The 60,948-nt window shown below is 27.8% G+C and overlaps 1 protein-coding gene and 1 pseudogene across 1 annotated transcript; both read right to left on the bottom strand.

The window, feature by feature from the left end:
* Positions 1 to 609: 609 nt before the first annotated feature.
* Positions 610 to 27,212, bottom strand: LOC149058738 (uncharacterized; annotated as a pseudogene).
* A 2,839-nt stretch (positions 27,213 to 30,051) lies between these two features.
* LOC107162487 (uncharacterized) lies at positions 30,052 to 56,813 on the bottom strand. The gene is made up of 6 exons (XM_089219778.1): positions 56,332 to 56,813; positions 39,884 to 40,045; positions 39,354 to 39,524; positions 37,046 to 37,264; positions 36,683 to 36,858; positions 30,052 to 34,437 (listed from the first exon to the last, which is right to left on the bottom strand). The coding sequence occupies exons 1-6, from the start codon at positions 56,432 to 56,434 to the stop codon at positions 34,267 to 34,269; spliced, it is 1,002 nt and encodes a 333-aa protein (XP_089075904.1). The 5' UTR covers positions 56,435 to 56,813; the 3' UTR covers positions 30,052 to 34,266.
* Between the last annotated feature and the right edge of the window lie 4,135 nt (positions 56,814 to 60,948).

Raw genomic sequence — 60,948 nt, 5'->3', positions numbered from 1 at the left:
GACTTCTCGCGCCGTGATGAGACGATTTACAGCCAGGTATATAGCATATAAATATACAGGGTATACTATTCAGTATTCACCAAGCATGCTCACCCCCATTATTTCCTTTGATAAAATACATTAAATAATTCAAATTCTGATTTTTGGAATTTTTAAGTTTACTTTAAGATTATATTTTCAAATACCTTGATTACGGCGGTGTATCATAGGCATATAGGTATATAATATAAAATATACATATACATGTATATAATATATATAGCGAACTCAACTTATTTTTTGTATGAAATTCACCCTTTTTTCCAGTAAATTATTGATCTGATGTAGGTACGTTATTTTTTAATGTTTTGATCTATCTAAATCGAAATTAAAATAAGGAGTTTATGATTTATCATTAATTTAATTTTTCGAATTAACAATATGATAGGTAATGATAAGTGTTCTGTCAAGTGTTATTACTTAAATTAATTGTTAATTCATGTTTAAGCACTATACATACATTTGAACGACTCATCTGAATTTTTATTTAGAATATTTAGATATACTTATCAATATTGTTTCAAAAACATTTGAAAAAATTAAGTTTGAATAACCCCAGGACACTTATTCTTAAGTAGTAAAATCTAAGTAATGAAAACTAATGTCTTTAGAAATATACTTAAGAGTTCTAAAAATTATAATTTGAATAAATTAATTTTTAAAAGGAAAAAAGGAATGCTTGTAAACAATCTGTATTAAACACAGCACATAAGCAGCATGTATATATAAGGGGACGATTCACAAATATTATTGTTATGCATGTATATATGAGGGAAATTTTTTTTTTATAGATATATATTCGTCACGGACATCCCTGAAAACAACTATTATATATGTATAAATTTGTCATATATTTAGGTTTAACCTGCTAGCTATAATATGCATTTGGATTGAATATGGTTATATTATGTGTTTTCACAGAATCCTCCCTCGGCCTTTGTATTGTGAACGGTTTTGCATCCAACGTACACGCGTATAAAATATAAGCTATAGGATAATAAGGCGATGTACCGCCAAGTTGTTCCAGCAAAAGTATATCAAATGATTTTTTTTTTTATTATATTATTTTATATGCATATATACGTATACACTATACCTACATATTATACATTATCTCGGAATCGGATTATTAGGTAATTCAGATAATGCACCTTCACGTAGCGCATATAATGTGAGTAGTCTAATGAGTGGCCCTATAGGTGCAGTATTGTAGACCAATCGGCAATCAAAATAATATTATACAATAAGACACTGTTAAGTTGTTGTATAGAATTTAAGTATAATTATCTTCAATCAGAGACCGAACGTGAACTAATTAAGCACTGGTTGTGGAGGCAAAAAATATTATACTTCGGAAAATGATAATCGTTATTAAAGCAGAAACGATAAGTTGAGTTACAAGTGTAATAAACTTCAGTCGAGACTGCAGATGCTATAGAGGAGGTTATTTTTTATAGGATCCTTGTAAATCTAAAAATCCTATGTCAATCCCCCGAGAAGTTTCTGAAAAAAAGTTTTATGTCATCATACATCATAGTCGCTGTCACAGTTCCTTACTCTACACTGATGAAGAATCGTGTTAAATATAATATTAACAAATGTATCTAACGTTAAAGTCTTATAACATATATAAGAAATTTGAACTGCATAAAAACATTTTATTGCGGCGGGCAGTTACTTATCGAAACTGCGTGAAAAATTCGAGTTTGGTGACGTAAAACAATATATTTTACCGTTGTAAAATTGAGCTGTATTTGTTATAATTTATAATAATAATAGGTATATATATATATATATAAATGCACCAATAGCATACCGTTGCACCCGATATTAGACATTATTATAAGAAATTAAACGTATACTGTTTAAGAGGTCCGACGACGGATATTGTAAAATATACAAAAAAAAAGCAAGTATATATATATAAAATAACGGCGACGCAAGATTTTCGAATAAAAATTCAAGACATTAAAAAATCATTGATTATGATAGAAATAATAATTATTATTTACATACAAGTACATATTACGCCCAATAATTTACTAACTATATACAATGCAACATTTTCCAATAATTGTATTAGTATGTAAACTAAAGTTTTAAGCCCATATTTGACACACTGTATACAGTATACATCACGTTTTCTGTTAATATTAATAATGTTGTATCACACGCATATTATAGATAACTAACGTATCCATTATAGTACAATTATATATGATAAAATAAAATAATTTAAATTTCACAAATACTTAAAAATGTGCTGCAATGCTGCCAAATCCACATGAAACGATGAATCTCAGAAACATAAATTAAGTAAGTACCCATTATACATACTTATATATACACTCACGGAAAATAAGTTTATAGTCTCAAAATCAAACCGTCCGTCACTTGACAGGTATAACATATATACCATAACCGGGTAAACAACAGCTCATATTCCTCCCAATATTATTGAATTATTGCTGAGCACCGAAACATCACGCCTTAGGCCTCGGCATAAAATAAAGGGAGACGAATAAAGTGCTCCCGGCAAACTTTTCGGGGACGACAGATGGAAAGCGGTACGCAAGCGTCGCACGTGTGAAAAATCTTCTGTGAACTTTTTCAATAAGCTTGGTGAACGGCAAACATTATAAATTACTTGGAAACGATCTCTCTCTTTTCTCTCTCAGTAACCAACAGTCTACACGTCGCATATACATATATCATTGGGGGCCGTCACATTCGATCAGTTTGAAAATCGATAAGATATAATATACTATATATGCTATAAAAATACACGAATACCTTGTTACATATCCCACTAGAGTACTAGACAACCCTCGACCGACAACTTTTGGATTTTTCGATTAAGTTTGTAGATGCAGTGTATTATTTACATAACATACGATTCAATCATAAGCCAACACCTATTCTTGATAACGGACCAATTCGATATAATATAAAATATTATATGCAGTCTATAGTTAATTTGATAAACCTGAATAGAAGTGACAAACATTTTTCAGCTCAAAAGCAACATTGATACAATAAATAACTTATTATCTTAAAAGTTTAATAGACGTAGTGTAGTGTGAGGAGAAGGAGAGTGATTCACGAATATTTATTATTTTCAATTTTGGCAAAAACACGATGATTGTCGATACTGTTGGTAATGTTTCGTGGTTTTTCATTAAGACAAATTCTAATTCTGCAGTAAAACCACACCATATAACTGTACACTGGTAAGGTACAAATTGTAGCAAAGCCATAAAACAACAACAGCGTGTTTATATTTGAAATACCATGTCTTATATTATATACACAATAGCTCGGAGTAAAAAAAACTCATTTTCCAATTATCCAATCTACAATTTTACTGCGGATAATAATGTGTGCATTTACCTGCAGTTATAACTCTAAAGTTGTTTATATAAATATTCATTTAATTAAAACTTATAATTAGCGAGATATAATTTCGTATAAACATGAAGAATCTTATTATAATACGCGTTGTGTATAATTATATATACCTAGTATATAATATATATATATATATGTATATTATATATACCTAGTATAAGTAATTTTTTAAGCATGCTCTTCCCATTTTTATGTTTAGACATATATTCAAATTATGATTTTTGCCTTTTGGTATTTCTAAGTGTAGTTAAAAGCCTTAATTTCGAATATTCTTTTACAGCACTTAAGGAGTAACTTTCAGTCATATAAACTTTGGTTTTTCAAATGAAAACAACTTACATGTTTTAATGTAAATTGTAAATCAAATGATTTTTCTGAAAATGTTAATGTATATAGTAATCGAAATTCGAAAGTTATTCTATACTTTCAAAATACTAACCCAGAGCCTGATTTGCCAAATATATGGCCCAGGACAAAACGAAAAATTGGGCCATGTGTAATATATTATATAGTCAGTATTAGTCACCAGTGGGCCTCTTACCCACGTCGGCCCAGGACAAATGTCTATTTTGTTCGTGAGTAAATATGGCCCTGAATATACTTACTATAAATACTATAATAGTTTAAATATTTTCAGGATAATTTTTAAGATTAAGTCTTTGCATAAAAAAAATATGAATCGTAAGGCCACTTAATTGGCATTATAATGAATAAAATATGTATAGTATGAATTTATATTCTTCCCGTGTTATTTTAAATAAATATCAATCTTACTGTCTTATATTGTATAATATTATTAGACAATATAGTTAGATATGTCTAATGCGGAATGTAATACGGATATCCGATATACTCGTTTAATACGGATAATAATGCTTATGCAGCACTAACAATTACTAATCCGAAAAAAATGATTTTTTTTTCGTTATAATTGTCACCTTCCCGGCAGCTTGTTATATTGTTGTATATTATATATACGTACATATTGATAATAATAACTAATAACACACATACAAACAAAAATGCAGGGATTATACAATGGTGGACATGTTGAGCGGGTGGTTACCGTTGAAAATCGTATGTTTCAATAAAAGTACCCCGCTGAGACACGGAGGGCACAAGCCCTCTTTTTTCGTCGATACGCACTTGTCAATCCTCATTATTATAAATTATTTAATACGAGAGCGTAATAATATGCACATACGATAATCTGGTTTTGGTACTTAAATGTGTACCACACGACGATATCATATACAACCTCGTTATTATGTATAATAATTACGTATATAAACCTCTTGCACCGGTAGATAATAATACAACACATTTTTTTGCACATCATCGGATTTAATAGGATTTTTCGACAACGAACCGAGGCAAAAATTTACATTCACAGCGTGGTACAATTATATACTATTCGCTAGCTCTGTATGTATACATTATTATATGAGAATCTAGATATTTAATACTTCAAAAAAATAAAATGACTATTATACACAAAATCCATAGGTATATATGGTAACCATGATGTATGTAAAGCGAAAATGTAGTAAACTATACTAACAATAACAAATAGTTTGAGAAGGAAAATGAAAAATGAATGGTAACGTTCGATGACGGTCCCGATGATAATTAAATATGTTGCGCACGTTATTCGGCACTTTAAAGAGGGCAATAATAATATATATATTACCTATAGGAATAACACCGATATACGACCGACCGAGTCGGGGAAGTCTTTTATGGATGCAAAACTACACCCAATAGAATTTTAAAAAAAACACTGCCACAAAAGACTTTGTAATTAAACATTCGGAGTCGAGACGCTTCCCCTTCGGTTGGAAAATAAAAAATAAAAAACGGGGTCGCGAAGCATTGTGCGCCAGCGGAGAATATAATATAAAAGGCACTGTACGGCGACGGTGGCATATAGGAAAGGGGACCAGAATCTGTCTACGGACATGGTCTTGTGCCCCGACGTTGGGGGTAGGTTAGTGCTGCCGATTTTGAAATACCAGTTTACAGTTACCCAACGATTTTAACGACTCTGCGGGGTTATACTGCTACCAACCCGTGCGGATTACACGTTTCTGGACAATTAAACCATGTTTATATATATTGTATGGGGAATTCGATTTCGTCTCTCATTCAAATAGTTTAAATGCCTAGATCATATTTTCTCTAAAATTGACCCAACATCAAAATAATACCCATCAAAATTGGCGTTATATTAGTTAATATGCACCTAAATTACACTAAACAACTATAATTGTTGAGCTACTGAAAATCAAACACAGAGCAATTTATATAGTCCTTACTACACCCTCTAGAGCCTCTTATAATACACAAGATGATTGATTTTAATTATAATAGCTAGGTACATGCAGATAAATCATTTAAACTATCTTAAGGCTAACCGATCAAACCCTAAAGGCGCTGTCAAACGTTTGGTTTGAAAAAAAAAAATTGAAAAATAAAAACTGAAACCTATAACATTGCCGATACTTCAATTGTAAAGAAAATATTATCTATTCTGAACATTTTGCTAGTATGAAATTTCCACTCACTACACCAACTTTCGAACAGATAAGTATGTTGCCTGTATATACAACATTGAATAGTACAAAGAAATCCAGCCATAAAATATAATAATTGTACTATAAGGAGTATAACATTAAAATAATATAATATGGTAAATACATACACGTCATAAAAGAGTTGTAACGATCCAACAAACTATTTAATAATATTAATTTATGCGTTTCGCGTAATATAATGTATACGCACTATGCATATTACAACAGTCTGAAGAAATGTGTCCAAGAAAAAACTTTTATTCGGGTGTGTTGAATACAATTCAATGACTTAGCATATTATTTTTATATAGCGGGTAGAACAAGAAACTCTCGCAATTAAATAATCAATTTATACGGATGGTTGTAACGACAGTTTGAACAAATCGGTTAAGTTTTGCAAAAAACACGATTAATTCGATTAAAAAATTATTATTTTTCCGTATACAAAGCATTGTGATCTCGACTCTCGCTTTCATGATGCAGTGTTTGTTAAATGAGAAAACAAAGTGGAACTTCCTGTATATCCTGAATACCACTACTACAGTAGATAATATAATTGTTATTTATGATATACGTAAAGCTGGAATAGGATAGTTTGTACAAGTGCACTATAGATTAATAATTTATAAATCATTCAATTTTTCGAAACAGATCGATCATCGATCGGATGTATAAATTTAAAAATACAAAAAAAAATTACACAATAATACGTGTATGTATATATAGAACAATCGTATATAATAACATGAGCGTACCAACTCAAACTGATTATTGTTTTGGAACCTATATGGATGTATAGTATTACACTATTACCTATTGGTTACTCGTCACTAAAATATACAATTTTAACAGCAAACAGCGCGAATTACGACTCGTGCCTAGTTCTATTTCGTATCTGCAGATAATAGACAATATTTTAGTAACAACGATGCCTACTTGAAATTCAACAATTAATGTATTCGGTTGAAAATCAAATCGTTTCGTTCGTTTGTGTAATCATTGATAAATTCGAAAAAATATTTGGAACTTATCAAGACTAGAATATTATAAAATCAATGGTAAAGCACACCCGTCGCAAATACAACCACGCTATCTGCTATAATATATTATTATTACACTTCCTCAGCTAGAGACGGTCGTAAGCGCGATCTACCGGTTTACAATAGATTTGTCCTTCCCGAACATTGACGATAACGTCATAATGTGATGCAGATACCCAACTACTATCAATGGTAATTGCATTACAGTGACCTAGATTTGAAACCTACTATACAGCAGAATGGTTATCTAACTTTTGCCCTTTTTATGTATGGTATATTTCATTATAATTTTAAAACATAAAAACATCAAAAACGGATTTTTTTTTAAAGCATTTAAATTGTTGAGTACAAATTCAGCCGAAATTCATCAAAATGAAAATTTACAACTCATTCTGTGGTTAAAAATGTATAAAATGTTCAATTTTTATAGTTAAGAATTAAAAATTTAGGACAAACTTTCTTTAAGTAGTTCATACTTCATTCTGTAACCAAAAAATATATACACAAAGATTAAAAATATCAAGTTTAGGTACTTTTCCGTTATCTTAACTACAACCTGATGCAGTGAGTCTGAATTCCGTTCTAATTTTAGCCAAATTTTAAGTTCATATGTTTTGTCATTTTTGAGAAGTATATAATATATAGTGATGAGTGAGGGTTATTAGGTACCTATTGAAATTTAATATCTCTAAATATATTAATATATTATCATCTCTGTAATAACTTTTGATAAGAATTACTTAATACAACATAATGGAGATTAAATATCTCTAAATTATCACAATTCATAATACAGCTTCAATTACCAAAATTATAAACTTAGGTATAAAAAAAAAAACTAAAAAAATAATAGCTTGTAATCATTATAAGATATATTGTATAAATTTGCATTTTTTTTGTTGAAAAATTCGGTAGTTGCTTAATCAGCACTAAATATCATGATTCATATGAAATTATTATGTCGATTGCAAATTAAATTTTCAAAATATGTAGGACACATTGCATTTCAAGAGTGTATGATTAGAAAAAATGGCGATTTTTAATTTTACATTAAGCATTACACGTTTCTTTTGATAATAATAGGTATGTTATAGATATATAGTAGGTTCTCCATATTTCTGAAATTAGTATATACATTTTCATCTTGTTGATGCGCGCAATACATAATATTTTTATAGGTACTAATACTAGGTAGTAATATTTGTATAAACATATTTACATTACTCGCAATTACATTATACCAACTAAAGTACTAAGATATCAAATACGAACAAATAACCTAAGCTTTCGGAGAGTTAATTTTGCTTATGTATTCAGGTATTCTAGACTAGTCGTAAACTTGTAAACAAGATTAAATCGTAGTCACGGACCTTACTCATGCATACACAAGTGAATTTCATTCACACATATTTTACGATTAGATTATTATTTACATTTTTACTTTTTAAACTGTAATAGGTATAATGTACTACATTGTAAGATAACACAGTGTATTGCCCAGTAAATGACACATCGTGTTTGCGGAACCGGTATCTAAACAAATCGGTAAAATAATAATACCTATCTGTTCAGATCTGAAGTTAATCATTTTCAACATCTAACTCGTTGAAATTAAAAATATTAAAAACGTGCCGACATAACATGACCAACCAACATGAATAACTTACAATTTTAATGTCCAAGATCTTATGCTATGGAAAATCAAAATTCCTATTAAAAAATTCACAAGTAACTGACATAGTAATAATACCAGTTTTTGTAATTAAAATATGGATAATTTACATAAAAGAAAAAAATACTATATACTAAATATTAAAAAATATTCTTGTTAAAAAACTAAATAAATTACAAACATTTGTAAATAGGTAAATGCTAAAAATAAAGAAAAGAAACACGACAAGTGGACTAGAATGCATATAGCATAGGTCATATATAGAGGTACAAATAAGGTTAAAATAGGTACTACTTAAGTTGTAAAATTTTATCATTTTAAGATACTAAAATAGATATAGGTACTAAAATGTTGATACTTATAATAATCTTATAAAATCAAGAGGAATATCATGCAAATGCTATGTATTAAATATTCCAATTTAATCAACTTAAATGTAAAAAAACAATAAAAGTAACTATTACATTATATAAATTAACCACTAAAATTTGATATAGTTATAGTAAAAAAATATAAGGATGTTTAAGGATTTTTAATATGTACAAAACATATAATTTATATTTATATAGTATATAATATGGTAAATAATGAAAAAAATTCTTCAAAAGTGAACTGAAATATACAGGGTGTTTCTGAAGTGTGTGAGGTAATTAGTATACGCATATATTTACTGTGATGCCACAATGAAGATTTTTTTGGAATTTTTTTTCTAACTTCAAAATCTGGGTTTTTTAATGTTATTTTTAGAATTTTATCTTGAATGTAAAAATGAACACTCTAGTCGTATTTTTTGCAAAATTCTCATACGGATCGAGATATCGCATCATTTTTGCGCTTGTCACGCGTTTTTCGCACTCGAATCGCTAACTAAAAAAAAAGTCGTGCGACACATGGATCTGTATGAGAATACTGCAAGATAACCAGCGGTGATAATTATTTGTTGTCATTGATAATACACAATTAATTAACACATTGTTTTACATTGTCGACTAATAAAAAATATGAAATAATAACAAAATTAGGGTTAACAGAGTTTAAAACCCAGATTTTGGAGTTAGAAAAAAAAATCCAAAAAAATCTTCATTGTGGCATCACAGTGAGTATGCGTATACTAATTACCTCAAACACTTCAGAAACACCCTGTATGTTTCTACTGAATAATATTTAGTTGAAAAAATGAGTAATATTATATTTAAAATACGAAAAATGTTATACAAGAAAATCCCATATTTTAAAAAGTATTGCTATATTACGTATTAACTTTAGGAAAATTTTAAGTAATATACGTAATTTTACGAAGCCTAATATCTATTTTTTAATTTTTCTATTTGTTGAAAGTAAGACTTTTTATATGGAAACTAATGTTTTTAAGCATTTAAATTTTAAGTAGATGCCACACAAGCATTTGATGTCTCCGTCATACAAATGTACAACGTGACAAATTTTACGTTCACAATAATATTTGATATTCTGTGATTTTTGGAATCATATTAAATTTAAAGATCAGAATATTTTTTGATATCTAGGAAGATTTTATTGATATTATAATTTTTAAGTAGTTTATGATCGTTTTTAAAATATACAAAAAAAAATTAACAAATGTAAAGGTAAATTCGCTTTAAATGCTTTAATTTTAGAAATTACAGAGTAAAATACTAAAATGTATAATTTTGAATGTAAAATTGTCCATGTTGTACGTTTGTAAGATAGAGAAAACAAATGTCCAAATGCCATCCATATAAATAAGTGAAGTGAATTTACCAACAGTAGTGACTTCGTATATCGTAAAAAATAATGAGTGTTCTTTGTAAAAAAAAAATCATTCTGTGTAGGTTTTAATTTATTGCCAGAACTAATTTAAATTGGAGGTTTTTTTTTAATATTTTTAATTTTATCTAGGCAATTTAAAAACAAATATCATGTGAATAATTAAATGCGTAAACAATATTTCTGAAATTTTAATTTTAAATTTCACAAACGTGTACAACAATAATTAGTTCATGATTTGATAAAAATATAAGAAAATATAAAATATTCTTCGGAAATACTACTTGAACACGTTTGTTAAAATAAAAATATAAAATGAAAAACGAAAAACTCATAAAGAGAAGTATAAAATAAATAATGCATATTTTTTTCTATTTAAATATAAAATATATGTATATATATATATATATATATATGTAATACACAAATCATTATTTTGTTTAATTTAAAAAAATACAGTCACATGTTCAAAGAGACACTTCTATTCTACTCATAAAAACTAACATTTATTTATTTATTATAATATCCATATGTAAGCATAATTAAAAAATAGAACCACGGAGATTTATTTTAAAATCAGAATGGAAAATTTATCGGGATTTTATAAAACTACATTTAACTTTTGAAATCAAGCCAATAATTTCATTCGTTAATATAATAATTAAAGTAAGTATCGATTATTGTATGAAATATAATACCAATATGTTGTCAATTTTATTGTACGTACTATATGAGGTACTTAATATACTACAGTATAAAATCGTTTATCATAAGAAAGTTAAGTAAATCAAAAACAAAATCAACCACCAAAGCGATTGAATCGATTTTGATATCAGTTGAAAATAGTTCATAACAACAAACGGCAACGTATATGCAACTAAATACACTTCTCAGCGTAAATGACAGTAGTTGTTTCCGCCGAAGTTTGGAGTTCAAACCAATAGGTACTGTTTTCATTTCATATAAAATGATGTCAAGAAGATTATTCTTTTATTAACACAGAAATAATTCATATATTTTTACCATTAAACTAACGCAAAATTTTCATTTTTATGGATAAAACGATAATATAGCTTATATACTGAAAAATTGTATAATATTCTTTTAATTCTTTATGATCTAATCAATGCGTAATATTATGTTACTGAATGAAGAAATATGACAAAATAAACATAAAATAGCACTACTACATTATATATTATAATTAGAACAATAAAAATAAAAAATTATGAATATATCAAATACTATAATAGTGTACCTAACACGTATTAATATGATTTATAAGAAATACATTATACAAAATATTTTTCCACGGGCTTCGAATAAAATAAACATCAAATGCGATGAAATTTAATACTGAATTCTGTGTCGACTAATAATTAGTTTAACATTAATTGAGTGTTTAATTTGTATACATTCTGTAGAAGATAATTTAATAATTACAAACGATTTATGGGCACCACTGTGGGAATTCATTTGATTGTATTATTATAACTTATAAGTACCTCCATTAAACGCAATTTATGTAACTTATAATTATTTTAAACGCTGAATATTTTACGAGATAATAATGAGAGCAACGAGTACTTATTGTATTTATTTTAATAAACACTTCAACCAGTCTACAACAAAAGAACCAAACTAGCATGATGGCATACAAATTAAAAATATTAAATAACAAAAAAGTATTTACTTCATATATTAATTATTAACGATTTATATGTACCAATGCAATTTTTAATTAACTAAACTTTTTAAAAACATATAACCAAATAATAAATATAGGTACTACACCAGAATTTATAAAAACGTATTTTAAGATCATGTACCTATATCAGTATATGTATATAGCGTATATATAGCATAACTATATGTGTTAAGAAAAATTGATTTGAAGAATGAGGTTTGCGTCTTCGATGCAGATATTTAAATTCTGTCAGCTAACAATTGATATAGGTAGGTTTAGTGAAAACGTGGAGATGAAAACCATTTAGGTTATTACGATAAGAATGAATGGAAATTAATTACATTTATGAAAATATTTCTTATAAAAAATTTAAAAACATTAAAGAGAATATTTTCTTGGAAAAAAAATTATAATTTATCAGAAATATATCTAAAATGTTTTTAAATCGTACATTAAACATAATAAACTATAACTATTATCATATAGCTACCATAGTTACTAAGTAAAAACATATAAAATACAGTAATGCAAAGAATATTATGTATACCGACATGGTTATTGGTACTTAAAAACCGTTTATACGTTACTCAATTTTTTATACCCTTCACGAGCAGTGACGAAACAAACGTGGTCTTTAAGCAGTTGCTTCTTGATTTTTTTATTATTTAGGAGTGATTGGGTTGGTACACAAATATGATTTATGAAGTGAAAAAAAAATTACTAAATAATAATTATAATAGATTAATAGTAATAGTAATCCTTATAGTACTTATGTTTATAATATAAAGTTGGTGAGAAGGTGGGAACAGGGTTGGCAGTGGATTAATTATAGGTTACTTATTGGTTATTTTATAAGGTTCATTTTGCTACTGTCAACGGGTATGAAACAAAGCAAAAGTCCTTCTTTCTTTCAATGCCCTTGATATAAAAATGAAAATTCAACGTTTAAAACTTATAAGAACAGACGCTATTGGATCGAAAACTATATCTATCCATCGTGAATGAAAGTCGCGGAGAAAAACGGCGATAAGTCGTATTTTCTTCGCCCACCGACTGTTATTCATCTATTATATTATATTATATTATTGCAAATTTCGTCAGCGGTGGTAGATGTAATTTCAACAGCATTGGGTGAAAGTCGGGACCACAGCAGTATACACAAGAGCGTAAAATGCATAGCCTACACACAAAATAATATACAAGCACTGTTATTATTATTATCACATTATGTGCAGAGGTTTTTTTGTTTCGTATAAATTTAGTATTGTTGTTAATACGGGCGTGACTAATCCGTCAAGGTATATAAGTGCGGTGGCAGGGAAGAAAGGATACTAGAAATATTATATAGGTATATTGTTGTCTCTTCTGCTGTGGAGACATGCAGGAGAACGACAACAAACTATCATCATGACGAAATGCTGCTGCGGCGGAAGTGGCGAGTGGAGTATAAGAGGGGCTAGCTGGGTATTATTGCGTCTCTGTATATTATAAATGCTTCGCTATATACCACCACCATCACTGTCGCCATGATATAGGTATAGATAATACAATATTTTATATATATTATATATCATTCTGCGGTTCGTTGGCCACGACAGTGCTATTATATATATGTATATAATGGCACGGGAGAGGGTCTATATATCAGAGAGAGGTTCGGATCCGTTCTGGATCAACGTCAATGGAATAACACAATAATAATGACTATATAATAGACGTCACGATCACGGTTGTCTTCAACGAGGATACGGCGAAATGGACCATTTTATATAATAATATTGCTTTTTGGTGCTGTGGTTACAGTGTGATCCATTTGTACCGAACGACGTCTATATAAAAAGACTACTCGTCCATGAATCGCAAATCCCGGTGATAACTACGCATTCCTATTATGCAGTAGGATATAAACACAAGACGCGTGTATGAATATTTTGTTTATTTGCATATTTTTCATACCAGAAGTATACATTCACTAGGTCGTCTCGGTTTGACACTACACAATATTTCTGGCGCCGCCGCCGCTATGCCACCGTCGTCCTTTCAATTATTAATAAATTTCTATATTCGAATCGGAATGTTATGCATACATTATTATTTGCAGCGCACAAATTACCATTCAACATCTCAGACACAATATATATATATATACATATGACATACATATTATAATATTATGATCCTATTTAAATGGCACAATCGATAGTCGACCCAAATTTATCAACTGGGTTATGCGCACATGTTTATTTTGGTTTAACTGTCATAATCGATCGGGAATGAATAATTTAAACAGTAGGATCATTGTACAAGTTTCGTAACACATAATGATTGCTTTTCTGTATATTATAAACATCTATACATAATTACAGACTTAAGTTAATTGTATACGATACATTATTTTCAATGTGACAAATATATGAAATATTTAATAAATACTACAGTAAAGTTATTGAATTAGTATGATTTTTATTAATATATAAGTAGTTGTTATACTTAGATTTCAAACCAATCAACACGACAATTGTGTGTACATTTTTTTAAGACAAACAAATTTGTATGATGTATTCATTCTATATTGACCAATTAAACGACATTTGAATATTTTATGTGATTGAATCGACATCAATCATAACAAGATACCTAAATGATAATTACATCAAAACTAGAAATTACACATAAAACTATATATAACACTGAAAGAGAAACCACGAAGAGTCTTACTCTTTAAGTAGTCACCGGTACAGCCTACTACCTAAGTAATGTTACTATTCACAAGAGAAACTACGCACCAAGTCACAGAACTACAAATAAAATTTATCGCAATAAAAATTATTCGTTATTACCTAAAATTACATTTTTCTAATTTGAAACAGTGAAAATTTTAAATTATTGATCAAATGTTTTCAAATCTCATATAAGTAACTGTTTAGTTTTGATGATAAACCTATATTTGGCTATTAAACAAAATTTAATATTTTTATAATCGTTTATAATGTGTTGAACAATTTAAAAAGCATTATGTCATACCTACGCTGTCATTGATGCTAGACACAAAATAAGATTATTAGATGATTATATTAATTACAAAATTGTAAATACATGTATTTAGATATAGGTATGATATATATATATATATATATAATATTATATTATAATAAATAATAATAAATACAGCACTAATTACTAATTACTATGTAGTATAGGTTAGGTTAGGCAAAACACGCTACGCCCTGTAGTGTGTACAGGCTGTACGGTGGTCCTCAAATACAATTTTCCTCATTTTATATTTTTAAATCTGACATGAAATGCATCACTGGATACCAATTTATTTATTTTAGGTTTAATTTATCTACAGCAAAACTACTTAATTCCAAGTTTTTTTTATTTATTGTGATTTTAAATAAAATTAATGTGTATAGACTTTATTTTCGTAGAAATTTTAGATTTGGATTACTATTTGTATAAGAAACATGTTTAAAATATAAGTGTGCAATTATCTATTTTATGAAGGGTAATAACTTTTCAACAAATATACACCAAATCGGGTTAATTAACACTAACTTTGTTAAAAAACGCTTAAATAAATATCCTTTTCAATAAATTGCAGCTGTCTATTATATAGACTATAATAGTAGAATAATAAATTGTAAAAATTTAATTAAGAAAAAAAAATAATAAAAACATCTACAATATAACAGTACACGTAACCCTGTATAATACTTGTCGTTCTGCTAAGTCAACAGTTTAGAAGAGGTCAGACGATAAATCCTCATTGAACGCATACGTCACTGCATGTCTTAGGGTTCAAATAGTTCTATTTTTTTTTTTTATACATGAATACGGCATATAGTGGGCGTTCCATAGTAATAAAGACTTGACTCAACAATAATTACATGTCAAGGTCTATTATATTATTATTTTTTGTGTCTTCCGTATTTGTCACGTAAAATTATAATATTCATCAAATACTAAGCAAATAATAGGTACATGTATTGTAAAACGCGCAACAAATGTGCTGTAACCCGTTAAAATTCAAAGATCATATTATATTATTATAGAAGATCTTTATACAAATAACTCACTAAGTTGTGTAAGATTGTATATAGTTTTTAATAACTCTGTAAATAACGTCTTATAATATAGGTGCACTTAACTGAAATATACGCCTACTGAAATAAGTGACTTCCTACGCAGGTACCTATACACATCCGGTTTTTTTATTTAGACAATCGTGTGTGAAGTTTAAAAGTCATAGAAAATGCAAATACCAACCAGTGAAGTATAAAAAAACGAAATAAAAGATTTATTATTGTGCATATTATACCTATACATAGTACTACTCTACCAGCTTCCTGTCATACACGTCGAAACATACATTACTATTCAAGAATAGTTAGATAATGGAAACTTTTAAAACAATATACTAAAATTAATTGCAGATGCAATGGCTACTTTTCAAAAATAATCGAAAAATTCATTATATTTTTGGTTAGAGTAAGCAAAAAATTTAAATTAAAAATTAAAAATGTGTGTATCTATTGATTATAAAGTTGTAATCAAAAAAATATATTATACATATAGGAAAAATTTGATATAGAAAACCTGAGCGAAACACTCAAACACCGTGTGCCAAAACATAACCTTTTTTTTTTTTTTTTTTCCGTTTTAACCGACGACGCCGCGGGATTCCAAAACATAACCTATATAGATACATATACACCATATGCAAAATTAATTATTCATCATCCATATGCAAAACGGGCATGATAATAATTAAGATGACATATATCAACCTACCTGTTATTTTGTATGGTTTAAAAGACCAAAAAGATTAATTTTAACTACTCAGCATATAAGAAATACATCTCAAATCAGAAGCTAAATAATTTAGAGCCCCTTAAATTGTATCTATTTATAGGTTATAGGTAGAATAATAAAATTGTGAATACATAACTAATATGGAAGTAATTTCCTACATATCACGTATAGATAATAAATTTAAGAGAATTTAGTTAGATTATTTTTATATCTTTTGCGACAATGAATTACGATAAATTATGAAAAAATGTAAAAACTAATTCTATATAAACTATATACTTACACAAAACTAAAAATTTTGTTCTTGCAGAAGAATCCATTAAGAAATTAGAATATTATAAATTTAACAGCGGAAATTTAGATTTTTGCTCTTTATATTTTTATGGTTAATCATTTGGCCATTATATACATGAGATTTAGATATAAATATATAGTAAGTATACCTAACAATGACGTGCCCAGGCAATCCCAATGTTGGGGATGTTATAAGTAATAATTATGCATTTAAATGAATTGTGGGAGTATTACTAAAGACACAACACATAAATGTATTGGTCAGTGGAGAGGGATAAGAATAAAACCGCTTATGCGTTACAGGGCACGCCACTGGTACCTAATATGGTATGTAATTTGTATTACATTTGATACCAACATTTCTTTACTGGATGAAGGGTAGATTGCTAGCAGAAATTTTGAAGCCAAACAAATTTCAAAATAACGCTTATAAGAGGGATACAGTAAGTACTATATATATGATCAATTTTTGATAATTCAAAAAAAAAAATCAGTAAAGCCAACAATATCATATTTTGTATATTTAGAAAAGGTATTATTTACTATTTCTAATCCATACATTTATGTAAGCACCATGAAGTTAAACTTGAAGATAATATACGTATTAAAGGTCATTGAATTTATTAGTGCACTGCAACATACCAACATACACATATTTTAATGATACAATGTATAGAAATAAATAGATTTCCATACAAGATATATTTTACTAAATAAAATAAGTAATTCCGGCATTTAAATATTTTCGTAATGTTTTGTACGTAAACATATGGTTTTAAAACTACTTAAGAATATAATATATAAAAAGTTTAAATTAACCATTATGTAGTCAAAATTCATAGAAATGATAATAACATAATAAATCAGGATACAAATCTATAAACTAAATGAGATGGATATTGTAAACGCTTCTAAAAAACAATTAAATATTCCATTAAATGTTATTCTACAAGACAAATATTGGACACATCGAAATATCTGAAACAGAAAATATACAAAGGACTATCGAATGGAAAAACGGTATATATATAGTTGGAAAAGCGACTGAAACACGGATATACAATTTAGGGATACTAAACTAATATATCTAATAATAAAATACAGATTATTATGTAATTCTCTGTTATTGCCATTACCATACACCACCGTATTAAACACAATATGTTTGCGAATTCACATTTTAAATACGCAATTCTAATAAACATTACCCTTAATCTACTTTACAATGCATATAACAGTAGTCAATACTCACGGAAATCAATGAAAGAAAAATTATATTATATATATATTTATGTATTAGGTGACATAATCCACACTTTAAAATATTTTTTCTCTATCTAAAGATATTGTCTAAAGTGAGTCAATAAAATAATAATAAATTCTACAAAGTATCACAAGGTCACCGGTGTAATAATGAAAAATAAGCCACCTACAATAAATCGAAAATAAAATTGTAAGAATACATAATATTGTTCATCGTTGTAATATGTATGCATCTAAATATACGTTTCCGTTAAATATACATAGTTATGAAGTCTATATCAGCTATGTTACAATACTATAGTAAATTTAATGCACATTATTATTTATAAATTTATAATTTTTAACACACATGATAACGGATTAACGATTAAAAAAAAAAATTAAATTTAAAAATATAATAATCTTGCTTGAATTTTAAATTTTGACAAAAATTTTTTTATAATATTGAATATTCAAACGTTAATATTAACGATTTATCCTCAATCAATTTTTGTTATTTTGTTGTTATTCAAAAAATATTAATCTTAGACAATTGAAACATTCTACTCAGTGTTTTTACCATAATATTTAAACTGCATAATTATAAACAATATAATATAAGCATTTAAATTTTTTTTTATTTAACTATTTGTTGATAAAAATATTAAAATTTGTATATAAGATCTAACCCCCCCCCCCCCTAGAATTCTGTTAATGTATGAGAACTGAAACATTTTTATTTAAAAAAAGCCTCCCCCCTATAAAAATTCATCTCGCACGCAACACCTATGTTTAAGGTATTAAGTCCCACGTGTTGTTCTTATAACTATTCAAGAAAATTTAAAACATATTGGCACCTATTATCTACGTTCAATTTGTATAGCTTGAACATACAAGGTTATACCAAAAATTCAAAGGTAATTAAAAAATGGTATTCGTGGAGACTTATATGAACTTATATAGAAAATACCTGTAATATAATTATATTTTACATATATAACAAAATAGAATATATATATATATATATATATATAAAACGCTAAGATCTTGTTACCACTTTTTTAGTATTTTTTCCGACTCGTCTACAATAACATAAAAAGCAGCTAATTCAAAAAGTTGGGGAGGGAGCTTTAAAATAACATAAGAGCAACGTTTCTTAGTTTAAATATATGTATAGCGTGTACTAATGAAGTTATATAAACCAGAATTTATGGGGAAAAAAATGGCTTAAGTTAACCGATGAAGAATTAGATAGATTTAAAAATAATATGTCATTGTTTTAACAATTATGATATTATAAAAGATAAATACAAGTATACGACACAGTACTTATATAAAAACAGACTCGCAAAATAACATCGGCAGCATGATTTTAGAGGCGGTTTATTGAATACGTTGACTGTGATACGGTATTTCCTTCACGGGTCGTTAGACGGGGCTATGTCAGAGTCGATGATATCGCGGAAAACACCTTAAGAACAATATACCAGGTATATTATACCTACTCAATGTACTGCATTCGATCGTCCATGATGATGTGATAATCGATCGACGACCACAATAATAATAGCAAGGATTTAATGTCGCCCCAATAATATAATCTTACCAATATGCAGTAGGTATCCATAAATTATTCTTACAAGATACACCTATAGACCATAGATCGCAGTCAATAAAATTTTAATTAAAACAAATTAAAAATTTATAATAAACTACACTAGATTGAATATTAAAATAATCTATACCCGATTGGTGGTGAAGTAGTTTCCCAATTTTATATAAAAGTATACGATCTACTACACTTTTAAATCTCTATTAAACACTTCTCGAACATGATTATATAAATATATATATATATATATATATATATATATATATATATATATATATATATATATATATATATATATTATATATATAATATTAGATATACATTGTTAATTAAAAATTTAAAATTATTGACATAATGGCTACCTATACTAAATTCAAATTGTGTATATTTAACCTTACCTACATTTTAAAAACGTCAAAAATACCTACTAAAAATCGTTAAATTAAGAAATATTATGCACTAAAAAAGTTTAATTACACGATATTTATCATGAAATTAATTTAAAGCTACATAGCAAATACCAATGGATCAAATAATAAACAAAAAAAAACGGGTATTACATTCAATATCGAGCTCTAATTACAAAATATATATTATTATACATGTACGGGTGTGCACATCACATGTACCTACTACAATAATAACTACACCCAAGTGGGTTTCCGCTCGCGATTGTTATTTTTCGTACACTGCAAATTTATATTACGTTATTACATTCCTAAAATATTAAATATTGTATACCTATTTATTTCAACCGGTCGTAAACTCATAACGGTAAAGCAGGTTGCAGACGGATGCGCGAGCGACGACGAAATTTGCAGCCACTGCGGCGCGACGTATAGGTACACCGCGCCGTACATAATATTGTACACAGGCACATGCGGCCTCCAACAACCGCACAGTTCCACATTTTTTTTTAACACTTTATACAGGAGGTACCTCATGGCTCTTATAATACTATTGTTGCATAAACATGCCGTCTACGCTACAATTGTGTGTGAGTTGTTATTCCTAACAGCCTACATTATTGAGTTCACCAAAAATTTAAAAGTACTTCAAAAATAATACAATAATTTACGATGATGAATAATGATAGATATAAAAAAACGGTGCATTGTAATATACTAATATCCAATATTTAAATACCCGCAGCAGGTGTCACTTTTCGGGAAGTGAAAAAAGGGGCCCCGCATAGTGCAACATAATACCTGTTTTCAAAAACGATTAACTCACACAGTAACACGGAGACTGCATCGAATAGTGATATGCATAAAATCATATAATGCTATGCTATCATGTAATAAAATGCTGTAATATAGCCTTTCAAATTTTCGAGAAGTTCGACATACCTCAATATTGTTTTTTCTATTTTCTTATGTAAAAATATAAAAATATTTAACAAGATCTTTATAAGTCACCGGTCGAAATTAGTACAACCATTATTATATGTTTATTATATTATTTAAGATGTTATGTATTTAATACTACTATATATCGCAGATGTTGGTAGTTTTTATTTTTATTAAGAATTTATAAGGCTAAAAAAAAATATTTTGTAAACTCATTTGAGTAAAAAAAATAGCACCCTAGCAATTCTAAAATTTAAATTAAATTTCGAAATTTCGAAATATTTAATTTCTAACCTAAACCTCTATATAATGTGTATAACTAAACATTATATTGATAAATAAAAAATCGAATGTGAGCAACGATGATAAACCTATTGAATTTTTAAATTTTTTACATCTAGATAAATGGTTAAGAATTCATAAAGCATCATAAATATTATATTATAATAGGTAATTATCCGTATGTTAGATGAATATCAAGACAGCCAACGCAATAATATATTAAACCTATTGCAGTAATAAGTCGTCCTAAATAAACACGTTAAATTATACCCACGCCATAACTCACATATTAAGCATGACCAAATAAGCGTAATGTAAACAATGATGAACATTTTATCGGAAATCAAAACTTTAATACTTAATATTCAATTGAAATGATCACGCTGCAATGGTTAAAAAACTGTAAGACTACGATTCAATGTTATTATAATTACACCTTGGAGCAGCTCTCTATGTGTTATAATAAATTAATATTAATTACAACATGCATACATAATATATAGTATAATATACCTACATATTATACATTTTACAGGCTATTTTTAGGTGAAAACAATCCAGTAGTCTTCAATATTATGTTAATAATATAAAAAAACCAACAAATTAATTAGGTAAAAACGCACCAAGTAATATATTTACTTTTCTTTTAAATGTATTTTTAATTTATTTATATTTTTTATCCGTACAAACTAAACATGTATATATAATTATTATTTTAAGATAATACATTATGTATTTCCGAGTAGCTTAATATTCTATCAATATTAATCTTCATTAGTCTGGTACTATTTAAGCTTAGGTATTATTCTGAACCCAAAATTAAACGAACTTGTAGATAGTTCACAATTTTAAAACTAAATATTCATTTTTATTCAAATCATAATTTAAAATATTTAAAATTAGGAAGGTACATTATTATTTTGTATTCCTAATTTGAGAGAATTAAGTAATATTGATTAAAAACTAAAGAATTTTTAGAGATAAATTCAATGGTACCTATAAATATATACGTACATAATCCATATATAGTATTACTATATGGTGGATATTAGAATGGTAGGAAAAATTAAATTTTACTTAGAAAATAAATTAATAGGTAATAGGTATAATACTTTAAATCAAAAACCAAAAACATAATATGTTTAAACATACAATTAATAGTTTTCTTTATTTCGTATACTTACAAGTAAAAAAAACTAATTCATAAATCTTAAATGTGTTTTAATAATTTAATTCTGTTAGACTCGAGAGGAGTGGATGAAGGGTGAATGGGTGTGTATTATATGCTATGGACAGGAAACAATAATAATTTGAAATGAAAAAGATGGCTTACAATATTGTCAATTGTCATTTATATTTAGTATACACTATACACACATATAAAGATGATTACGACGAGCACGTTATTGATCATTAAACAAATACAATGCAGTTGTGTCCTGTCAATAGCTCTGTTCGATCACATCAATACGTTTTTGTTGTTATACGCTAACAATGTAATAAGTACACTAATTTATCAACACTTGAAATAGCTAGAACGAATTTTTAATGAAATAGCCTGATAAGAGTTCTTAAAGCTAAGCATAATTTAGTTTCATATATTTTTCTTTTTCTTTGACAACATAATAATGCGTAGGAAATCTATAATATTATATTTCAAGTATATTTAATTACAATCGTTCATCAGGTTTTAATAAAATCTATCAAACTGTTACTGAATATAGTTTCAGAATAAAAAAAATGTTAATACTCATCAGTCATCATTTTAAAATCCTCAACATAACCAATACATTCATCGGAGAAATAAATTTTATATTTTTTATTAATATATGTTGTTAATTTTAATTCCGTCGTATATTAATAACTGTTTTAATTGTATTAGGTACTATTATTTTAACAACTATTATCAATTATCACGAGGTTTAAATCGTAAATGTTTTGTTTTTTATTATATATATTATATTTGTTTTTTATTATATATACATATATTTTTTTTTTTTTATGAAAAATGTATAGGTTTGTACTCGAAAATATTTAAAAGCTTCAAAAGATCTAAAATTAAAACTGTTTTTCTTATAGAAATAAGCTATTTTTTAGCATAGGCGATTGCAAGTTTGCCAATTATCAATGGATGTAATCCAAAAATATAGTAATACTAAAACTATAAGTTTAAAATCATTATTTATGTTATTAATAGGTAGGCACACATATACACTTTCATACACGATACATGTACCTACCTACTATAAAATGTATTTTAGTTTTATTTTAATCTTACAGATAGCCTAATAGGTACCAAAAAGGCATTTTTTTTTTAATTAGGTTAATTTATAAAAATATTACATTGATTAATACTTAACTTACCAAGCATCTAATAGTAAACATATAGAAATATAGAAATTACAAGTGTTTGAAAACATTAATTCAACCATCAGTTTATAAATAAGATCGAATATTAAATTTAAAAACTTATATTCAATTATGTAATACAATATATATATATATGTATTTACTGATGTATCTAAACCAACAATCTAGTTATAATCGTCATTATTAAAATATACGAACGTTTTACCAACTGATTCTAAAACTACAAACTAACTAACTAGTTAGATGATCAAATTTAATTAATGCCTCCAATGTCTGACAAGGGAAGCTTAACTTTTGAGAAGGATAGATGTTACACTTAAATATCCGTGCACCTATGAAATATCAATTTGTAAGCCTATACGATTACCAAAGGCAAAAAAATGGTAAAAATAAGAGAAAAAATCAATCGTTTTGAAATCGAACCCATCCTTAACCCGGCTTTAACCGCCTTTCTGAAACAGAAGTAATAAATCATGGCATAGACTGCAGAACACTAGAGCGTTCCTAATATTGAAAAAAAATAAAAAGGCTGAATCTCACAAAAAGAGTCTTTGTAAAATTTTAACCATTGACAGTCCGTTATAATGGAAATATTCACAGCTCACCATAACTTAGCAGAAAAATTGTCACGACAAAAGCTGACCTCAAAACTTACTACTTAGTTAATCGAAATCCCGCACAAAATGTCTCCAACGAACACGTCACTATTCGTGTTAAGATTCAGACTTCTACTGGCAGCGACAAACTGCAGATAACGCTTGAGGGCACAGTGTACCTACGAGCGTAATTTGTTGAGAATCCAAACACGGAGGATGATTACCTATAACTGGTTTTCGGACTGCTTTTTTTTCAAGGGGCGGGGAAAGACATTGAAAATTCACAAAAATTAGGTCAATTGGTCGCGCATTATAATGTTAAAGTACAGTGGAAGTAGCATTTTGTTTTTATTATCTACCTTTATCGTCTTCTTTTTTCATGACCATCAGTCATTATCATCAGTATGACAATATACGATAATGTAATTTTCTTAAATTGAATACTAGTATATATATATATAATATACCGCATTCGTTAATCGGTGTATTTGTTAGGTTTCTTTAAAATTATATTAATTTTTGAACACTTATGACTCGTAGATGAGTTGCCAACTTACACACGAAGATGAAGAAGATTATACTTACTAATATAAATTCAAAATATTATTCAGTCGAATGAACAGCTTGTATATTACGTGTACTTAAACTTAATATACATTTTATTTTTTTAGCACTAAAATATACTCGAGAAATTAAGTGGTTCATTATAAATTTGGTAACATAATTACTCCAAAAATTCTACATGTTAAATTGTTATCTTTTCTTATTATAGGATAGGTACCTAATTTATTTTGAGGCATTTGTAAAATTATACTATTTTAATCAATGTAATTTATTAAAAGCAGTTGTAAAATTAATCACAAAACACATAATGAAATATAAGTTAATTTGAATAAAGTTGTATTAGAATTTAAAAATTAAATAGTCATTGGTGTTACATGTTCTTTTTTACAAACCAAACATTTGGTTGCAATTTCATCTTTTTTATCAAATATGTATATTAAGTTTTAAAAAATAAGCAAATAATCAAAAATAAAATACAACCATGAACTAATAATATGTACCTATTTATGGTCTATTTAATAGTTTTAAACTATGTAACTAATAAGAAGCGGATAAAGATACAGATAAAAACATAGAAAGATGACAATAAAACATAATTATTATCACTATCATTTGTTGACTTTTGACACATTTAAATGAACACAATTAATATTATAACTATCCTAATGAATTCTTTACTGTCAGCTGTATTGTATGTCTGATAATTTGAATATATTTATATATTGCAACAATGTTAATGGACACTTATTAAAGTGTTATTAAATCATATCTAAATGTCAAAATGGTTAATCATCATAATATATTATAAAGCCATATTGCCCAGATTATCTAGTACAATTAAATAGATAGCCTGATAACAAGTAAACTACAATGTTTAAAGGCGGTTCAGACTGTCTACACATTTTGACAACTAAGTATAGGTTGTGTAGATGATAATATTCAATGGCTTATTGTCATAAGTACATTTCTAAATAATAAATAATAAATTTATAAGTCGTTTAAAGTAAAAGAGTAAGGTACTATTGAATAGAGAAAATGTTGAGAATAAAGGCTATAATGCTATATCATAATATAGTCATGAATCATGGAACCTTTACTTACAACTGATTTTGGTACAGTATTACTTAAACATCACAATAACATGCTCTATGCTGTATAGACCTCTGAGATCATATGAGGAACGGTCACAAGAGTGGATTCCGTTCAGTCAGATATTAATTTAAAACAAATGATAACAATATCATACTTGTTACAAGTGGGATAGACTGTTATAATACTGTTGTAACAGAGGATGATGAATTAAAATCGACTCACCTTCGATGCACACAACATGGTCCCTGACTTGTTGGGCGACAATTGGGTCGGGTATGAGCTCAATGAGATCATAAATGGCGTATATGGATGGGTGAACACTCTCAAACCGCTGAATTTCCTTGCAGATGGCCAGCGAGTTGTTGGAGAACGGTGAGTGACTATGGTAGTACGATGGACGGCCGTTCATTTTTCTAGTCACGTCGCGCACATCACACTCATTGGAGCTAAAAACGGACGGACGGGCGGACGGGTCGGCACTAAACGAAATCACTTCAGGCACTTCGAGAAGAGGTAACAAGAATATCGACAAATAAAAACGGAATAGCGCGGTAGATGGCTGCTGTAATAGACACAGATCTTGTTACCATCACCAATAGAGTTGAGCAGGGCGGAGGCGGACGACAAAAGCGATAATTATGTGTTATTATAATTTAGAAAAAAATTAAACGTCAAAAATCGAAACCACCGTCGATGTCTGTCATTCTATATGGTCGTGCGATGATATCAGTATATCACACCAACTTACTCAGAAGTCAACGGCTTGTAATCAAACGCGCGTACAATAAACAAAACGCTATCTCGGCCAGTCGTGTTGTTATCCGTGTTTACCATTTTTGCGTTCCTTCCACTACTCCCTCTTCATAAAAAATGTACATGGAACCACGCGCACGCGCAAACAATTGCCGTCACCAAGTCCGTCGTTACAAACACAGACAGATGTCGCTCCGAACGTTTCAAGTGGTCACCCGCATTATTTAAAATCATCCCATCCGCTCCGCAAATGCCTAATTATTAATTTCGATCCTTATCCTTGTCCATTGTCCATTCCAATTGTATCATCATAACTCCTAAAAAATTAATTTAACGTTCTAAATTTCTCTTTTCTCTTCAAGAATTGAAGAAAAAAAATCGTCAAGACGTCATTCTGGCACCTCTATATGCAATATAAATTAGAAATTTACAAAAAACAAAATTACATTTTTACATAATGGAAAACAATGAGGGGCTATACTATATTTGAAAATATTTCAGCTAAAATGATTTTGTCCAAAAATAAATTTACGAAAATTATAGTACCCGAAAAATATTTCAATAGAAATGTATTTTATAAAAAAAAATTTTCATCGGAAGATATACCTATATGTATACGAAAATATATTGGTCGAACATATTTTTCCCAAAACGTTAATTTACGAAGACGTTAGTTGAAAACTATTATTTAAATCGTGTATTATACAGCAACTCAATCATACCAAACTCGTGTTACTATTTCTTTTATCATTAAGTCCAAACACCCACACATATACACACTTAAACATCCACCATACACTGTAACACTCTTTAATTTTGCTACGGCGTCGCCTATTACCGCACAAACGCACAAAATACGCATGGGACAAAACAGCGCACAAATTTTAAAACACTGGTTATCCTATAACCACACACTTATATATTTTGGACGATTTTCAATAATAATCTATTACAACATTATTAAACTTTATCTGTAAAAGAATGTATCTACAGTAACTTGTAGTGAGTTTACAGTGTTTGAATCGTCGCACGTGACATTTATAAGAAAATCAATATATTATAATGGAATATAATATATGGAAAAAAACAAGTTTAAATTTTAAATCAATATAGGTTCCTACAATATTCATATTTAAATAATTACATTTTTATTACTATTATACTATATTATTAGTTATTACAAATCATGATTGTTTAGATGCTATTTTTAACTATTTATTTTAATTTAATATATTTTTTTAACTTTTATATTTAATAAATGTGTGCGACATCGTATTATTTTTGTGTGCAGTATTGGGTTATGCATTTTGTGCGGTATCGGGTCATGTTTGTGCAGTGATGATAAGCGCTATTTTGTTCGGCTACCCAGTTGACTTCTATTGAGTCGCTTAACCTACACACTTAAACTGGTCGATCGGTGTGTGAATACAACATACTAAGTATTTTAGTCACTGGACATCATGACTTATTATTGCTTCTTACTCAGCCCGTACAATAAAGTAAAATTAATTTAGTATATATTTAATATATATATATTGTATACAGAATATGCACCATATATTATTGCATTAATATACTATGTATAATTTTGTATCATATACTTCATTGCACTAGTGCACTACTATTTGGAGATGCAAGGAACAAAATCCAATGCAACGGGACCTTGGCCATTCCATCCTTATCCTTAGCTGAGTTTCAGTTCACCAAGTTCAATGATACGAACTTTGAAGCAAATTTTCATACTCTTTCCACGTTATATAAATGCTCATTGTACAACACTTTGTATAATATGACAAGTTTCAGACCACACTGTTATTATTACAATAACATACTAAAATTTTTTAGTCAACCCGGATATATCACGTATCTTTAAAAATATGTATTAAATCTATTTTTGATTTGTTTTTTATATATTCTCTTCTAGTCTGTTAGGTTTTGATATTAGAATATTTCGATTTTTTTCTCAATAAAATTATAATCTCTCGGCGTTCTAATTAGACAATTTGGGTACATCAACGTAGTAATAGAAATACTATTTATTTTATTATTATTATAAAATTGATCATAAATAAAACTTGCTTTTGGTGACTATATAATGCTATATTAGGTATAATGTAGATTTAAGACCTTGAAAAATTTAAAATATGAAAATATTTAGGATATTAGCCTATAATATGGCCCATCATGTGTTTAAATAATACAATTGTTGAAAAAAAAACTAGTAATTATGTAACCTGTTTATATAGATTATGTTAAAGTTATATAGGTACCTACTATAATATAAATAAATACATTCGTATATTTTCATATTATAAATTTGTGGCTCGATATCCGGATAATAATATGAAAAAAAATATTGTAAAAAATACACTAAGTAGATAAACCTATATACCTATAGATAAAATGTGGCCCATTTACCGACCAATCTAATGAATCTGCAGACCTTAATAATCAGCTGATTTTTAGTATTTTTTATGTGCGATCAGTTTCTAAGAAAAAGAAAATATTTTAAATTTTATATCTGAATAATATATTTGTTCACATTAAGATTTAAGCCATTTAAGGTGTTAGAATTAGGAATTTCTAAGTTAAAATCAATTTTTATTTTTATTTTCATTATTCTTAAGAAATACATAGAAATGGATTTGCTTAAAAAAATGTTTGTACTCTTTTGTATCTAAAATTAATTATTAATTTATTTATGTTTTTGTAGCTATAAAGTATAAGTGATTTTTTTAAGTCTCGTCGTCTCGAGCTCTTTAGATAATATTAAATATATACTAAAAATCAAACGGAGGCAAAATTACCCGAGCAGCCGAGTCCGGCGAGTCCTATTATATATTTCTATTATTTGAAAAGGAGCTGTCTGAATACTAAAATAGAATAATTAATACAATTTGATGTTTTTAACATTTTATAATTACAATAATAATAATATAACACACAATAATCATATGACGACACGAGTTTTTACAATAAGAAAGCCGTGTCGAATATAATAATAATATGATCGTTACACGATTTAATAATATATTTGTATTCCCATAAACATTCGTAATGTTAAAAATGCATAGTAATATCAAAGGTTAAATAATAATAACACACAATTCATATTTTACTTAAGAGTTAAGACTTTTCGCAGCACGACCACACTGCAGCGAGTATTATTTATTATTATATAATTATGTAACTTAGCGTCAAATAAATTGACCGTATAATTTAATATGATTTTTCATAATATAATAATTATCGTTACGTTTAAAACACCCTTCGAACACACATAATTTAAATCGTAAAAAAAAAAGAAACATTAAACTCGTTTATAAAGTCATTAACGATATACACACGTCACACGCTGTATTATTATAATAGGTTTATTCGTTTAGTATAATATTATAATAACATCATGTTCTACACTGCCACGTTTCCGAATCCAGCGTAAATGTCACGCATCGACAAATCCCGTATGTTATATTGTCCATGGGGACGAAAAAACAATAAAAATAAACGACGAAATCTATAGTGAAGGGGTGCCGGGTGGTTGGTGAAATTATAGGTTTGGTGATATGATGTGGCGAAATAAAATAATCATTTACACGCTAATAGGTAGATAGTTTGGTTAGGGTTCTACACACGTCCGAACGAATCACAAAAACTAAAAACAGAACTAGAATATTGTCAGGTGCACTGCAATAATATAATTAATATCACTATTATTAAGTAAGTAGTAACACTGACACACTGTTAGCAGAGATTCTAACACGTTTCTCGGATAAGTCAATGTTTAATATAAAGCTTAATCAAGGGAGAAGATGAAAAATCAATTTTTTAATTCAACTAAAACAGCTATTAGTCAACTTCTTGAATATTTTGAATTACAGTTATTTTAATTTTTTATTTCATTTAACAGTTGTATTACTAAACAGTTAATAAAAGTCATAAATATATGAAAAAATACCAAGATCCGAATTCCCTCAAAATATGCGTCACCAGAGTATAAGCATAATTTCGGTTCCATGACACTCCGAATGTATGAAAATTTTATGTATGATAAATTTAACTACTGTAATCGTTTATGTATGATCTTAAATATTCTACGTTCAGACGTGTGAATAATACCTATCACATCACTTTTTAAATTTACATTTTAGAAATAAATATATAAAACAAAGTCGTTATTACTAAATATTAAATAATAATAATAAAGATAGCAACCATCTATACATATTGTTATAATGTGAGTATTGTATTACTGTGTACAACAATTATGTAGGTATTTAATGTATGCAGTAACAGATATTAAACATAAACTTTTTACCATATTAATAGGTCTATGATATTATATGTATAATATTATTATGTTTTAATTAATTTTTATAATATAAAATATTAACTCGAGATCTATATATAAATATAATACATCCATAATAATAATGGATTATATAACACTGAATAAAGAAAATTGTTGTTTTCATAAGTCTACTAACAATTATGTAATCTAAATGTCTATACCATATGGTTTATTTTTTATTACAAAGGATTATATTTTTGTATCAGAATCACTATTATTATTCTTAAACACAATTTACATTAATAATTCAAAATATATTTTATATATTATTATTTATTATATAGGTATATAGTAGTAGTACACAATTATTATAATATTATTTATATAACCATAGTATTATACTAATAATCAACACATAAATAAATCACACGCCTTTATGTATTTTAATTTAATAAACCATTTAAAACCAAAACAAAATTAAAATCGATCAAAAACTTATATCAAAACACAATTTATAAAATCATATTCAATCATAATATGATAAATATTGTATTCCTTAAATATCTAATTAACACGTTTGATATTCATTTTTTTTCCGGTATTATATAATAAATATAGGTAGTAAACTCATATCATACAATCTGCAGCCTTCGGAAAAATTAAATTGTTTCTTTCTGTCCTTAATATTGAGTAATCGTTTGTGAATTTCGGTTGATTATTATTTATGCTAGCTATGCAATGTGTTTCATGTGGATACGCATACAGTATTCACCCATTCACTATGTGTATGATAAATATATTTAATTCTATTGGGTTATTGTCTTAATCAATAATTTATGCGTCAACCACAACAACGCGATGCCTATAATATTAATATATTACTTAATCGTAATACCACACAAAATGGTAGAGTGATAAAATATTAAATGGAATCAATATCAATTAATATTTTAAGTTTCAACAAATCAATGGTAATTTATATTATATATTTTACCCCTATATATCATCTCTATAGTATTATATAGTCTTGAAATGTATACTTGAACCGAAATATCATCATAATTGAATTAAAAAATATAAAATTACTTTTTTTTTACTTTCGCTGATACTTTAATCCGAAATTGCAGTTTCGCTGAATGAATAAATTATAATATATAAGTCATCATATATATAATGCGTGGACAAATGCCTGCTATGAGTTTTAAAAATCATTCGACATTGCACAACGGGCTGTTTTTTAATATTGTAAAATGGAATTCTATACGACTATATTGTTTACCGACAAATCTACTAGTTATACCAATTGTGCTAGTGTAATACCTACGTAAATTCCTATAATTCTTTTTTATAGTTTGTTTTCACACGTTTTCTTTAAATTATTTCTTATTAACTATAAATTATAATAACTATGATTTTTCTAACCCACATATAGGTATATAATATGTATATCGTATATGTATAGTATAATATGGCCATACAGGTAATATAAAATAATAATAATATCAATACATTCCATAGATTAATAATAATGATTAGTCTCAACGTCAACACAGGCACGCATACGCTATGCGATATTCATCATATTATGTATTAAAATATATCAAATATGGGTAGGTATGTATTATAGGTAGATATAGGTAACAATAATAATTATTTTATTATTAATTAATATCAGCTACACAATATGTATGAAGTACATACCATACGTTCAAACATATCGTTTACTTGTATAAAACATTTATCTAGAAATAATATAAAAATATTGTTCCCCGTGTAAGGAATATCGTGGAAGTATGAGTTTTGAAAAATTTGAGTAAACAACTCAGCACGGTCATCGAGGTCGATTTCCGCAGGGGATTAATCGAATGGGTTACAGTAACACAAGCGTGCGCGCACACACATACACACATACACACATACACATAAGGTAAGTGCATCTCATTATTCGCTGCATTACTTGTCTGTGCCCTGCAAAATGCATCTCGTCTTTAGGTCCGTGTACCGTCTACAACATACACGATGAATTTGGGACATATTATGACTATAGGTATTTTTATTTTTTAAAGTTTATTTAATTAAAATATTGTCGAATCCTCCACACTATAATCTAGCCATATAGGTACACGGTGCCGCCACTGAGTGACGTTTGACGAGAGACAAAAAAAAATTCCCACGCGAAGTCGATAAGTATATATGATGATATATATTATAATAAGTACGGCCACCCTTGTGTCACTTTTCTGCCACTGATCTGAACGTCATGATGGAATATAAAATACTTATTGTAATGATCAAACGTGAGTTCAAAATGCGAGCATACCTTTAATTATCGAAGGACCTATATTATAAGGACTATATTTGTAGAAATTTATAAAACATATATAATGTATGTGCGCAATGGCCATAATACTCGTTATAATGTGTAAAGATATTTTTTTCAGGGTTGCACTCTCGCATGGCATCATTGAATAGGGCCTTTCGACCAAACCTATTATTTCTATCGGCTACAAAAAAAAAAAAAAAAAAACAATCTCAGACAATCGATCACTCGTAATCCTATCCCTCCCCGGACCATTACGACAAGTTATGCCGCTTTTTACAAACTTACGGCCTCTCTGCGAGCACATAACATACTATATTTTGTTAAATTATTAAAATAGAGAATTGCACCATTATACGCGTATTTAGACCATTGAATTTAACGATATTAGTAATATTACACTATCGTTTCTTATGTACATTTCTTATCATACTCGCACGCGTTGCTTATACGTCTAATCGTGTCCCCTGTGCGTTAATTCCTTCCGGACGTTGTATCAGCTATTCCGATAGCTCAACTGTCGTGGATATGGGTTCCGGACAGTTACCGCTACCGCTATTCGTCGCAGCCGAATGATGGACCAGCGCTCTGTGTTCGATGCGGCTCACAGACGACGCTTTTGACTTATCCTTAGAGTTCAACGTGGTCTGACTGTTTCTGGAACATTCGTCCTGTAAGGCACGACAAAATTATATCAATAACATAATATAATTACATACACATATACCTATATCGAAGAGCTGTATATTATACAAATATCGATCCGTAACAATTAGTATTATTAATTATTATGTTGCACGATCAATAACTGTAAATTTATAATGATATGTCATAATATGAAATCGATACACTATTAATTAGCATATTTGTTCGGAAAGTAAATAGAAGAAATGTAATTCAATACTGCACATTTGTTTCGAGATGTACACGGATTTCAAATTTAATAATGTTTAGTGCATATATGCAAAATCTGATTAAATATATTTAATCAGATTTTGCAAAATTTTTGAATAAATCATTTTTGATTAAGTAATGACTTATATTTTTTATCTTGATATGGCTTAAAATATTTAAGATTTTGGACTTTTTCCAGAAACTTATTATGAAGAAATAAACTTAATAAAAAATGTATACATTCCCTTTATTTTTCGTTTTTTTTTTATGGTGGATTAGGCTTAATAAAAAAAAACAATTTGAAATCATAATTAATTGATTTTTAGAGTTGTAGGTTAAATAGTGTAGGTATATATTTTTACATAAATCATTGCGTATAATATATTAATATATATTTTAAACAATATATATTCAATTGAATACTTCAACTTTTATGTGTGCACATTTTGAAGTTTTGCATTTTGTAGCTCATGAAGTCTCGAAACTTGACTAATTCCCTTTAATTTCACACATGATGGAGCTATTACCTTGGTATAAAATATTAATATTCTGTAATACTTTAGCCTTCCAACCCTCTATCTCACAACCAAGTAGTTACTGCTTCTAACTAGCTATACCAATGGCGTTATTGGCATTGCTATTTTTTTCGCATCGATATAAGTACTACATATACATATGATTGAAAATCGTTATTTGACCCATATTAGGTACTATATTACTATATTAGTATTTTTAAAAAAGATGACGAATGTCTGTGGATTGTGGGTCATCGGTGATAAAAATATATGTTTTATAGATCGACTTATTACGGATTTAACATGAAAACACTGATTGTACGTCATTCATCAACGCACGACATTATTCAAAAAGTCAACATTTAACGTCAATATAATATTATGTTATTATGTCACTTTTAACAGTTTAATTATATACATTATTTCGCATTTGAGCTATAGTATATAAATTCAAATTTACGTGATTTAATTAGATTCGACACATTTGTATTACCCGTAGATCTAGGATTGGCACTTGTTGTTCGAGGAATTTATTTTATTTTATTGATTGTATTATTTAATTAAATTTATTAAATTTAAAAAAAAAACCTTTATAATAAATTATGTAAATTAATGGTATACCCTAGCTGTAGTTAAATTACAAACAGTTTTTATCATTAATTAACCAGACCGCGGTTCAATAAAATATACAAAATACGTGCTCTTAAAATAAATTATCAAACCTTTGAGAATATAAGTTTTTAAGTCAAAACTATTCTATAATAATTACTGCTTAAATAAAAGTTTAAATATTCCAGTATGGAAATATTTAAAATTAAATTTTACAATTTATACAAGAAAATAACACTTATTAGATCAAATAACAATGAAAATTAAATATTTTATGTTTATGTACAACTTTCTTTTACTATCGTAATATATTATACATAATTTGTAACCTTGAATTTCAGTTATAGGCTAAATGACAATAATTCATTTTTACGGCATTTTCTTCAAAAGCAGAACAATAATAAAATAAATATTTAGGACTTATCCCAGGCTTATACTTTATACTACACAGCAACTAAACATAAAACATAATTCTTGACTATACTGAATCAACCTTTGGTCCAGGCGAACCATGTATAACATAAATCCATTCAACATAATATTATATAGGGGATTTTGATATTAGGTATAGGTACTCTCTGACTCCACATATAATACGTGACGTGAGGCGTTATCCCCGATACAATGAAAACCTGCTGTGCAATATATAAATAAAACGAACCGTGGTCAGAGTGAAAAGTATAATTTATTACGTTTTGAATTTGTTACGAAAAATAAGACGTTAATAAGATGAATCGAATTGTATGGAATATTATGTATTAGAATACGACGAAGACAGCTGGAGTTTGAACAATAATAATAATAATACCGCGAATTTTATTTCGAATATTACTTTTTAAGATGTATGGGTGGTGTGCGTGTGTGTGTGTTTGTGCAGTGAATATTTTTTTTTATTTACTTTAGAGCTATTTTGTATTAGTTGTTCGGTCGAACAATGACTAGGTGGAGTGCCTTTTGCTTCTCTGTTCTTTGTCGAATGCCTTCTCTGCTGGTCCCTTTGATACCATTTCAAGTTGTATGTTTTCACTGATGATGTGCTGTGCACAGCTGGATCGCTGCCAGTGCGGCCATAACCTATAGGTATATATATTAAAAGAAAAATTGACAATTTGTCATCAGGCCACAGGCTACAGAATGCGTGGTCGTTCTGCACCAGATGCGTGTGCATATAATGTGTTATGTGGACGCGGTTTATAATAATAATATATTGTATTATGTAGCTTATAAAATGATGCGATTCGTGTTTATTATGTTTAGGTACCCAATTTTTTTGCCCTTTTTGTCCTGCCCGGCGAGGCCGTTGGTGACTCCGACGTAGATGGCCGGCAAGAGATCAATATGAAAGCAGCTGCCCTGGCAGCTCCAACCCTGTTGGTCTCATCGTCTTTGGCCTCCGATTGACCGACACTACTCTCATCTTCTTGTTGGCCATTGGCCGCCGCAGAGTCTGACGTGCCGTAATGTTTGCTCGAAGATGCCTCTGTAAACACGGGGCGAAATTAAAATGTCACAGAAAAATATACTTGCAAATCCTGCGATGAACAGGTTGAATTCACCATATATTCGTTTTATCACACGTATACAATTTTTTTTTTAGGTTTGTTAGTATTTTAAGACCTGCATTTTACTCAAAACATTCATTAATTTTTCCTACCGTGAAATCTATTGGAGTAGTTTTGTGAAGCATATAGGAGCGCTATAAAAAGTTTTTACGCGCTGTTTGGACAAAACGACCGCAGATTTCTACTATTATATTAGGTACTGTGTTTAGAATCGGCATAATGAAGTACTTCAGGAAAACGTCGCAACTGCAATATTCAAAGTATTCATAATAATAAATCTTAGCTAATAATTATATTATGACCAAACTTTCAATCGTATTAAAAAACTAGATAATTAAATCTCAAATGTTTTGAGTAGTTTAACGGTTCATAACTAACTATATTTGTTGTAAGTTTTTTGACATGGCAAACGGAAGTCATATGATGTCAAAAACTTTACTTAAATTAATGAAACGCATAATAAACTAAGAAATGAATATATCTCTAACAAATAAAAATATAATAAATGAACAGAAGCGGTAATGACTAGGATAATGTAATTTACTAACTAAAAATAAAAATATTTTTTATCATTGGTCCCATTAATGTTAATAATTTCAAGTGCTTATTGCTGTACCTGTCACTTATCAGGCCTTAAGTTAGACATGTAGGAAAACCTTGAAAATGACTATCGAGATATCTACTAGGTACTCAATATTCATACTATCATACATTTATATAAAATACATAATATAACTTATAACTATACGAGTACACTGCGCGTATTAATAATATAAACACCCTCTATAATATGTTAACTTTTAAAAAGATAGAATAAAATTTTTAAAAATTCAATCAAAATATTTTATACCATAATAGTGTTCTATATTCGGTGAAAATGTCTAGCTTAAAAGAAAGTTGTTTGTAAGGTACTTATTTATAGTGAAACTGTTTTAAGTTGCACGGTGTACCTATAGTGCACACTTTTTATACGAATGTTTAGATATCATTATATCTACGTTTATAGTAATTCGTTTTCGATGAAATGTTATTCAAGTTTCGACGTATACGGTTCAATGTAGGCGAATATACGGCGAGTGGAGGTACTTATACTGGGCAGGTATAAATTTAGACAACAATATACAACAACGCAACGGTTGACGGCGCGTGGCGTGATGAATGAAAACTCATAGAAACGAAATAATAATCTATAAGGGGAAAAAGACGCAGTTTACCTATTTTACCCGCGAAACGAATAAATTCAGGTCCACGAAACGGTGTTGGCGAGGTGGAAAAAAATAAATAACAGCAGAGAAAACAGAGTTGATCGTTCATCACTGTCTCCACCCGCGCCCACTTTCATCGCGACGACCCGACCACCACTGTACCGCACCGACCGTTTACAATTACTAACGGTGTGCTACGGTGGAGATATATAGAGTGGTAGTATATAGGGAGGGCACACAGGCACACACATAAATATATATGTATGTGTGTGTAATAGTACTATAAATAGAGCCGATTGCTGGTCGTTGGCCGATGATGATCGTTGCCATTACGTGAGAGGGTTGTAAACACGCGTCAGAATGGTACAGTTCATGAATTAATTCACGCAGGTAGACGCACGTTTAATACGTGAATCCGTGTAAATATATAGGTACGTATGTACATGAACATATATTACATAACCCATGTATAGGTACCTATCTATAATACAGAGTGTGCAGTATAGTGTATAGGTACGCGTGGGCTGCTGTAGACGAGGGAGAGACGTCACGGCCCACTCTGTATAATGCTGTATGCGTAGGTACGTAGTTCGTATTATACACATAAACACGATAGGTAGGCGGGAATACCAGGTGGCCTCTTTCCGACCGAGTGCTGCCCTCATCCCTCGAGTCTTATCCACCGGCGGGGGAGGAACATCGACCACCCCCACATCATCGACCGGTGCGCGCGCACACACAGACACAGTCACACACACACACATACACGCGTCACGCCAAAAATCGATAAAAGGCGACCTACTAGTTTGACGTGAGCACAGCAGCTTGTTCGGATATAAGTTGGTGGTCGGGAAATGCCGAGGTCTGGAGGCCGTGGACAGGCGCAGCCCGAAACAGATGAGCGCCGAGAACACTAGCAGGCCGACCACGACGCCGAGCAGCGACGAACCGCCAGCTTTGCCGTCCGAATCGTCTGCAAGATGACAACAACAAACATAAACCAAAATAACATTATAATGTATTTACACTCAGTTACAAAAATACATCGTACGATTATAATAAAATACACCCGAAAATACTAGGTCGCTTAGGTACTTTACTTTACTTTACGTCCTGCACTACATCAAAATATGTGTGTTCGCACGTGGTACATACAATTAAAATATATTATGTATTCATTGTACATATGTTTACCAATAACGTATTAAAACGTAAATCATTTTCGGTATTCGTCTTCATATTATTATTAGGTATATTATATTATGACCATACGAAATAAGGTTATAAGTACATAATAATATATAATAATACATCATATAAATAAACACGCACCTTGGGCGCAAAAACTGCTCCTGGCGTTGGTAGGCCTGGAAACGGTAACGATGTGGTAGCCCTGTTTGCACTTGCATATTGCGTTGTGGTCCACCTGTGCGCACACCGCGTGCTTGTCATGCAACTGACACGTGTCGTCTTGGAAACACTGATCTCCCAACCCTGCAATCACACAGACGGAACCATATTAAAGTATATATTCTCGTATTATACGTAAATAAGACGGTAATATAGTCAATTTTGAATTTTCCATAACTAAGTTGTTATAATATCGAATATCCTGCTCAATAATATCATATTGTTCGGATAATATTTACTAACTTTTATATTTGAATTTCCCGCCCAAAACACGGTCACGGTGTTATATTATTGTTGACCTAAAAACCTATTCTTTTGTATGAGAATTAATCGAACACCAAACGTGTGCTGTATAACATATTAAACTTTGATATATATTTAACGCAATATCTATCTTGATTTCAAAAAAATAGTGTATTTATATACATTTACACGAAAAAAATTAAAGTGGGTAGATACACTGTAGTATAGTATACACTATAATAAATAATAATATAATGACTGGTGATAATATAACCTAATTGTTCGTATACCACAATTCAAAATTGTACATTGTACTTTAAAACCATGTCGGAAAGAAAAAAATGTTTAGCAAGGTCCTAAAAATTAAAATAATGTTAGTTGATTTTAAACTATCGAAATTTCAATTAAGTACTGCTAAAATCAGATGTAATCATTATCTAAATATACTACCAAGGTACCTGTATCACTAAAACGATGTTTTAAATTCAATTTTTCTTTTATTTTGTTACATTTTATATTTATATACGAACCAAATTTACAAAATATTAGAGAATTTTGATTTTTTTTTTTTTTTATTAAATTAAAGTGTTTCTGACATACAAGGTCATCTAACTTATTGATATAATAAAGAATTTTTAATATCATTAAGTTGTTAAGCGTAAATTAATTACAATATATACAGTAAATTGAGAATTTTGATAAATTACATATTTTTTAAATTTCTGTGTTTAGAAAAATGTTTGCTCAAACACAAAGCAAAGAAAAACAATTTAATTTAATTATTAATTTTATGAATAATAATTTTATAATCAAATTAAATAATATTGATTTCGTTTAAATGATTAACTTTTTTTTTTAAAACATAATCAATGCATGTTGAATGAACTTCATAACCAACAAATTAATCTTTTCAATTTCATTTAGATATTTATCACTAAATAAAAATAAAGTAATATTGTTTTAATCGGGTTATGATACTTAGAAATGTTCTCTACAAATACCTATTATCTGCATCTTGAAAGTGATTTAATAGAAACGAATCAACATTCAGAAATTAAAAATCAAATATGTTATAATAATATAATTACATAGTTATGTCAATGGAAATAATAATGTAAAGAAATACTCGTATTTAGGAATAGACAAAAATATTAATGTAAATAAAACTTCTATTAATTTTTATTTTTTTGAAATTTAATAATATAAAATACAACCTTATATTGTAGTTATATATAAGTTTATTTATGTATCAATTTATTGTATTTTGTATTTTTAGTATAAATTAATAACCATCTGTTTCCAACATAAGTCTGGATTATAGAAATAGAAAGTAGATACTTCAATTGTTTATTATTTTATATATATTTTACGTGTTGTTTAATAAATGGTTAATAATTGATGAAAAATATATTCCTGATAAAAATAAATAAATAATAATAATATGCTATAATTTATATTATTTGTTTAAACATTGAAACCCTTCAATTTATTTGCTTATTTAAGTTCATATTCATCATCACAAGTATTATATTTACTTTGTCTTGTAATCAATAAAAACTTGTTGGAATGTACATAATACGGTAAATTTAATCAGTTAAGCCATATTCTCTTAATGTGTATCATTATAATTTTATACCCTAAAGACTAAAATATAATATTAAAAAGAGTAAAATGAATATATTATTATAATAATTAGTAAATAAGTAAAATTATAAATATTTACAACAAAATATAATGAATACCTACTAAAACTAAGACATATTTATATACTGTATATTTAAGATACTAAGCAGAGTAATAATGAATGTATATTTTTTTTTGTTATACAGTATTAATTTCCAAAGCTAAGACTAAAAAATGTTTTGTTTTGATTGTAATTTATATTGTTTAAAATGTTCACATAAACATTGTTCAAAAATAAAACTTGAAGCATTAAACTTCAGTTAGGTTGTAATTAATGTTTTATTTTAAGCTATCTTACAAAATTCGCCAAACAGTATTTGTGAATTGGAAGCGTATTAGTAAAAAATTAATTCAAATACAATACGTAGGTATAATACGTAATTACGTATCATAACCATTTAGCATACATTGAAAATTAGGAATTTATGACTTTATTGGACCAAATACGGCTTACAAATATAATGCTTTATAAAAATATTAATATTATAATAAAAATAAATGATGGATGAGATTATGATAGTATGATAATAATAATAATAATTTATTAATCATAACTTGTTAGTCGTTATAGCTAAATAATATTACATATTAATATCTATATTACCTAATACACTGTTATTGTACACATGTACGTATCAAAATTGCCTATTTTATGCGCCGTCATACAAATGTTATTATGTATAATTAAAAGCTAGTTGTTACGGCCTTTTAAAATATTGTTTAAAGTGTTAGGAATCAATAAAAATACTTATTATATTTATGATTACGCAAACACATCATAGGTAGTGAAATATGTTAACTGTGCAAAATTACAAAACAGTGCTACAATATGCACATAACAATATTAAAAAAAAAAAATTTATAATATTCAATCATCGCTCGATTTGTATTATATTAATTTTTTTGTTTTTGGAGCAATAATTTGTAACGATTGGAATTCGAACAATTCGTAAAAGAAAAAAATCATCTATCCAATATCACTACGTTTACACTGCCACGCGCATTTATTGAAACGACGCAAAATGTGATATATATATATATTATATATATATAAGGTGAATAAATGCAAAAACGTTTTTTCCGCCGTGGCATACATAGATTAAACAGTTGCGTCAGTTGGTGCCCGTTGTTTTTTTCACATCGATTTTTTATATATTTTATTTTCATATCCCCTCGTTATCGGCTTACACTTACACTACACAAATATTGTCGCATTAACGTTTCTAAACTTAGGTTACATCTATTGTTCGCAAAAATTATTCAGTGAAGATGGATATTTTTAAATTACTGTCTAAAAAACAAAATACATACACGGATTTTTTTAATAAATTGTTTTATGATCATAAAACGGGTTTATTTTCACGATAAATACATATGCTATTTTATTACAGTTTAAAATTATAAGCATTTACTATAATTGTAGTTGAGCAATATGGCACAATGTGCATGGTGCTCCATATAACTGTGGTATATTATACTCATCTAAACTTTTAATAACTTAACTTAATTTTAACTTTTGACCATAGTAAACATTCAAAAAAAGTAAACATCTACGAATTGATAAATTATAGATATAAAATTGATATGTATTATACACCTATATATGATTTTTTTAAATTTGTTTTTTTGGTTTGATGATTTATTCAAATAAAATAATATGTATTCAAAAACACAAAACTGTATTAAAAAAAAAAAGATTATTAAATAGTATAAGTGTTATATCTGTTACACTTCTCTAAAAGTCTTAAATGTAAATGTTGCAAGTACATAAATTCTAGTGGAAAACTTTGCCTATTTTCTCATTTAGCCACTTAAATATGTGGAACATGTAGTTCAGAACATTTTCAAACACAAAACAGCGAGGTAGTAATATTTTAGTAATTACGTTTTATCATTTAAATGGCGGAAAATCGTTTACGTGCATAATAATGATTATGACACTGTTAAAGTTTTCTATAGGTACATACCAATAATATAAATGGACTATAAAATATTAACATATATGTAGGTATAATTACGTGCGTGACGTGACATGCAGTTTAACGTATATTTTATCGATCATTGAGTATTTCATATTATTGAACACAAGAAACTTATGTTAAAGTAACATCGCTTACAGGTTTCTGATGAAAAACTATTAAACAAAGTATAAATGAATAAAATATATACAATGTAAACTGTAAAGTAATTAAATTTTAATATATATTTTAGCGATGTCATAGTTTATGAATAAATAACAATTTTAAATGGGTTGGTTCATAATTTGCAATAGTTTATTTAATTTTTAAGCACCTAGCTATAGTTAATTTGAAAAGAATACTTGATTAAAAGTTATAAGCAATAACTATATTATTTCAAGTCAATTCAATGAATATATTAGAAATACAAAATAGGCAACACAATATATTTCTATAAAAGATTTAGAGAAACTTATTCAGTTATAACCCATTATTTACTTACAAAAACTTAAAACGGTGTTATAATATATACATTTTTTTTAAATTCATGGTTAAGCATCAACAGCTATGGTTTTTAGCTTAAATTTATATAAATATTAGTTATAATTAACAATAAATACATAGAATTCACTAGATTGAATTATACATATCAATACGTTTGAGAACTAAAATAATTCTATGGCTGATTTCGTAAATGGGCTACAGCGCTTCGAATAAATTAATATACATTTTAAGCTACAAGATGTAACTAAACGATTATTTTTAAATATCTTTTCAAATGAATCATATTAGGTAAATTTTTTAAAAATGGAAATTACATTTTTTTATAGTCTGCATATATTTTATAACGTTAAAATTAAATTAATAACAATATCAATCTAACACTCAAATCTAAAAATTAAATTATGAATGTACCTTACTAAATAATAATTACTGTTTTGTAAATTGAGCTTATATTAATAAAAATACAACCTAATTATATATTTGAGAGTAACTATAGCTCAAATCAAAAATTATATGAAATTATTTATTTGATATAAAAGAATCTATGTTTGGCGAAAAACACGTCACATATCCCAACGAAAATCATTCAGGTTATTTGTGCATTCCCATTTCCCACTTGTTGCCCTGATTTAATGGAACCGATCTCAATTTGGCGAGGTGATGAAAAAAGATGCACACAATCAGCGGGTTCTTTTGTTGTACTAAGTTTATACTTCACAGATATGTTAATTTAATTATCTGAGCTCTGAAATAATACCTTACTAATAATCACACCAACCATCGTGATATCACATATTTATACCTAATTAACTACCAGTGAATAAAAATTATGGATACAAATTCAGTAGTGCCCTTCACTTTTACTTGGTTTAACTTAAATGTATTTATTTATAGCTAATTAGGTTAAGAATGTTTTTCAATGTTTTTGATTCAACAGCTATCTAAAAGTGAAAGAGATATATTTTTTTTTTTCATCAAACGCTTAAACAATATGCATGGTTTTGTGTGAATAAAAAATCTGTTCGCTGTTTCAAATTTTCTGAAGTATATTTGTCATATGAAATAATACTATTTCCTCATAAATGTTATGTTCCATCTTCCATGATGCATATCTAAACACAAATCTTAAATTTTTTTTGAATATTCTCTCAGTTTGTACATTTTGTCACATATACTCGCTACACAATGCTTTCTCTGACGTCAGACTGTATGATTTACATTGTGATTTGCTACAAGTACACTGTCATGAATATTATATTATTACACAACAGAAGTTAAGTGGGTACATATAAGTTTATTTAGTTATCTAGTTATATTATTATATATTACGACATTAACATTATCATGATTTCTCCAGTCTTCATAATATAAAAATGTGGGTTTACGCATTTATACTTTATAGTATTCGTTATCTCCACGTTTTCGGTCTGTTCTGTGAATACTATAATTTATTGTTCATTTTCAGTATATCCTGGTTTTTTTTTCCACTTAACTTTAATGATAAATAAATTCAAAATTCTTTATTCATAATCAGTATCGCGAGTATTGAACTATTGAAGCGTCATAAACTTATAGCGCTGCAGTGGTGTTGTAACTAAATTAATATGGTTATTCACTTAATACTTCATTAAATGTTCAATATTTTTGTTATTACTTATTTAGTGTTATTTTGTTAAGTCTGATACAAATCATATTGCTGCTAGTGTTATTTCTTTGATTTGCCAATGTCATTAATTTTAATGATCTTGATTGATTACACTTCCTAACATTTTGCAAATCTTGGTGACTATTTTATTTATTGTATCATAATATGACGATTGAGGGGGCCCCCGCATTAATTGTCCCATGACCCGGATCCCAAAAATTAGGATGGCTTTACTCATTTGAGAACATCACTCAGAAAATCAGAGAATTATCTTTGTTGTATAATAGATTTCAATAGTGTAACTCGTTAAAGTAGGTTATTGTAATGGATGTGTTCAATTTTAATTCAATAATTAATCACTGACCTCAGACAGGCCAGTAGGCCACTGAATATAATTTTACGTTTTCCTCTTGTTTTTATTTATTTATGATCAATATTAAGAACAACATTGAGAATTTCCTACTTTTCACTCCTTAAAGTACCAACCAGATAAGGTTTCTAGGCAGTAATCACCCTCAATGTTGAAGATTGTATGAAATCACTGCAGCTCTAAGATTTACATAAGAAATCTAAGTTGATAATAAAAAATATTTCCTTTCTGTACACCTAATTAAAAATCATAAGAATTAGAATATAAATAATTAAAATAAATGGCACTGAAGATGGAGGTGGGTTCGTTCTTGTTAAATCATAATTTACATGTACAATATAATACCTCTATCAAATCTGATGTGTGCATTTTTATGATAATTCAATTTTATTTTAGTATTAACTATATATATTATACACATAAATTTATATACTTGTAATAAATACACATAAATTGTTTAGTCATCCATGTATCTCGACCGATACAATACTATACATTTATTCATTGTTTGAGCATTAACGGTCGTTTCCCGGGCATTTATTTTGTGACGTTGTGGGCATCTGGACATATTAACAATTACCAATATGCATGACCTAAAATGGTAAAACTATATTAATAGCGGCTTATTGGATAAACCAGTCATAAATTAGGTAAATTAATTAATCAGTAATGCAAATATTTCAAAATTAAATACGGTTTATATTTTTATGTCCGAAGTATAATTTAATAACGTTTTTAAGCGATCAACGGGTCAAATAATAATCATTTAAAAAGTTTATAATGACGCCAATAGATTATTCAAAATGAATATATAATTTGACCGTAGTCATTTTCCTCCAAAAACGAGATACTATTTTCCTCCACTATCCATTTTCCTCCAACGAATAATAAATAAAATAATAAAATGAACAGTATAAATAATTTATACATAGCAAAAAAAATGTTGATTTTTGTGATTAGTAAACGGGTAGCCATACCTACTCTGTATATCAGTTGTCAGCTGTCATATATTTATTTGATTTTCGTTAAATCCAGTTTATGATACTCTATTAAAATATCAGATGGGTTTGTTATGGGGTAGATATATAAAAAGCATTTGACTTCACTTCAGATTAGGTTCCAATCCAGTTTCCAACTTACACGTAACAATATTCTTAACCGACAATTTATTTAAAATTATTTTTACAAGGATTTGTAGACTAAATTATCAATATTCAACTTATTCAAAAAATTACTGAAGTTTAAAATGTTAAAATCAAAAGTTTTTATTTGAGATTATTTAAAAGTTTATACAAGACAAAATCAGTAATTCTACATTCAAAAGATATTTTTAAAGCAAGATTATAGCAGTTTTACTTCCATAAATTCAGTTTTTTAATTAATTTCAGAAAACTTTATTTTTAAAGTTTGATAAAATAAATTATAAAAAAAAAAGTGATTTCTTGACTATCGTTTAATTCTTATAATAGTCCTTACTTTTTAGAATATATAAGAAGCAGGGATTTTCTGTAATAATTATGTTATTATTTGCAATAGTAATCATTGAAATAGCAAAACAATATAATTTAGAATCCTGAATCACTAATTGTTTCATTAAAAACTTTTCTTGAAAGATTAAATCACAACAACTTTGAAATCACAAGTATAATACAATTAAAACTTTTCATTATGTATTATAATTTCTTATTTTAAAAATATCAACGCTTAAGAAAAAAAGTATTAAGTACAATAATTTAAATTAACGCTTTTCAAAAATATTCATTGAGAAATATATAAATTCAATTCAATTTCCATTTTAAATCATTCTATATAGTCTTCACGTCTGTGATGGGTACTAATATAGAGAATGAAAATATAAATTTTTTCTTAATTATCATACTATTATATTCGTATTAGTTATTTTTATACGATTTTTTAATTTTTTTTTTCCTATACATACATTATATTAGTTCTTAAACATTTAAAGACTACAGCAATTATCAACTCAAGTTCATAAGTACGACGTGCAAAAATAATTTGAATTTTTATTAATAATAAACATAAGAGGAAGTCAGCGCAATATTTGTTTCCTCTCTCAGACCCACGCGCAATATAGATAAAACGCTTTCAACTTTTAATGGTTTTTAAGTAATCTACAAAAATTATAGATGATTATAATTTTGAGGGTATGATAAATTGGTTTTATATAACTTTACATTTCACTTTCAAAATAAAATAAAAATATTTAATTTAAATGATGTTTAGAATGTTTTGAGACAATATTTAGACAAATCGATACGTGTTACCCACAAAGAAATTATTCACTATTTAAGTTTTTGTAATGGGTAATTTTACTCTAAGGATACTCAAAAACACAAAAAATAATAATTCTGTGTAAATTCATTTTATCTAGTATGTTGTCAGAAAGAGAAAATAAACAGTGCGCTGATTTCCTCTTAAGGTATTATTTAACCTAAAAAAATTTTAACGACGATTATATAGAGAACAATGGTACTACGAAGCATATCGTGTATCTTTGATATATCCAATGAAAACACAGGTTTTATTTTAGTGGTACGTGAACCTTTTCAAAATGTGTAGTTTGTATTGTGATATAAATAATTTGAGAACTATTATTGTTTGAGACAATGGCCACGGTATTTAAATAATATGTAAGTTTTAGTCAGGACAAGACTGTAGAAACATAATTTCTAAATAAGTATATTAATAATACAGAAATAAAGAAACCTAAACACTCGATGAAGAACATAGGCCCAGTGACGTGGTATTTACGAAAATGTGTTATAATAACATAGTGTATTGATATTTAACATTAATTCCAATACATGATGTATTTTACAAACACATGAATTCTCAAAAAAACTAAATATATATAACGGAGGTATTATTGTATTTATATCGTAATAACAAAACATTTTTTAAGTTTCCCATTATCAAAAAATTAAACTAATAAAACATTTTTTTTTTTTTTTATTTGAATTAAGCCTCGGCAACTATGGCCATTGGCAACAATTTGTTTAACTCTAAATTATTTATAATAAGTTACATAATTATTAAATTCTATTAATAAGGTTAGACTTAGTAATAAAGGTTATTATTTGTCTTATATTGTCTGGGTGGAGGGCTTCTGACAGGATGTTTGAGATGCCTGCTTCCCGTCTATCCATTTCGTATGAGAGGCATTCAGTTATATAAAACATTTTGTTTAAAATGTAAAGCGCATGTTATAGTAAAACCAAAAAGGAACATTTTTATTTATATTAGTTCATGGTAATACATTTACAAGATTATCCATTAAAGCTCAATCTGTTGTATACATTATTTTTTTTTTAAACTTCATAATCAAAATTTAGAACACTCATCAAAATATCAAATAAGTACATACACAAATAATAATAAAAAAAATATTAACCAAATTTTAAATTAAACCGTAATGAATCATAAAATAAGACCAAAAGTAAAGGATTCGTAATTTTTACAATTTATGGGAGATAAAAATGTGTTAGTCCAAGTTTTAACGTGTGTTATACAAATGTTTTCTCACCAATATTTCCTTTAAAATAGTTTTACAATCTGATCAACTAAACTGATAATCAATAAAAATGTTCGACATATGTAGTAATAGTAATGTAAATAGCTAAAGAACCCGAGTTCATTATTTAACAATGTATTGTTTAGATTCTTGTACATACACATGTTAAAAGAATTAGTATAGGTACGTAAATTTTAAGTAAAAATAATTCACAATATTTTGTTTGCTTTTTGTAAACAATGCAGATGTGTTGTTCTTATGTGCTTTTGTGCTACCATAGTAGGTATTAGGTAAATATTACTTGGTTTAGGAATAGTAAATATTTCATTTTAAAATTAATAATGCAAAACTAGCTAACTAGTTTTTTTTATAAAACTAATATATACTAACATATTACTTGTATTACAATAACTATATTTAGCAATTAGTAACTAAGACTAACTATTTGATTTTTTTAATGCAAGTCAAAGTTTTTTTTATACGGCGAAAAATATTATCTTATGAATTTACGATATTAATATTATACATATTACATAATATATATATAACAAAAAAGACAAATAATACGAAATATGAAGAATTTCATACACGCAGCGATTAACGAGTTACGACTAACATGGAGTAAAACGTATATTTACTAAACGCGTAAGAAAAATATATATTCTGAAAGACAAAAAGAAGGAAACTTAGATATACCAGTTAAATAACTATCTACTTAAATGTATTATATTTTATAATACCATTTTTTATGTATTTATCACGTTTTTTAATTCAAACTCGTATAACAGCTTAAAAATATGCTGTGCATACTTATATTTTGATTAAAAAAATATATGCTGTGCATACTTATATTTTGATTAAAAAAATATATGTCTATAGCAACACTATATTTTTTTAATAAAAGGATAATTCACTTTTGAAATATCAAATTTGTTTTTTATTTTGCTATCGTGGAACTTTTTATGTTTACTAATTATAACAATTAATTTCTCGTTATTTATCAATTATACAATTCAGTATTCACCTAATACAATTTACCTTCGAATTTGTTCCTATAATATTATTGATGAATATCTACATATTATGTAAGTTTTTATATATCGGTAGTACATGAAATTCGATACTTAAAAAATTAATACATAGTTATCTCTGAGCGTATCTGTATAATATTACATGTTTGAAGAAAATAATTATTCGTGAACTGATTTATGGATCAACTATTATTCTTATGTTTTAATTCAAATATAAAATAATTGAATTAATTGATGACCTACATACCTTTTTTTTTTTTACTGATCCAGCAGACATAGATATACAATATTTTTAAAATAAATCTATTAAAAAATATGTATTAACTGTAATAAATTATTTAATTAGATTCGCATTAACAAATTCAAAAGCCAAGCTGTTTTTTTAACGATTATAACTGAAATATTCACAGTAAACTTGGTCAAACATATTTCAATCAAATATTGTAGGAGTTTTAAATAACATATCATATTTAAATTTCAAAAACACGTTAAATTGTTGCATAGATACTTTCAAAATGAATATCATATTTATAATACAACCTTTTACCAACTACATTTTTTTTTTTTTTATATAATCATTTTTAAAACAATCTATTCCGTGAAATGTTGTGTGATATGTAAATTGAAATATATCAACTTAACATTTAAAAAAAAAAATAAAAAGTTATGCATAAAATTAAATCAACAGGTGGCTACAAATTTGTATGCTTGTAAAACTGCAAAAGTCGAAATAATACTCATACAATTTAAAATATTAAATAACAATACATGGATTATTATCAATGAATGTTTTCTCTGTTCACGCTAACTTTTGATGGCTATAAGAATATTCTCAAATACTTATTGTAAAAAATTAATTTATATATTATATATAACTATCAATACAAATTACAATATCGCAACATTTTAAATGCAAAATATACAGTTATTATATATAAATAAGTACTCGTATAATATTATTCTTTACCTAAATGAAATTTATTTAAATTCGATATTAATATTTATTTATTTTGTGATTTCAAAAAAATATTTATAATAACTATTTTAATATGGATTAAAAATATCGTGCTTAAAAATGCTTGTGGTATATTAAAGTATAATAATGTTCACTTAAAAAAAATTATTTAATTTAATTTATAAATATTTCCGTTTTTACAATAAATTATTTACAAACAAATATTTCTTAAATTATTGCATTAGATAATGAAGTTATCATAATATGAAATTATGTAGATTGATATTTGATATGGATAAAAACAAAATAATATAGTTCAAAATCTTATATCGACAAATAAAAACTTGTTAAATTTAATTTATCATTAAAAAGATAAAATAATTTCATATCTAAATATGAAATATTATAATTTGCATTCAAATTTTTATACAGAAAATACTTGATTAAAGTAAACAATTAACAAAACATATACATATATAATGATTCAACACAGTATTGTGTCTAGATAAGATTTTCAATATATAAAAGAGAAACTAATAAAGTTGAATCACACTTTCAGCCCAAAAAAATAACTAAACCATAACTTCAGAATAAAATAAAAATAAATCATTTTAAAACCAATAAAATCAAAAAATTGTATGCAAATACTCAAAAACGTATACAACGTTTTTGTTAACAATAAATTCAAAAAGAAAAATAAATGAAAAATTTGTAATTTATTAACTTTTATAAAATCAGTTTTTGAACTATATAGAATAGCAGTAACATCTAACAACAACAAAAATGATACTACCTTATTAATATAAATGTATGACAAAAATTATTAAAAATATATGAATATTAAATAATTTTACAAACAAAAAGTTCGATTTACAAATTGGCTATTTTTAATGTTCCTAAAAAAAATTTAACAAATTTTCAAATTTGAAATTGTCGGTAATATGAATAAAAAAATGTTATTCTGTAATTGTAATGAAAGGACGTGTATAAATTATTAAGAAAAAAAAAAGTTGAAATATTGTTTAATGTCAAGTACTGTCAACATCAATATTTTTAATATCAGACAAAAAGTTATTAAATCTTGTCAGGGGTTTCTATTTCACTTGTGTACATAAATTTGTTCAGTGCATCTAATCGAGCATACTGGAATCAATATATAATCTATAAACATTATTATATACTTATTATGTAAGAAATATATTAAAAATTGTTAACATAAAACCGTGTCATCTAGGGATTTGTATCATACTAATTCAACGCTTATGTTAGGATGTGCATAAACAGCGTTTACCTAGTACATTTTTGATTGGTTTATATGGTGATCAATGGACAATGACCCTTCATGAGTAATTTGGTCATTGCGAGTGTGTGCGATTAGTGTGCTCAAAACCAGTGAAATGTCATTTGTTTATAGCCATGTTCGTAGGTTTAGTTTTTGACAAACTATATCCAGAATTGTTACAAGAGTATGGTTACAAGGCCATTATTTCAGTCTAAATAATTAAGCTATTCACAAAAATACGATGGCAAACTCATTACCCATTACCCAATACAATAAATTACTTTGGATTAAGTGCCTTATAGCCTTATAGGGATAACGTAACGTAACGTAACGACAACCTACAATACATTTTAGACATAACAAGTATATTGTAAGCATAATATACTAAAAATTCAAAAATCATAAAATAATATTTTGATTCAACTATAATAATTATGAACACTAATGTTCAGACTAATGGAATATCAACTTAAATAAATATTTGAGGTTTGTATAAATATATTATATTTATAATTGACATACAAGCCTTAAAGTTTATCTAAACCCAACACTTGCTAATTTATTATTAATCAGGACGAAATTGTGTAAGCTAAGAGATCATTTAAAATGAACTATACATACTAATATATTATCAACGAAAATAAAACGATATTAACGATATTTAATTCTGCAACACTGAATAAATAATGTACAGAAACTTCTAAATTTAAAAATATTTTAACTCACAATATATTTGTACGCTTATTTAAAAAAATTTTATTTGCGCCTTATTCGACTTATACTTTCCAGGAGTACGAGAACTTGATAAAACTATAATATTCCTATCTCATGACTAACACACCAATGACCAATGAACAATGATAATATTCACTTGAGTCTATAAAAAAATTATACTTACTATAAAATATATTATATAAATTAAATAAAAATAAGAATGAATACTTCAAACTTATTCTATATGTGATATTTCTATAGAAAAAAATATATATTTAGTTATATTGATACACTATACATCTATACCATGGCGTATAATAATATATTGCAATGATCGGCTGTCATAAATAATAATATATTAAATTATATGACCAAAACTGAAGAATGATATAAATTAAGTATTAGCTAACGTAGTTATCGATAACATTTGATTTTACTTCGGCAAACTTCCGGATACGGTTCTTCACTAAGTGGCGATTGTAAGTATAGGTACATTATATACTATGTATAATATAATAATGAGCTACCATTGAAATTTGTTGATCTTCAGCGGAAATTATTTAACAGCGGTCAGATCGTTTTAAAATAAACGGTAATTTCATGTATATATCAGAATATAGTATGATATATTCAATACCAATAATTACAAAAAGTATCGGGATTGAGATGTGAAAATACAAATAAAAACAAACATCTATACTTTTTATTTTAAGAATCAAAAATCAAAATTCTGTTAGTTTTATAGGCACAATGTGATTCAAAATTCTTCACCCGACTTCGAAAATTTGTATTTATTTTTAAATGTGCCCTTATGTATAGGTACTACGTTTTTACTGGGAAAAACTATTTTTTGCTGTTTTTATCACAATGATTATTAATTTTTTAGATTGCCCTTGAATTATCGTCAACCAAAGAAGCAGGGTATAAAGTTGTGTGTAGTACGAAATTAAAAAGTGTGTAATGCGTCTGTAGTGGTAAATTAGTAATTATTTTTTCAGTTTTCTTCATTTAATTTTCGATTGATTGGTTGATGTATTAATACATTTTGACATATTGTACAAATATAAAATAAATGCTAAAATAGTAAAAAAAGCGAGTAAGTGGATGTCGCTCTGCTGTACAGTAGTTTACATGTAGGTTACTGCAGTAATGGATGATATTAAATTTGAATTAAATCATAATATAATATCATTGTATACGATTAACGATTCTGAGCGGAGACGGTTTGTCAGTCTAGGATATTTCATAGTTTTATGCTATAATATTTATATTGCTATTATTCAAAATAACCTATACAATAAATTCCAAATTAATCAAACCAGATTCTTTATGTACACGACTCACTCATTGCAGACATTCATAAAAGGTATACGTATACAATTTATAATTAAGTATTAATATAAGTCATTAATGCGCATGGTATTAACTATTAAAACTAGAATATAAAGTATACTCTAGAAATTTCAAGCACCCACGAATAATTTTTTTTTAATTACAACAATATGACTAAAATTGTTATTCTATTGGTTAATTAATATGCATTTTTGTCCAAATTTGAAATTTAAAATAACTATAAAAAAAACTGTGTTTATATAGTTTTTAGATTATTTTTTTTGTCACAGAAGTAAAAACTTACGTGAAACCTTGTTTTAAATTTTCTAAGATTTGTACCCAATGAATAAAATGTTATCAACATTTAAAAAATACAAAACTAAAAAAACGGTAAATTTCAAATATCTATAAATAACTTAAAAATTGATAAAATATTTTGAAAATGTTGGTATCAAGTGTAGGAATTTATAAAATAAGCATATGGTGTGAATTTTAAGCTTCGAAAGCTTCGTTTCTGAATAACAACAAAATTTTAAATTAGAATATCGGTACAAGATAAATTGAGTGAATTCCCAATATGTTGTGATTCAAATGCTCATAAAAATTTAATTTGACTTTTCGGTATTTGATAAAAGTAAACAAACTCATGAAAAATCTTGTATTGAATTTTCAAATCTTAGATTTAAGAAGATAAATTTTTACGAGTTTTTAATTCAATAAACCTGACTAAAAGCTGATTTTTTCACAAACGTAACATTTTGTGTAATAAACGACGAGTGACTATTCTGAAATCAAACGGATAATCATGCATGGTATAAACTCGTACAGGTAGATCTATAATGGGGTTGCCGAGGGATAGGGTCGACTGATCAGAGTTTACATAATATACTGTAATATAACTTAACATAATATACACGCACAGCATGCATCATTGACCCGTGGACCTGGGAGCTTAAAAGCTGTGGTGGGGGAGGGGTTTGCGTCGGCGGAACGTTGCCGAGGTGGTAGTTGGGGTAGCGAGCGGTACGTTTGCGTGAGCCTGCAGAGGGTAGGTCTGACGGACGATCTTCGCCGGGACAAGCGAGGCGGACGGGACGGGACATGACGGACGGAAGTGCTACCTGTTTGTGCAGTGTCGTTGTTCGCGGTGTTGACGCGTTGATCGGCCAGCGCGCACGCGCACAACAAACACAACCATCGGATCCGTCTGGCGGCCAACTGCATCTCATGTCGTCGGCTCGTCGTGGTGATTGCCGCAACTGCGACGTCCGCGTCGTCAGCGGGAAGTCGTACAGGCACGGGGGATTACTCGATATAAGTATACGATGGTTTGAGTGAATGTAATTGTGTGACGACAATTATGGAAGCCCGCCGGCGACCGAGGGTCAGCTCGTCAACCCGCAATAGACCTTATCCGATATTACCGGATATGATACGGTAGAAAAAGCGGATATGGGCGATGTATGAACTGAAACGATAATAAACGCCAATTGCGAATTGATAGAAATCAAACGGAACTGCTGCAGACGATGTGGTGATGAGATGTGGCTTGCAGACAGCGCCGGATACGTGTCGGCGAAGAACTGCTGCCGTCGGTGGCGGCGGTGTGCCGCGGGAAAGCGCGCGCACGGCTGATTCGCTGGCCGAGTGGATGCGCTTCGGAATTTCGCACCGACACCGCCGACGCTGAACCCACTGTCCCGTCGCAACCGCCGCGTGTACAATATCGTCCCACTACCCGTCGTCGGCGAGGAAACACGAGCACGACCGCCGAAAATATATAATAATCCGATAACATTTTATTGCGCGGTACCTTTGCAGGCAGCTTCATACACATTTTAACTGTTTAATATTATAATATCGGTGCAGCAACGTTGGGGCGACAAGACGGGGAGAACTTATCGTCTGACGGTTGGCTGGAGAAGTGAGGAGGGGGGGGACACAGACTTCTTAAAGTACACCTGTATTGTACGCAGTAAGAACTGCAGTTGTCTAATAGCGGACATAGAGCTCTCACGCGGTATTATAATCGTGTGCACCTACATGAAAATCATCACAATTTTATATATTTTCGTGGAAACTCAGATGTCCCAAAAGAATTCGATATTAATTCTATTTTCACAACTATGTAGATTTTAATTTCAGCGTTTATAGTATTCAAAATTCGCTTTTAGCATTTCAATTTTTTTTTTTAATAGTTATTTTTTTTTTTTTTTTGGGGGGGGGGGGGGGTTAGTGATAAAATACCAACGGATTTTACCGTTAGTATTTATCAGTTAAACTGAAATTTATGAAAACAGTGTTCGTTCTCTTTCGCCGAGAACGTCAAATTAGGTAGGTAATACTATCTTCTCGCGCACTTAAACATCTGCTGCTTTGAAGGTCTTATGAGAACATTTTGTCAAATTATCAGGACGTTTAATATTATCGGCAAAAAAAAATCCTTTACAATATAATATTATCTATACCCAAATTACCATTAATATATCTTATACAGCGGTGTAATACAATAATATTGTACCCCTTTTACCTTTTTACGTACAAAAAAATATGCAACTCCAATGAAATATAAGTTTTTTAATTTTCATAATTTTACAAGCTTAAGACTAATTTAATTAAACTGTTGGTATGGTTAAAAATTGTTTCAGATTAAAACATTAGTATCTACATGACGTAATACAGTACCGATTTGAAACTATTAACGCACAAAAAATTAAAAATCATATTTTTTAAATACTTATATTTGTCTAAATAAAATAGATCTATGAGTAATATAATAAATATTTCAATGTTTTAAGAAAGTCGAACTTGGTTAACTGCCTTTTTAATTCGAAATCGTCAATACCTCGAACATTTAACTTCAACTTCATGCTAACCAAGTCCAACTGTATTTTTAAATTGTGCATCGGAAAATTATTTAAAAAAGTAAGGACAAATGTCAACATCTATATTTCATGGAACACAATCATGTTAGATTTTTTTTTGTAAAAAGGTAAGACAGGCATAATCGTATTACAGCCATTATACAGGAACAGGGGTTAAGTAATCACAGATAGGTAGCTATATTTTTAAACGGTATTTAATATTATGTTTAATGAAAATAATATATTATATTATATCTATTTTTAAATAATAATACAATATACCTAGTACGAAATTCACACTATATTATGAATTTCTTTTTGATAATTTTTTTCCTCAACACCCACCTAAATCTTTCGCCATCACTACACATCATATAATGTTGTAAATTCATATTTTATGGTATTCCGAATAAACGTCTTCAGAAATCAACAAACCGTTATTACTTATTTTTGCTTATTGTTTTTACATAAAACTACTGCACTGCGTCTGAAGCTGCGCCTACCACTATAAGCGCATTCGCCAACCATTGTTAACTCAACTACACTCTATATGTATATATATTTGTGTGTGTGTGTGTGTGTGTGTGTGTGTGTGTGTATAATATATACTCTATATTATACAGGGATGAATCGACTACACGTTGTATTATTAATTATACTGCCGTCGTATATTTAAAGAAAATATTGTACTGATAAACTCTTAACTAATTTTTAAAACATTTACAGGCTCTTTTCCCGCGAGGCGGCCTTATTTTAAAAGCCTAAGAATTCAGAATATAACTGAAAATACAGTCAATACATAAAATCGGGATGTGCATGCTTATTGAATCAACCTATATAGGTTAATCCCTCGCGGAAATTTAAAATAGCATGCTGTTATATAAATTCAATATTCCAGGTTGTGGACTGTTTTAATAAAAGTTCAAAAATATAAATAGATTTTCACTTTCATATTTCTGTTTAAAGTAAAAACAAAATATATGCAATCATATTCAAATCTGGAAAATCCAGAAAATCTAGAAAATCCGTAATAACGTTTAAAGTATACAAACATTTTGATTTCCTGAAAAAAGAGCTAAAGTATATATTTTTTTTTATATTAAACTAAATGTAATAATATATCGAGTCGAAAGTATATCTACCTAGTTTTATTTAGTTTCTCATAAAATGTATAGATTTGAGAATAGAGTAAAAATAAATTTTACTGAAAGGTTAGGACTTATTTTAATTATTTATATTCTACGCCTATTTATACAATTAGTAATTTAATTTATATTTTATATTACATCTCACTTACCCTATTCATGTTTTTCTAAATATTATAGCACTTATTCTTATTATTTCTTTGTGTATAGATTTAATATTCTCTAATAAAAAAAATAAATAAAAAATATTACATCTTATTTATTTAATTAATATAATTTAAAAGCATTTCGAATCAATGATTTTACATTAATGTTATTAAACTATTTTTGAAATACTGAGGTTAAAATTAATTAATTTCATTAAAGAAAACTCTTAGACCATTATAGACTTTTTGTAATATATTTTGTATATGATGAATGTATGTTAATGTGTTTTAGTAATATATTTATTATTCGTGTACCTATTTAAATTATTTATGTTGATAATATTTTATTTTAAGAACTAAAATGTAATTTGGAATTTAATTTTCTAAAGTAAAACATAATAATATAATGTTTATTATATCCACGATGTTTATGGAACTTCGATAAAATATATAAATTTATTATAAAATTCTGATTTTTAAAATGTTTAAGTAAACTTAAACTTTAATAACCATATTTAAAAACTATACATTATGTTAGATATTATAGTATTTAATATTTATTATACTTAGATGATTTTTACAAATTATTTATATTGATAAATCAATGGTAATTTTTAAATTTTTCAAAATTCGCTATCTACATCTCTAAAGTCTAATCGTCTAAGATCGCTATCTACACTTAACCCATTACCATAAGGCGTAGACAATATTATTAACCTTAAAACACAAAGTTTGAATTTTGATTAAAATATTATAAATATAAAAATTTTCAAAATAAAAATCTAACTGTTAATAAAAAATAAAAAAGGTAAGTTCCTATTAGAAAAACTGAAGTTAGTATTGTCACAGAATCATCCTTAAGTGGTGCAACAAAATATGAATTAGGTACTCAAAAAATGGCCATCAAGGATATTTAAAAAGTACAAACATTTTAATTTTAATACATATTCAACCATAAAAATAGATATTTTTATAGATATAATATGTAAATATATAGATGTATATTATTAAATCATATTAGCATAAATAGTGCACCTATCATTATATTCAGAAATTATGTTAATAAAAGTCATACCTGTACAAAATTATATATTCAAGTACAGTTATGTACCAATTTATGTAGCTATTCTACAGACTAGATAATATTTAATGCACATTTCACAAATATGTACACTCAATTTAACAAAAACATTAGATGACGTATAACATTTGTTATCAACTCGTCGTACGATCGTTACATAAAAGTGATCAACATATCATGTTTTACAGCACAAATCACAAATGTATACGCATCAAAGGAATTTAAATATTTACTATCTGCCGTTCTTTCTTTCATGTTAACTATAGGAAAAAATTATTGACATTTTAATTAATTGATTAAGCGTAGGCTTAGGCATAAATTAAGGGGGCTTATCATCCCCCCCCCCAAACATAGCCATAGCCTCCTCAAAAATGTAGGACATGCAATTTTAAAATGCTATATTATAAATGTCTGCTTGCTTTTTAATATATTCAGCGCCCCCCCCCCCCCAAGTCAAAAGTTGAAATTGCGCCTATAAGCGTAGATTACGTTTATTTGTATT

The sequence above is a fragment of the Diuraphis noxia genome, unplaced genomic scaffold, assembly GCF_037042655.1.
Source record: "Diuraphis noxia isolate RWA-SAM2 unplaced genomic scaffold, SU_Dnox_SAM2 contig0002, whole genome shotgun sequence".
Lineage (NCBI taxonomy): Eukaryota > Metazoa > Arthropoda > Insecta > Hemiptera > Aphididae > Diuraphis > Diuraphis noxia.
The sequence above is the reverse complement of the archived record's forward strand: the minus strand, read 5'-3'. Positions and strand labels throughout refer to the sequence as shown.

Coding starts and splice junctions, on each gene's coding strand:
- LOC107162487 (XM_089219778.1), bottom strand. CDS start 56,434: ATGCAGTTGGCCGCCAGACGGATCCGATGGTTGTGTTTGTTGTGCGCG. Junction 40,046..56,331: donor CAACGACACTGCACAAACAG/GTAGCACTTCCG, acceptor GTGTGATTGCAG/GGTTGGGAGATCAGTGTTTC. Junction 34,438..36,682: donor TAATACAAAATAGCTCTAAA/GTAAATAAAAAA, acceptor CGTGCCTTACAG/GACGAATGTTCCAGAAACAG.